Source organism: Homalodisca vitripennis, unplaced genomic scaffold, assembly GCF_021130785.1.
Source record: "Homalodisca vitripennis isolate AUS2020 unplaced genomic scaffold, UT_GWSS_2.1 ScUCBcl_4024;HRSCAF=9915, whole genome shotgun sequence".
NCBI classification, from domain to species: domain Eukaryota; kingdom Metazoa; phylum Arthropoda; class Insecta; order Hemiptera; family Cicadellidae; genus Homalodisca; species Homalodisca vitripennis.
The window spans coordinates 1-51,312 of NW_025780138.1; the positions used below are offsets into that span (position 1 = coordinate 1).

General features: G+C 35.0%; 2 protein-coding genes across 2 annotated transcripts; one reads left to right on the forward strand and one right to left on the reverse strand.

The window, feature by feature from the left end:
• Positions 1-4,668: 4,668 nt before the first annotated feature.
• On the reverse strand, positions 4,669-35,099 carry LOC124372783 (juvenile hormone epoxide hydrolase 1-like). Its single transcript, XM_046831193.1, is given in 9 exon segments — positions 4,669-5,076; positions 6,866-7,067; positions 8,456-8,690; positions 12,159-12,361; positions 15,038-15,300; positions 15,302-15,343; positions 21,998-22,237; positions 32,287-32,483; positions 34,915-35,099. Coding segments are annotated over 8 exon segments (1,779 nt in total). The 5' UTR covers positions 32,473-32,483; positions 34,915-35,099.
• Positions 35,100-36,442: 1,343 nt separating this feature from the next.
• On the forward strand, positions 36,443-38,384 carry LOC124372784. Its single transcript, XM_046831194.1, has 3 exons — positions 36,443-37,033; positions 37,224-37,380; positions 38,065-38,384. Exons 1-3 carry the CDS (start codon positions 36,875-36,877, stop codon positions 38,382-38,384), a joined length of 636 nt encoding a protein of 211 aa, XP_046687150.1. The 5' UTR covers positions 36,443-36,874.
• Positions 38,385-51,312: the final 12,928 nt, after the last annotated feature.

Below are 51,312 nucleotides of genomic sequence, written 5' to 3' on the forward strand. Positions count from 1 at the left end.
AATAAAGCTTAACACTACAAAGTTACTTGACGTTTGTTGTTTCCTGGTTAGAAAAAATGCAATGGTTTTTTTTTCTAACGTTTTTATAACATGACGTTTCATTTGTAATATTTTACTAATACATTATACAATTTAAACACACATTCACCATAAGAAGATTTTAAACCGTGTACACTCGTAATATCCATACAGCTTAGGAATCATAAAAAATATTATTGATAAGGAAAACGCATATCACTACCGTTTAATATCTAAAGAGATGAAAAATAAAATTGTTTTCTCAAACGACCTTACTGGTAATTAAAACAGTTTATAATAGGCCTATAAAGTTATGGTCTCGCTGCGTTAATTGATATGTGTCGTGTAGGTTTCTGCTCCGTCACATTATTATACTATTTATTTACGCAAGACCCTAAATTAATTCAATTTATTGTCCACCATAAATTAAAATTTTTTATAATTATTACATTGTGTTAACAGTCATTACACACAACGATATAGATATCGTACTGAATAGCATTTTTCTCATTAATATTTAAATAAAATAAGGGATTTAATAGAATGAAATTAAGTTAAAATGTAATTTAAATTCCTTACATTAGATTAAGGATTTGTAATACTTTTTTTATTTTATGAAAACAATAATAGACTATATCTGATACAATAAAACTCCAATACGAAAAGTGTTTACATTAAACGACAATCTATCAAGTAATTAAATTGTGTTATTAATCTCCGCGTTCAATCAGAGAATGCCTTGTTTTACAGCCGCGTAGCGTAGCCAAGGCCCGGAACCTGGCGACAGACAAAGACAGGCCTCACGTGATTTGAGCCGGAAGCGTCATCTCCCACCGGCCCTTCCTTTTCCTCATTTGTTTATAAACCATATTATCAGTACAATCGCTCAGATAGCAGCACCTGTCAAACTTCGTGGTCTATCCCCTACATTGCGTGCTACTTTTTTACTTTGCAATAGCGAAGGTCAACTTTCCCATATGATCGTCTGACGACGACCCGTGTTGATTTTATTTATTCAAAAGTTGTAGAGATTTTCACGGTATGTAAACAAAATTCACGGCTTATTTAAGGTTTTTTTCACGGTGAACGAAATTCACGGCTTATTCCCGGTTTCACGGTTTTCACGGTTCGGGTGGGGACCCTGTTAAAAACTTTACAAATGGTGTAAAGTAGTACGGAAAAGGTTTACTAATTGTTGTCTGATGCCTGGGAGAAAGGGCGAGATCTACACCTTGGATGGAGTTATTTTATATGACATTGATTGAAATTGGAAGGCTCGTAAAATTGATGATCCACTGATAAACAAGTTCACTCCTTGGAGTTGACAGTTATTACTTCTTGAGGGGTAAGGGGGACAGCATTTGTACCAAAAAAGTTTCACTCTGAAAATAAAATATTTCAATTTTATTGCACCAATGCATAGGAGGCATATGAAACTTGTTTCCAATTTTCCAGTCATATGTTACTATTTGAAAGCTCAGTAAAACCAATGTCTTTATACACGTGCTATTCATTTAGCTGGTCATTACGGTTTTCAACAGATGGCTATCATATGCTTGAAGATCAGCTCAATGGAATGAGCAGGAGTTGTCAGTGGACTATTTGAGCTTATCTGAGGTCTTTATATTTTGTCAGTAGAAGATTGTGTCGTCATAGTGTTTGGTTCATTATATATTTAGCTTTTAATAATACAAACAAATACATTTCAAATTAGTTTTAGTCAGACCTTTACCAATGGATCATTACTTAAAGTGTCTGTGAAAAGTTCAAGTGAAGAATCATGAAGAAACAATCGATAGACAATAAAGAAAGTAGACTTCTGTTGAAGCTCAATAGCTAGTTTACAATTTCAGTACTGATATTCCTTGGAGTGTCAAGAACCTTTAAACATTGTGAAGCATTATATGTAAAGTTAGGTTATTGTGCTATCTGGTGAGAATAAAACCTACAGTGCATGTTATGCTATGGCATTCTTTCCAATGTAGCTATAAAATTAGGCAAATTATGCAGGCACACAAAAACAAAATTCAACAGACATAGGTGGTAAGTGATTTGAATTAGAAAAAATTAAAACATTAAGAACTAAAAAGTATTATGACATCATCATGCTGTACCATCTAGTCACTGTGATATCATGCGAAGTACAATTACTACTCATTGTTAAATTAGGAAAGCTATATACAATGGTAGAGTGATGTACTATCAGCAAAAGTAATATAATAAAAGAAGTGACAGCTGCTAAAGAAATTCAAATACAGTTCCATTTTTAAAATTATTTGGTAAAATGTTGAATTTACTAAATGTTTTGAAAATTAAAAAACAGTTAGTTAAATTTTCCCAAGTTTAAAATCTACAAAAATGTTTTCCTTTGCAGCTTGATGAGAGTACATACTCAAGAGGCAACCCTTGACCTTGAAGCCAAGACTTTTTTGCAGAGAGATTCCTTATGAGAATACCTACAATGTTTTTTAAATCATTAAATATTTGTTTTGGTAGAAGAAAAGGAAAACTTTTGAGGTTTTGAGAAATATTAAAATGTCATGCGAGTAACTCAGAAATATACGAGGTGGTATCAGAAAGTTCCCAGACTAGGTCTGCTAATTTTTGTTTTCTTACCTGGGCTATTATTGTCTGTTATCCCCTTCGAAATAAGCTCCATTTGAGGTTGATACAATGAACCCAGCGTTTTTCCACGACTGGAAAGTGTAAAAAAATAGCTGTCGATAACTTCTTGCATTTTTCTACGAACGTATTCAACACAGTCAAAACGGTGACTTTTACATGCATTTTCATTTTTGGGAAGAGAGAAGTCACAAAAGGGCTAAATTTGGCAAATAGGCAGAATGTGAAATGGTAGCCATATTGTTTTTGGCTAAAAAACTGTATTGTTTTCATGAAGCGTGAGCGTTGTCGTGATTTAACAGCCAGTTTTGGTCTTTAACCCTTTAAGGAGTAATGACGTTCTGGAACGTCACTACATCATTTGTTCATAGGAGTAAGGATGTGAAACACAATACACTCCCAAAATAGTAAGAAAAAATTTTGTTTTATTTTTAATGAAAATCAGATATCATTACTATAAATAGCTAATATTTACTTTTGTTGAGAAAACACAAAGGCTAAAATTTGTTTTTTTGTGTGAAAGTGCTCGAGACATGGATGTATACACAGTGGCACACCACACTCTTTACATTCAAACGTCGTATCCTTCCTCTTCTTTTCTCTGCTTGAGGAATGAGAACAGACGTAGCATCTCTTTTGTGTCTTCCGTGTCTGACCTTCTGGCGTCGGCAGTGGGCGGGGGAAGTGTCTGCCGGTTAGGCGGAGTGGATGTTGGTCTCTGGTAGCGGCTGGCGGCAGCACGACTCTCGGCACCCGCGGCTACCAGCCTTCCTTCTCTTGGAGTGTGATGTGTTTCCAATATTTGTCGGATGAGGTTTAGTCTAAAGTCACAAAACCCACTTTTCTTGTTTTGTTGGATTACAAACATGTTGTATGTATTCAAAACAACAATATCAATCAAGTGGAAAAATAATTTACGGTACCACTTCTTTGATTTCCTTGCACTGTCATTGAAAGATATCATCATGTCAGAGCAAGTCGACTGCTCCCATATCCTTATTATATTCTATGACAGAGCTTGGTTTGTTTACAGTCTTTCCAAGCTTAGTCACAGGAATCATTTCATGCTTGTGGATTGTTGTTAGCATTGTTACATTACGGTGGTCACACCATTTTACACAAAGCATGTGTTTTTGGCTCCTAAATTCACAATCTCCCTTATTCATTTTTTTGGGTAAGCAAGGGAGACCTTTCCGGTTTTGTCTTACAGTTCCACAAGCTGCTGTTTCATTTTCAAGAAGCCAGTTGAACAAGCCGGGACTGCTGTACCAGTTATCAACGTACAACACATGTTTACGTCCTAAGTAGGGTTGCATTAGTGTTCTGATAACCTTTGCTGACACTCCGACGTCTTCGTTTTCATTCAACAAGTCAGTGGTCTTGCCAGTATAAACAATAAAGTCAAGGACGATGCCTGAACTGCTGTCACACAATACATAAAGTTTTATTCTGAACCGCTTGCGTTTAGACGGAATGTACTGTTTGAAACCCAGGCGACCCTTCCATAGCATGAGGCTCTCATCGATGACCAGGTTCTTATTAGGAGAGTAGGCTACAAAAAATCTTCTCCGTAGGGTTTCGATAACCGTTCTGATTTTGTATAATTTATCTCCCCCCCCCACTAGTGAATTGTCGTCAAGATGTAATACTCGAAGCAACAATAGGAATCTATCCTGACTGAACACCTGAGGGAATATGGGAGTGGATCTGTACTCCAGTAGAGTTTTAGTGAATTTTTCTTGCAATGGGGCATTAGAGGCAAAAATCGCAAAAAAAAATACATCTCATCAGGGTTTGTTTCTGTCCAGCGTCTGAGTTTGGAGAATTCTTTTATTCCTGCCTCATTTTTCATTTGCTGCTGGGCATACTTATTAGTCTCAGAAGCAATGTACGAAACTAAATCGTAATCGACAATAGACAATAGACAATAGACAAACTTCTTTATTAGCATATTCATCAAGAACAGTAATAGAGTCAGAAATTAGATAAACTTATTTTGGAAAAATAATTTTTGAGTCCGATGATGCATCACATTTGAGAGCGATTGTTGAGTTCCAGTTGAGGCCTCCAGTCTTGGTTCAAAAATTCGTCAATGGTGTAGAAAGGCTGTCCAACAAGCAAGTCATGGAGTGCTTTTTTAAAAGGGTTACCCTGAAGCTCTCTTAATGGTTGTGGTAGATGGTTCCATAGCTTTCGCCCAATGTAGGTTGGTTTCTCCTCGAAAAGTGCTGTGCGGTGTATGGGTAGAGTGTAGCTTGTTGCATAACATGTGTTGTAGTGATGAAGGTCCTTTCCAGTTTTGAGATTCTTCTGGTGTGCATACATGATAACTTCTTGGATGTATAGCGCAGTAACAGTCATTATCTGGAGTGTCTGGAAGGCATGTCTGCAGCTCTGCCTTGGTTCTAAGTCAGCCAAAACTCGGATGGCTTTTTTCTGTAGGGTAAGAACTCTATTAAGGTTTCTAACTGAGGAGCCACCCCAAACCGCAAGTCCATACCTCAAGTGAGTTTCTACTAATGAGTAGTAAGCTGTTTTGGCTGATTCCAAGTTGCTGATCCATTTAATGCGTCGAACAACATATATTCCAGATGCTAATTTTTTGCAGACATTGTTCACTTGCTCAGTCCAGGTTAGGTTTCTGTCCAGAATGACTCCAAGAAATTTTACATGATTTTCAACTGTTACATTGGCGATGCTGGGAGTAGTGTCTCTTTTCTTACTGAAATTAATTTGTATTGTTTTTTGTGGGTTTATGGCCAGGTCATTTGTTTTACAATAATTCAGAGCCTTGTTTAGAGAGGCTGTAGCAGCTGCACAAACACCTTCTGCAGTGAGATTCCTTATCAGGAGTGTTGTGTCGTCTGCGTACATTACACATGATGTATTATTATCTTGGGTATGTGTTGGGAAATCATTTACAAATAGAATAAAGAGGACAGGGCCCAGTACAGACCCTTGTGGAACTCCTCGGAGAATAGGAAGTGGTTTTGACTGGTGTGTTTTTGTAATTCCAAGTGTGGTTGTCTGTACCTCAACTACTTGGGTTCGTCCTGATAGGTAGCTTGCAAACCATTTATTTGCTGTGTCTGTGATTCCCAGTAATGTTAGTTTCCTTAAGATGAGGTCATGTCCCAAACAGTCGAATGCCTTACTATAATCGAGAAGAAGTGCGGAGATGTATTGTCCTTTGTCTATTTGGTCAATAATGTCTTCAATTAGGCTGATTATGGCAGAAATGGTAGATTTTCCCTTTGAGAATCCATACTGGCAGTCGTTGATTAAATTTAGCTTCTTGAGGTGTGTCATAAGTCTGATGAGGACAACTTTTTCAATAATCTTTGAAAATGTAGAAATCAGGGAGATAGGACGATAATTTTGCACATCATTTGTAGATCCTTTTTTGTGCTTCGGGTATACTTTCGACAACTTTAGTGCAGAGGGAAACTGGCCTAGGCTGAATGATTTGTTTATTATACTTACAAGAGGTGGAGTCAGTTCTTTTCTGCAGTATTTGACAAGCTTAGATGAGTATTCATCCATTCCACTTGACTGCTTTGATTTAAGGGAGTTTATAATATCCCTGACCTCGTCATTGTTTGTTGGTGTAAGAATTAAGGACTCTTGGCAGATTATTTCTGTTCGAAGGTCAGGTGCATTTTATGTCATGGTTCCCTATGACCTGTCTATTCTTTTTCAGCGTCAGCTCGGCTACATTAGTAAAATAAGTATTAAAATGTTCAGCTATTTCCTGAGGGCTATCAGTCTCTCTGTTATTAATTTTAATATGCATTTGTGGATATTTTACTTGGGTTTTTCCTCTTTTTTCATTGTTTATAAGGGCTCCATAGGGCTTTACTCTTGTTATCAGCTGATTTGATGTAGTTTGCATTTGCGTTTTGGTTTAATTGTCTGAGTTTCTTGTCATAATTTTTTCTTCCTTTCTACCATGATCTCTTTGTCTTGCACATTTCCTGTTGTTTCATATTTATGTAGAGCCCTTAGAAAGTCAAATTTAAAATTTTCTGCCTCATTGTCATAGGGGAAAGTTCTCTTTTTTCTTTTCTTAATCGAACAGTTTATGAAAGAAATCTATTTCCTTTTCAATATTATCCTCAAAGTCAACTTGTAGGCCAGAATTAGAATCATCAAATATAAAGTCTTTTTGTTCAAAACAGTCAACATGTTTCCATTTGCAAATTGGACAAATATCAGAATCACTTACTGGTAATGCAGGTTCTTGGATCTCCACGTCAAGTTCATTGTCGAAGTAAGAAGCAGCGAGGATATCTTCTGCGGTTTCATCTTGTTCATCCCCACTATCACCAAACACATTCTCATTGTCGGAGCCTAAAACGTCATTGTTATTGTCTGAGATTTGATCTCCTTCACTCCACTCGTACAGCCCCCTTCTTATGTCGTCACTACTACGTAAGTTACGTTCTGGATCCATTTCACAACACAAAAGGAAACTGACTTGAGAACAATAAACTACAATATTTCATCATTGTAGAAGAAACTGCACAAAGTGAATGTTTACAGCGTAGCAACAGAATGCGACTGTAGAAATTGCTGTTAACAGTAGAAATCGCGGGAATCCGTATGCGGAAAAAAACCTTTACAGCCCACTCTGTAGTTGAAAGCAGCTGACAGTATTTACACGGGAAACTGCACTCAGTTATTTAAGGTTAGGAACAGTGGGCGGATTTCTTCCATAGAGGAAAAAACATAAGCGCTAGTACTTGTAATATGTCATAATTCATTGACGTTCTAGAACATCCTTACTATTTTCACATGATTTTTAATATGACGTTCTGGAACGTCAATACTATTTTGTAACAAACACCTATACTCGTTAAAGGGTTAAACAAATCAGGCCTCTTTGACGCACATTTTCCTTCCAATGCATCAAAACATCACAATAAAGATCAGAATTTACTGTAACACCAAGTGGCATGAACTCACAACGGACAATACCTTAAATTTTTTTAAATCACAAGCATTGTTTTTGTTGCACTTCTCACTTGTATTGCTTATTCAATCTTAGTGATTGTGAACTTTTACACGCTGATGACTGCTGTTTTGTTTCTGGATCATAACCATAAAGCCAACTTTCATCACTAGTTATGATCCTGAATATGGATGTGGGATCACTTTCAGATGTCACTTTGAGTTCACTGCACACATCAACACGTCGCTGATCGACAGTCAAAAGCCGCCGTACAAATTTTGTGGCAACTCAATGCATGCTTATATTTTCTGTTAAAATTTCTTGACAGCTTCCATAGCTAATACCGACACTACTACATAAGTAATTTATTATCTGACAACAGTGTTTATTAATGAATGAGGTGCCGAATTTTTCCAACAATTTCATCTGTTTTGCTCGTGGAAGGGCATCCTGAACGATGACCATATTCAATTGAAGTTCTGCCAGCCTTGAAACAATTGTACCTATGAAAAACCTATGTTCTGCTCAGTAAATGTTTTTCAAAAGCTCCTTGAACCCTTGCAAAAGTTTTCGTTGGTGATTTGGTTAGACATAACCTAACCACTCATAACAATGAAACTCGGCACAATGACTTAGCAGCTATTGCGGCTATAGCACAGTTGTACAGTTGTCAAAATATGGCGAGTACAGTCCAGGAACTTTAGGATACCACCTCGTATTAGAAGAAGAGCTATTGGGTAAAACTATAGAAAGTTTTTAAGATAAAATTTGAAGGATGAGGTACAGATAGGCTCTGTTTTCTTGAACATCAAGATTATAACACCTTAAATAAACAGTATTTATGAATAAAAACGAATGACATACTGGTCAAAGCCCAATGCTCGATGGGTCCTGTTGAAGTGTTCACTGTACAGACGCATGGAGGTAGTGATGGTGCCTGTCATCCAGTAGATCATGACATTGTCCAATAGAGCTTCCAGCTTGAACTTTTTAAGAAGACCTCCATCCTTGAGACTCTTCCATGAACGATCAGTCCAAGTTGAGAACTTCTCCAAGATGTAAGCAGCCAGCCCCATCGGTGAATCTCTCAAAGCTACACCTATAGACATACAAGTATATGACTTAAGATCAGTGACAAACTCAGATTAAAAGAAAAAGAAAGGATTATAATTGCTAATATGTTTGACTCTAGACTAATTCTTTAGGGGCAGCTGAAGGGCTTATCCAAAGAAACTTTAGATTAGAAGTGTTTAGAAAAATTCTGATAATGATAAACATACATCGTAATATATATTGCTAAATAAAAGTGGCATTTAATTTTTTACTGCGCATTCTCGTATTTCTAAAATAAGAAGTAGTTTTTAAATCAAACTGTTCTAATCCTGATGAATCTATTGCAAAATAAATATTACACAAAGACTTCTATTTAGTGCAATATTATCAAATTTCAAAATATATAAAAGTTTCACAAATTAAGATTTTTTAATGCCATGGATAAATGTTAACTTTGTTTTAATACGTGTTTTGTTAGACATTATTTCTTACATAAACCTTTCAATTGTAATTGAGGACCCTAGAAGTAAAGGGGTATAAGTGACAAAAAGCTAAATTTGAGTAAACGCCGTTTAAAGTTGAGCCTTCACTGTAATTGTCACGATGTTTAAATGATAGTTTTTCTTCTCCAGTTTAGTAACTGTAGTCATTACTAATATTATTAGTAAAAGAAACTCATGATTTTATTAATATTACTCATTTTGAAGCTATTTTTTATATTGCTAAGCAGCACTTGTACCCTTTTACTTCTAAGAGAAAGGCCAAAAACGTGAAGAGATTATAAAGTTTGAGTAAAGATTTATTATTTACAATAACACTAATACATAATTAACGTCATTGATCTATGATTCATCATCAATGTCATAATTGTGATCTTCAATTTGGTCTTCTTCCTGTTCAGTTTGGCCTTCTCCTTGTTCAGCCTCTTCTATGTTTGCTCGTTCTTCATCATGTTGACCATCATGTCGGAGAGTTATGAAAAACCCATGGTAAATTGGAGGTACATAGTTCACCAACTGCTGTAGATTTGAATATTTAGCTTGCTTAACACGAGGCCTTTTTTCAATCGGTACTGGCAACAGATCTGGCAGGATGGCAGAGATTTTGCCAGCTCGAGTGGACTTCATAGATAGCTCATTCAACTCTTCCAAGCCACTTGCAGCTGTCTTCTTGTAGAACAGTATGACAGGCTTGTCCTGTTGGAAATGTAACCACTGCATACTCTGTATTCCATTTACGCTTTTCTTGAACAATCGCACAAGTGTGTGAAAGTCTAAAAAGTCGTCATTTTCCATCTGTACTGTAAAGAACTTTCTACTTGTAGAAGTAACTAGCTCCATCCAATGTTGAGGCACATACACGTCCTTTTGGGTTTTTTTCTTTTTCAACTCTATTAAACCAAAGGCTTAGTCACACTCGTTATAAGAATGGCCTCTTACAAAAAATATATGATCTACAGTTTCAATATTACTGTTTCTGACAATGTGGAGCCAAGATTTTACTGTCAGATGACTCTTATTTTGGCCCCCACAGTTGTCACTAAATGCAGTTATGTGTTTCACAGATGGCGGAAGGCATCACACAGGTATTTTAGGAGACAAGATGACATTTCCTTACATCCACGTGACGCCTGACCTTCGTGACACATAAAGAAATGGGTTGTTCCAGTCTGTAGGTTATGAAAACCTAAGTTAAAAGTCCATAGTTGCCTAAGATAATATGCTTTAGAAGTCGATACATTAGGAGTTGGCATAGTCTTTTGCAAGTCAAAGATTATCGCAACTCTGCTATCATCCTTTAGCTTACGACACTCTTCTTTTAAAAAGCATTACTTTAAAAAGAAAATAAAATCATAATATTGCTTTAGAGCAGCAATACCATTACCCATTTACAATGAAAACAAACTCAATTGACAGTCTGACACAGTGGAACAGGGGTACAAGTGCACTTGTACCTCTTCTCTTCCAAGCCCTACTCATAGTTGGCTTGGAGGTTAAGTGCTTTGCTACTAGATAGCAGCACTTGTTGGACTCATCACTTAGATCTCTTTACTACCAAATAGAATAATTTATTTCCAGTTCAGTGATGCAGTTATCTTAATATTAAAAAAAATGTCACTTATACCCCTTTACTTCTAGGGTCCTCAATTAAAACCACATTTGCCAAGTATAAATTGAAGTACATACAATTTGAAGTACTACTTTATCATAAAATATAACTCAGAATTATTTGAAATGACATTGTTCATGGTTTGTCCTATTTAATTGTAATATTTTTCTCTATTTTAAATAATAATAGGTAACATATGTAACATTACTAAGTGAGCATTGAGGTAATCCTTTTTTGAGCAAGTTTAATATTTATGTCACTACTTTAGACATAAACATCAATGATTTAAGTAATTTTATGATTAAAAGTATACCTTGTAAACTTGTAGAGGGAAATCATTATTTCACTTCAGAGCTTGGTCTTTAGTGTTGCTAACAGTTTTCTTCAATACCAAAATGTAATGTTATTGTGGTAATAACTTTTAATTTGTTGTTTAATATATTTGTTACTTTATCTTTTAGGACAGTTCTACACAGACCAGCCCCATATGGCCTCAGCAAATAGGGCAAGGCCTATTCAGCTGGCAATGTAGCCATAAGATGGCTGCCCAGAAAGTACCAAATGTGATCAATATTAGCTGTGCCATAGCATTCAGTTTGATCTCTTTAACTGTTTGAAATCTGCTTTCTTTATTTGAGGATTTGAATTTCTAAGATAATCAGACGTCTCGGTCGGTGGTTATAGTTTTATTCAAGTCTAACATGACATTAAAACTTCACTCATTTTTTTCTTCACTGAGCAATTTTGTAATCACAACGACAAAATTAGGCAGCAGCTATCTGGCATTAGAGGTTAAAAAACAGTAATGGGTTACATTCAATGACTTCATCTCCAAACCTTCTCTGGCCAATATACAGACACCTCATTTTTTCTGCAAATCACAACAGTACGCAGAAACAGGCAAATAACCAGAGACAATGATACCTTCATATAGCACCTCACTGAAATTATGATCTTCAACATACAATATGCCAGGTGTCTCACAACCAAGGTGCACGTCTACTAGATCTTTATTAGCTCTTGTACAACAAATTGATGTACAATTACAGTTGTTTGCAATGATGTCACTGTAGATTGATATCAACAAATTATATTACTTTTCCTTTTATGATTTATAGCTACAACAAATACAACCAGAAATGCTTTATCGATGAACAAAAAAAGTTGGTACTTTCTGGGCAGCCATCTTATGGCTACATTGCCAGCTGAATAGGCCTTGCCCTATTTGCTGAGGTCATATGGGGCTGGTCTGTGTAGAACTGTCCTAAAAGATAATTTCATATTTACAGTGACATACAAACTGTCAGGTTTCATATTGTTTTTAAAACATCATATATTGCTTGAAATGTAAGGGTGCGACTGCACTAATCTACAGACTGATATACATACATTTTTTTAATGTTACCTATTGTGTCAGGCTTGGTAGCTTGCAGATGCAAATATCCAGATTCCTCTAGCAAAAAGGAGTAGTGGTCAGACATTGGATAAACATACTTCTGTTCTGTTTCATCACCAATAAGACTTGGATACCAACTGCCGATGATTTGCCACGCCATCATTCCAGTAGTTGGCATAACATACGCCATATTTGTGTGAAGTCCAAGAATCCTGTCAGTGGCAAATATTTTGGTATTATTAACATGATACATAATAATTAAGTACCTAATCATGTTAGATAGCATTTAATACTATTTTACCTTAAAAAAAGGTGGTTTTCAATTTTTAATGTACACATGAGCTTAGATAGAACAAAATTACATCTTTCATGAGTGACTGCACCGTGTGATGTAAAAATTACTGTGAAAGAGTAACACCTTTTTTTATTATTATACACATTTTCAAAAACATTTACTTTTTTAAAGTAAATAAATTTCTTACAATCTGGGATTAAAACAATTATGTAGATATTATAGTTTCAGATAGTCAGTCTTCCAAAAACCAGCATAGTTTTAAAATAGTTCTAACAAATTTAAGAAAATACTTTTAATAATTTAGATACATTTTACAATGCATTCATAGCATTCATTTTCTCATGCTAGTTTTTCCTATTCATTTTCTTTTTTTACACACATAGTTGTTAAATTTATCCTCTAAACCACTTATATCCATGTTAACTAGCATTGAAGGGGTTGCCTTACAAGGGGATGGTTACGTTTTTATTAAGGTTTAACTACCACATTGCAAACAGTGGCAAAGTCGAGGCAAAACAAATGGGGCCAAGTGATTACTCGTTTCACCGGGCCAGGGATATACCCAACACTCAGGTTTGCAAAATCAAGCATACTGTATCTGACTTTCTATTGTAATCATTGTTTCAATGTTAGAATGCAAGTGTCGCTTTTTTCTCTTAGAGCTCTAAATATTTTTAGTCGTAAAGTAGCTTGGATAGTTGTCATATGATACCTAGGAGGAGCTTCACGAACCCAGGATTACCTCTCAAAACATCAAAACAGATTTGTGATGCTGACTAATACTAATTGACTTCACAAGCTCAGTAGTTACAAGTTCAAAACCAAAGACAGATCTGAACTAAATACTTAAAAGATAAAACTCAAGCTAGGAGGGAGGGTTTAGCTGAGGACTGAAAATTAGATTTCTTGAGGATCTTGGGATTTGAAGAATATTAGATAGTTCAGAGCTAAAATATGCTGAGTTACACTTCATATTTATAATCCGAAAAGAGGGCAGGACCATGCTCAGGATTAACATGGTTTTGCAATGAAATGGTATTGTATTGAGATAATTGCTGAAGCAATTCAGGGTTAGACTATCGGTAGTGTTCTGATTACATATCAGTCCTTTAATAAAAGTGTAACATTCCATAACACTTTTACTTTTGTGAGGGATATGAAAATCTGCAGCCCCAGCCAAAGAGAAACAAGTCTACCAATCTGGTAAAAATTTATTTGTTCTGTAATCAATATTTTAAAAGATCTACTGTGTTATAGGTTCGTATTGACGTTTATATTTTACTGCTACTAAAATATTAATAATTCAGCAGTTGCTGATATAGTGATTGAAAATAGCTCATTAAAATAATTTTTAAATTCAAAGTTTTATTTCTATACTTTCTATTTACAACATAGTCATAATACTCTATTTACATATTCGTCAAGAACAGTAATTGTGTCAAATTACACATTGGTTAAATATATTAATACAAGATGTAAAATAAAATAATTGAAATTAACATAAGTATATAAAATTGTATTTTATTCAGTTTACGCTTGAGTTCCTCTCCAATTGAAGAATTATGCAAAAAAATTAAGTTAACCAGCAAACAGTCGATGTTAACAATGTGGTTGTTTTTAAGTTTTGATTTAAATTAAAAATATTTAAAAAAAAGGCTAATATATTTTACTTAATACTGTCTGCAGTTTAAAAGTTTATATTTAAAATTTTAGCTTTAACTTTTTTGATAGTTTTTGCGTGATTTATACTCAAATATATAAACAAAGAATGAAAAAGTTTCCTATAAGACATTGATTTGTGAAATATAGGCATGTTAGTAAATTACATGATTCTATAGTTAATTTTTTAATGTTAAAATCTGTTCCAAAAGTATTTTAATGCTTAATTTTCAAAATATTTTCCGGAGGTCACTCTCAGAACCCCTTTTTCACAACAGTGGCTCATTAGCTAAAATAAAATCTCTTTTTTTCTAACATTACAATATGTCACCGCTGAGTGTGATGAACAACATCTATTACCACATAGGAAACAAAATTGTGTTTTTTTTAACATTTACAGTATAACCTAACATCAGTCATACTAGTAAGTTTATTATAAAAACAACTCATATTTACTTTTAATGAGGAAAAAATAAAGACTAGAGGTTAGCGTACTGAAAAAACTTGTTATAAGGTAATGAAAAACATCTCAGGTATCAAAAACGGCTATTATTTGTGCAGGATCACAAAAAAATCAAAAGTGATAAAGTGCATGCCAGCTAACTTTTTGCAGTAAGGTAAACGTCAAGAATACACATTATAAGTTTATGTAAAATGCATTTTGAGTTTATATAGCACAATCTTTACTGAGCTAAAAATTAAATTTTAAAATTATGTCAAAAATACAACAACACAGTGGAATGTAATAGTAACCATTTGAGTCCTATGGGATCGATTAGTCAACGGTGTAAAAAGTGCACATAATAATGCTCTGACACTGAAAAGATTATAGGTAAAAGTAAATTAGATAAGTAGAACAATTGTTGTGCTACTAGAATATGATTTTAACAGTTACAATTGAATCCATTACAAACAAAGTGGAACTGGTACTTACCTATCACCACGGGTCATCTGTGCAAGCAGAGTGACAATGATGCTGCCCCAATCTCCGCCTTGGACATAGTACCTTTTGTGACCCAGTTGCTTCATAAGAGTGCGCAAGACAACGGCGACCTGGGCTGGTCCAAGACCATGTCGGGTTGTAGCCTGTGAAAATCCATAGCCAGGCAGTGATGGGGCAACTACCTCAAACACAAAATCTTGTCCTTCTCTTGGAGTAGTCAGCAGAGGGATGATATCATAAAATTCTCTCACAGAAACCTGGCCAACCATGGACTAGCAGGAGTGGATATACATGTAACTGCAAATAGTTATATTAAATTAAAACAATTTTAAACATAAAAACACAACATTATTTTTAATTATTATAATTTTATTCATATTTTTGACTATATGTGTTAAATGAAAATAATATGTAATTTAGAGAAGAAACAAATGATATGCATTGTAAGTAATAAATATGGTTGTTTTATTATTGTAGTTGATCACATCATATTAGTATTTATATTAACACACTACAATCAAATGTAATTTACTTAAATTTGAAGTTTGCATCTGAAGTTGATTCCTTAGATGATAAGTATTTAGTTCAAAACATAGAGACAGCCAGAAAACTGCAGGTATTCTCTTTTTAGACCTAAGGTGCATCTCTTAATAAAAACGTTCTTCTATATTCTTTAATGTTTAATAATTTCCCCAATTTTTAAAATGAAATTTTGAATCATATTATATGTTCGATACAATAATTAGAGTGACAACACAGTGATGTACCCCAGTCACAAGCAACACACTCCAATAGCAGTGATGTTTAAGCTCTGACACTGTGAGCATCATGTATGGCACAAAAGCTTTTATTATTGTAACAGAAAACATTATAAATGGAGCATATGCTGGAGCAGCATTACATGATTACATTGTGATTCCATCTGAGCAAATCCACTTTCAAGATTGCCTTGGAAGCTTACAAAGATGAAACCCTGCTGAGGGCTAAGGTCTTCTGGCAATTCACTCGGCAAATAACTGACAAGAAACTGTTAGTCATGGTACTATCTTGCAAACTCAACTAATATCACAATATATATTATTTTTAACTTTTATTAAACAAAAATATAAATTTCTTTTTTATTTGGCAGTATCTAAATAGATACCATGCTACGTAGACTTGAAAAAAACAATAATAAAACAATAAATACAAGCATGTAAGCAGCTGGATGATGAAGATTGAGTTTTGATAATGAATAATGTATGAGTTTATCTTTTGTGTGGGGTTACACATTAGGTATAATGTACTTATTTTATCAACACAAGATAATTTATGTCATAGTTGTGTAGAAGGATATTGTGACGTCGGGGCCCATGTTCCCGCCGTCTGGAAGTACTGGAGGGGGAGGTCAGCAGGGTGCCCGAGGCGGTGTGTACGCGAGAGGACTCCGGCGCGAGCGGACGTCCGAGCTCCCTGAGGGCCGATCTAGTGTAGGGCTTAGCCTAGTGATGGTCGTGACGCGTGGTGTCCGTGGGTTCGGAAGTGTTGTCGTTTAAATAAAGTTGCTGTAATCTGAGCTGCGTTTGATTCCTGAGTACACCCCCTTCGCCCCAGCTGAGCAGGAGGCGTGACAAATTGGTGGAGAGAGCCGGGTATCCTGAGGTGATCCAGAACCAAAGACGGATTAACGATCCCAGGTTAGTAATACAATATTTAATAGTAATATAATATAATAGTAAATATTTCTTTTTAAAATTCGGATTGTTTTTTTTTTTAAGTAAATTGATTAAGTTGAAAAAGAAATGTAGATTGAAAGAACAAGAGAGAAAGTTAGTTTTTGATCCAAATAATTGTAGTTACCTTTTGAAAGCAACGTGTAATCTGGAGTAAATAATTTTATTTGTTTTCTCGTAGCTTGTAAGCCGAACACAATTTTGTAGTTGTTGTAAGAGTAGCCTACTTAGCAGCCACAGTGCGTCGAACCAAGGTACCGGTAAGGGAGGCAACCTACCCGTGATGTAAACAAAGCTGTTTCTTTTTATTGGTGAATAGAATAATTTTGAGAAATATTTTGTGTTGTTATAAAGTGGTTTAAAAAAAAAAAAAAAAAAGAGAGCTTGTCCATGGGTAGGCCAGGTCAAACCCAATTGGTACGACGACTGTCGCGGCATTAATATGTTGTGGTGTTTTGAATAACCCTTGTGTTCAGGGGAATATGTATATTTAAATTGTTGATTTGATTTGGATTGTGATTGTGATTTTGTTTTGATTTAATTTTGTTCTGATTTGGTTTTTATTTAAATCTTAATTCGTGATAGGGTGGAGCAATCGTATGTCGTCCCCAAACATCAAGTTTAGGGTAAAAACAAGAAGTCAGTCAAGGCTGACATCAGTTAGTGAGGTTCCCGAAGAACCAGGACAACCCCAAAGACATCTTGAGGAAGTAGGAACCGTAGCTGAAGTCGATTTAATTCCCCTACCTGGTAGTGATACAGGGAGCAGCCTTGGAGCACTGTCAGCCGAATATTAATCCACTATGCTATGTCCCTAGATACGCCGGTGATGCTGTGTCCGGATCACGTTGCCCTAGAAAAACATTTATGGGTGCGACCATACAAGAGCTGAGCTCACTATGTGTATTTTCATGTGTATCAGGTAACGTGCCACTTATCACCCAGATAGACGACTTCACCTATGTACTAACCCATATTGTTGAGCATTTAGAGTTTGTGTGCAGATACACTTCGAACACTACAGTTAAGATAACAGAGCGTAAGAGCCTGGGTGCACTACACGTGAGAGTGCCGTGTGATTGTAGCTTAGTCGCTGACTCCCACATTTTGGTTTCAGAAAGCTATCCGTGTAGACAGGAAGCGGATAAGTTAGCTGTGGCACACATACTTCCAGCTTCGTGGTCAAAATTAAAAACTTTGAAAATCACCTCTAAAATTAATCATGTTTCCAGCACTTTCGAGACACTAGACGAATGCTTAGACAACGAATGGCCTAGTCAGCTGCCGCACTGGAATTTATCTTTTTCAGAACATAGAAAGTTAGAGAGCCCGACGCTTAAGGTTTTGTCAGTGGAGAGGGACATGTATACATCACTGTCAGCCGTGCTGCACTCCATTTATTTTTGTTTACTAACCATAATTGTTGTGAGAAATCCCCATCTAGTAGGCTTAGGTATAGGAGCATTTGTGAGAGCAGAAAATGAAATATTCTCCCCGAATCAGGAACAATTTATTGTGGATTTATTTTGTGGCATTATAATAATATTGGTTCTGATTGGTTGTCGGTACGTCGTGGGATTATGGGTAAACTGGAGATCCAAGGTATCGAGACGAAAAGGCGACGGCATAGCGATGACCGCCAAACGTGACGTCAGAGACGATGGCTTGCCAAAGAACTTACCTATCACGGAGGTCGATGGAAAGGAGCTGAGAATCACTCTTGAATGGTGGGACCAAGTTCGTGATCAGGTATAAAGGATACCAGGTAATCGTTGTAACCATAGGTAAACTTCGAGGTAAACTGTATAACTGTGAACGTTATAGTGTATGATTAATAAAATGTATAAAATATATTATTTCAGGAGATTATTGTTATCATGAATTCGTAAACATGTAAGTCCAGTGTGTGAATGAAAATGTGGGGAGTGTGAAAGTTTGAATGAAAAAAACCGAGTGGCCACTCAGAGTGAATGTGAGTGAATATGAGTATTAGCTAATATAAGAGTTTATATTTCAAAACTGTTTATTATGATTGACTAGGTGAAATACATGTTCTGTTTTCAGCGGTACGTATACATACGCCAATATCAGCGTGGAATGATTAGAAGTTGATTTTGACTAATAATAATTAAATTGTAAACTCATAATTATTCTGTAAATACAGGGGACCCTTGAAATAGTTTTAGAATTCCTAGATTTGGTTAAGACTTAATGTTTAAGAGGATTGGTACGTCGCAATGACATAATAATTTGTTAGTAAAATATAATTGCCTATTGTATTATAACACTGATGTAAAACAGTTAATAATAATTTATGTTGTTCTTCCAGTTGTCATTAACGTAATTATGAATTAAGCGTTGACAAGTTAGTTTCTAAGATTGTAACACTGTATACGAAACCAAATGTTGTATATGGTTATGCTAACCAATGTTAAGAAATAAGTAATTGCTTTTGTAATTTGTTTGTAAATTGGGGAATAAAAATAATCAAGTATTAGCTTGTCAATGCATACAAAGTAACTTATAAGATGTTCGGGTATAGTCAGCTATTAACATATTCTTGTGTGGTGTTGAGGTAGTTATGTTGAAAGGTAGTTAGATGTGTGTAAAGAATAAAATTTAAGAGATAAAAGCTTTGTTGAAAAACGAAGTCATTTCATGCTAAGTCTTAGAGCACCGGTGGGAAGTCCAGTAGCTCAGAGCCAGGCCGGTGACCCGAGAGGTCAGTTGACCAGAGAGGCCGGACGGCTACTGCTGACCACAGCTACTTTTGTCACGTAGACACTGCCGCTGTGCACAACTTCAGTTACAAAACTTTGTACCACCTCTTGCACTGTAAAATATCTGTATCCTGTAGTACATGGTTACGCTTATAATGTCCTACTATAGTTTGTTTCACTTGTCTATGTTAATGAGTAGGAAGATGTCAAATATCTAGAATAGCCTTGTCGTGGACTTATAATTACAATTGTTTAGTTTGGGTCCCTATAATAATATCCACTTTGTAAGGTTATTATCTATTAAAAAAAAAAAAAAAAAAAAAAATGTTTTTGCAATAGTAAGTTATAGTATGGGTAGATAATAAGGATTAATGTACTAGTTAGTAATTTGGTAAATAGTTCTGATAATAATATTATCATGTTTGAATTGGAATATCGTCATTGTATTAGATCATAAGAAAGGGCAATATAGAGGATTAATATATTTTGTTTTGTATGACTCGCACAGAACAGCTGAATGGTTCCGGAATGTGTCATGAACTCATCTATTCATATACAATTATAATTTCTCGCTTCAAGTAGTTATAACGACATGTAAAGTTGATTAATGTATTTTAATATAAAATGTCGAATATACCTACACGTAAGGATATATGTATAATATAAGGGAATGGACACCACCGCGGGTATTTAAGAGTAAGTTTATATGAACTAATGTTTCTGTCAAATAAATGCGATTACACCAATAGCAAACATTGCTAATTAGAGTAGGTAGATAGGCTCTCGTAGGACAACATGTTTTGTAGAAGGCAAACCTTTGTGAGGAACGATCCATTGCCTGTTGCTGGAATAACATTAAAATTAATAAACTTTCCCTGGAAATGTATTAGTGAAGCGGTACCGATGGGAGCGAACGACTGAGGCTCGTGATCGGGCCGTCCCAACGCCAGAGACTTTATGTGTGATCGAGCCGTCCCAACGCCAGAGACTTTATGTGCCAGTGTAAATGACTGTCCCTGAGAAGTGGCTGCCGCAGTGTCGTTGTTCCCCATGTGTTTCCTCCACATCTAAAGACAAATATTGACTGTTGGAGAACCCCGACCGCTAGCCACACTGTTAGCGATACGCGGCGAAACGTGAGGGTAGACGCCATGGTGACTTGTGCACGTGACCCAGCCGCCCAGCTGAAGACAACCAAGGGACCAGCTGCCAGGGCCTAAAAGAATGAAGAAGACGAACTCCTAGAGGGCATCCACCCCAACAACCACCCTTAATTTGGCTGGGGGTGTGTGACGTCGGGGCCCATGTTCCCGCCGTCTGGAAGTACTGGAGGGGGAGGTCAGCAGGGTGCCCGAGGCGGTGTGTACGCGAGAGGACTCCGGCGCGAGCGGACGTCCGAGCTCCCTGAGGGCCGATCTAGTGTAGGGCTTAGCCTAGTGATGGTCGTGACGCGTGGTGTCCGTGGGTTCGGAAGTGTTGTCGTTTAAATAAAGTTGCTGTAATCTGAGCTGCGTTTGATTCCTGAGTACACCCCCTTCGCCCCAGCTGAGCAGGAGGCGTGACAATATTAATTCAAATTAGCTTTATCACCTGTAAACTTTATGTAACAGTGGTTGGAAGGAAACAATTGTGTTTTGTTACATAAACAGTGTTAAACTTTAAACTATATTTTCCTTATTTTTGTTTGTACAGTTTTGCATAAAATATTATCCAAACATACTTAATTTAAATCATCAAAATTATTTTTCATAATAAAGCTTACATTCTAGAAGCTCTTTTCTTATCGGAATTCTTAATCATTAAAATAAATCCATAATAAAAAATTCCTTGATGCATATGAAACAATTTTTATAAAGTAAAACCAAACTAATCTAGTAAATGATGAACTTGGGCCTTTTTAAAATTCACCATTACTTTATTTGATGTAATTAAGATTTAACTTTATTTTTTACGTATACATAGACATACTTCCTGTTATATATTATCTCCTTGTATTTTTAGTGACATGTGTTTTTATTTAAGTACAAAATTGTTTATATTATTATTGTAACCATTTTTATTCAGTTATGTGGGTCTGGTGATGTGTTCCTTGAACACGAAAGGCATCACAAAAATAAAAAGTGTATTATTGGAGTGTTTATTTTTTTTTCAAATGAAATAATAAAGGATTTTAACTTTTCAGATTTTGTTATGAATAATCTATGACAATACCTCAAAAGCTACAATCAACTAAATGCAAATAAAATATAATACTAAAATAAGAACTTTTGCAAAAAATAACAAAAACCAAGATAACAGTATGTCAGTATAGTCAGATTGTTATTCAACTTTAAAATTTTCCTTGGGATTCACACAATTATAACAGTTATGAGTGTACATTCAAAGTGACTTCTTTAATGTTTAAGTTATATTTAATATTACTTGTCTGTTTATAACAAGCATAAATACATTGTTCCTGTTGTATTATCATCCTTTTATCAATTAAATAAACTATTAACATATGAATGCATAGAACGTACTCCTTTTGCATTTTTTGGTTTTACATGGATGAAGTGGATCTGCAGGCCTTGAGTTTCCATTGTGTATTGAGGCAGGGAGTTCAAGTAATTTTGACGTTCCTCCCAGGAGTATTTCGTTCTCCAAAAGTCCAGGACAGTCTGCAGAAACTCTGTGTTAAATCCATACTGGAAACCCACATCGTCTAGTGGTGGGTGGAAAGGGCGAGTGTTGCTGAGACGATGATGCAAATCATCCAGAAGCTGTGCAATTAATGATCTGTCATTAGTAGAGTTCCAATAATTATGTTTATAATACCTTGAATTTAACAAAAAACATGTCGAACCATTTAACTCTGATCAAGTAAAAGGAAAAATTTGTAAATGTAAAGTTAGAAGTAGCTAAACGTAGAAATATACAAACAGCAATGTGATATGATGCAATGCAAAGCAACATGAATCTATCAACCAACTGAACAACAAAAAGAGGTTGTTGATTTTGTTCATTTACTAACAGACTTTTGGTGTCTTTTTAAAAGATATTTAGCTTTAGAGACGTTTCTTTTGACATAGTGGAGAACCAGTTTCTGTAGCATAAAATCGTTCATGATATTAGAGTTCGATAAAAATGTCCTAGTAGAATTATTAGGACAGGATGGTTTAACATGGAGAGGGCGATTAAGTTTTGTCAAGCAGGTTAACAAAGTATGAAACAAGTGGAAAAAAGTAACTCCAGCTTTCACGATGTATTAGTTTTTTCTTGCCAAAAGCGAACCAATTTCAGTAATTATAAAAGGCCTATCAGGGCTCTTAAATGTGAATACATCTCAAGTATGAAGTAAGCTTTAGAATGAAATTTTGCATGTAAATTTATTGAAGCCTGTTCCACACTCATGTGGTCTGGTGTCCTTCTAATGCTATCAAAGTTAGTTGTTTGGTTGCATTGTCATTGTTATTTATTTAATAATTTTTCTTGCTTTTGTTCACTTTTTACACGCTGTTGAAACCATAAATAGTGACAGTTTTTATATATAACACTTGTTCAAATTTTCAAATATTTCCACCCTTGTGTAGATAGCTACAACATATGAAGAGTAATTCTCAGGCATTTTGAAGAGGGACAATATTAATTAAACATGGTATAGGTCATTCTCACAGATACCACTGCACTTTGGATCCATGAGATAGCCTCACGTGTATAGCTGCTTTAACTAACTACTTGTTCCTCGTCTGATACTGATTGTTCAATTTTCAATGGTTATTTTCCAAGTGGTTTATCCAATTGTTTACTCTTAGTATTCATCTAAATTACCATGTTCCATTTCCTTATTTGTGTTTCTTTCATGTAAAAAGCTTTAGCTTGTTAATTCCTCAAATTACAAAACAGGAAAGCTTTCTTTAAATTATTTTGTCTACTGGCATGTAATTAAACTCAGAGTAGTATAAAATTGTTTATTAATTTTCAAAAAATTTACGGAAAACATCAGGATATTACATATATTTGCACTACAACTACAAGAAACATATAGGGTCTGAGTGTTATAATAATAAAATACACAGAACACGATGTGATTTGTGTATTTAATTCCATATGTTGCCTGTGTTTAATAATTTCATGTCGCATCACATCACGCCACTGTCAGTGCATTGGTACCCTAAAGTCTTAAGGTTGAAGTTACATACTATTTCTCTATCACTATAGTAACTGAAAATGGTTAGCCATCTTTTAAATTAATAGTGTAAACACTCATTCTTACCCATAACACAGAGTACGAGGGAAGAAGAGGATAAAATTCAAACTACAATCCTATTTTCATCTATCATTATTTACAGTCATTAAATAAAAATCAATCAAATGCCGTATTGGGGCAAGGATTAGCTTAGTTCTCAACAGCTTGGATTACTCTGCTATAGACTAAACAGTCCACATCAGCTTTAGGTAAAGTAGCAATTATGTGAGCAGCTTCTTGGTACATCATATTCCACAGCAAAGAGAGTGTTACGGCCCGGTCTTAGACATTATTTTATTTGTTTATTACATATAGTTCATTTATGTTAGGTATAAATATATTTGTAATTAGTTTAGTATCTTACTGTTAGTTTATTATTGTATTGTTAGAGGGGAGATTTGTTGTCTTAGATTTTACGGGTGACATCCCTAATATTTATGACAAGGTCGCCTGGAGGTATGGAGTTCTTGTTCTCAGGGCGTGGGAGGCGACAGAGCTTTCACTCCCATTGTTAGAGGTGGCCTTCCACGAACCAAGGGATGTTACCCCCAGGTTTATGGTAGGGTCGCTTCAGGGCGGGAGGGGCTGGCCCTCACGCCTCGTGGGAGCAAGAAAGAACCTTTACCTGGGACAAGGGCCTAGAACGAGTCTCCTCTAGTCAGTTCTTCATTGTACTCCGGAGGCGTAGGGTAGAGAGCACACAGCTCTCTACATTACATATAGTTTAGGACAGCTAGCGCCAGCTAGCTGTATTACAATACAGTCCGCTTATTCCACTTTTTGTATTAACATTTTAGTTTGAGTAAATACAAGTCCTGATAGTTCAAAAACAAGTGTTTCATTTCATATATTATTCCAGTATTCAAGGCCCGTCAAGCGCGCCGCCAACATGGTCCAAGTGCAACGTTTCTGGGAAATTGAAGATTGTGACGTTCACACATCCCCAGCCAGTCAAACTACCACGTGTGAACGGATGTACACAGAAACAACGTACAGGGATTCTACAGGCAAATATGTAGTTAACTTGCCATGTAGTGATGACATAAATAGTCTAGGTGAGTCCAAGAAAACAGCTGAATCTCGATTTAGTCAACTGGAAAGAAAATTAGAAAGAGATCCCAATCTACATGCAGCATATTCACAATTCATGAATGAATATGAAGCACTAGGGCATATGGAAGCGGTGGAACCCAACGTGAAGCCAGTTGGTCCAGTATATTACATTCCGCATCTACCTGTCGTTAGAGAAGACAGTTCAACAACGAAGCTCAGAGTTGTATTTGATGCTTCGGCCAAAACGAGCAGTGGTCGATCATTAAATGACTGTCTTTTAGTTGGTCCTACCATTCAGCAAGATGTCTTCTCAATCTTAGCAAGATTTCGATATCATACATACGTATTAAGTGCAGATATAGAGAAAATGTACCGCCAGGTATACATTAATGAGAAACAACTGGACTTACAGCGCATACTATGGAGACAAGGTAGAGATCAACCTCTAAAAGTCTATAGGTTAAAAACTGTCACCTATGGTACAGCAGCAGCACCCTTCTTAGCAATCAGGACCCTCCATCAACTGGCCACAGATGAATGATCAACATATCCTATAGCCTCATCTATAGCGCTATCAGATTTCTATGTAGATGATCTTATGACAGGTGCAAAAACACTCGAGGACGCTAAAGTCATTCAAACACAAATGTCGCAAATGCTTAACTCAGGAGGATTTAATTTAAGAAAATGGAATTCAAATTCGAAGGAATTGTTGGAAACAATCCCAGATAAAAATAGAGCGAAACAAGAACAAAATAAACAGTACAAAGTGCTTGGTATGTGGTGGAACTCTGAGACCGACATGTTCCATTACGCATCTACTGAAAGAAAACCACATGACAAGATATCAAAGCGTTCTGTTCTGTCAGAAATAGCCAGTTTATTCAATCCTTTAGGACTTGTAGGGCCTGTAGTTTTGAAATTCAAACTATTCATGCAAGAGTTGTGGGTAAGAGATCTGAGTTGGGATGAATCTCTTCCATGTGATCTTCATACATCGTGGCAGACACACCGACAACAGCTCTCAACTTTGAAACAACTTCAAATACAAAGGCACATCACAGTAGGTCACGCAATCCAAAAAGAAATACATGGGTTTTGTGACGCCTCAGAAAGGGCGTATGGAGCATGTGTGTACATACGAACAACCGATACTGACGGACGCGTGTCAACACAATTATTATGCTCAAAATCTAGGGTATCACCACTTCAAAAAATGACCATTCCTAGATTGGAATTGTGTGCCGCGCTGCTACTATCGAAACTTGTAACTAAAGTATTGGATACTGGCATTAAAGTTGATGGATACACACTATGGACCGACTCCTCAATAGTTCTGGCTTGGATCACTTCATCAGCATCAAAATGGAAAACTTACGTTGCTAATCGGGTGAAAATTATTCAAGAATTGACGACTGAAAGATGTAGTTGGAGGCACGTAAGAACCAACGACAATCCAGCAGATCTGATATCAAGAGGTTTAAATCCGATTCAAATTATCGATAACAAATTATGGTGGCATGGCCCAGAATGGTTAATACAAAATTCTAGTGAATGGCCCAAATTTGATTTGAGTAGAATTTCAGATGTACCAGAACAAAAACTAATACCAACTACATTGGCGGTTGTCAGCACTGAGCCACTAATAGATGTTGCAAAATACTCATCTTTAAGCAAACTCACAAGAGTTACAGCGTATTGTCTTAGATTCATCAGCAACCTGAAGAATTCACATCATAAACTTACAGGTCCATTAACTACAGAAGAGCTCAACCATGCCACAAATCATCTCATCAGAGCAGAACAGGAACATTACATGAGAGAAGATTATAATAGGCTCATGGAAGGAAAGAAGATTAGGAAAGACAGTCCATTGTGGAATCTTCAATCTTTTTTTGGTCCCGAGAAACTCATCAGAGTAGGCAGGAGATTAAAACATGCAGAAATCAAAATAGATCAAAAACATCCCATTGTTTTACCATACAAGTCACATCTAACAGAACTTATTTTTCGTCATGAGCACATCAGACTTCTGCATGCGGCACCTCAACTGCTGCTTGCATCGTTGCGGCAACGATATTGGCCCCTTAATGGACGAAATTTAGCAAGACGTACCACACACAGTTGCGTCAAGTGTTTTAAGGCTAATCCAAAAACAACGCAACCTCAGATGGGTGACTTACCATCAGATCGAGTACGCCCATGTCGACCTTTCAGTAATACTGGCACTGATATCAGCGGCCCAGTATATATTAAAGCCTCAAAAAGACGAAACAGTCCTACATCGAAGGGATACATAGTGATATTTGTATGTCTTGCAACCAAAGCTGTACATTTAGAAGTAGTAACAGACATGACCAGTGAAGCATTTATAGCAGCATTCAAGAGATTTATTTCACGACGAGGAATTGTTACAAACATGTACTCGGACAATGGCACCAATTTCGTAGGCGCAGAGAGAGAGCTTCGAGAGCTTCAAGATCTGTTTACAAACGAAGAACATCAGAGAAGAATCGTCGAAGAATCAACCGCTCACCTCATTAAGTGGCACTTCATTCCACCCCGATCCCCTCATTTCGGAGGCTTATGGGAAGCTGCTGTTCGGTCAGTGAAACATCATTTGAAACGAGTTGTAGCCAACGCCTCACTCACCTTCGAGGAATTTTACACTACTTTAACAATGATTGAAGCTTGCTTGAACTCTCGTCCTCTCACTCCCCTTTCCACTGACCCAAATGACCTTTCACCATTAACCCCTGGTCACTTTCTCACTGGTGATGCTTTAACCGCATTACCTGAACCGAACATTTGTTACATTCAATTAAACCGGTTGTCACATTGGCAGAGGACACAGCAGATTGCGCAGCACTTTTGGACACGATGGTCCAAAGAATATCTGTCTCTCTTACAACAACGGCCAAAGTGGAAATCAGAAGCAGCCAACATCCGGCTCAATCAACTAGTTCTCCTGAAAGAAGACAACTTGCCCCCTCTCAAGTGGGTTACAGGTCGAGTGGTGGCGGTCCATCCTGGAGCGGACAATAGGATCCGAGTCGCCACCGTAAAGACGTCGTCTGGCACCTTCAGGAGAGCAGTCAACAAGCTATGTATCCTCCCCCTAGAACCTAATACAGTGCAAGAGTGTAATGTGTAAAGCGAAGGTCAGTGTATTCGTGTATATAGTTAATCATACATTTAACATCATAGTGACCTCAAATACTCATAGTTTAGTCCGTTGTATAGCATAGCTTAGTTTAAGTAGTAATTTTCAATTATAGTAGCGAAGTTCAAAGACACACATCCAATTGTTTGCAGTTCTATTCAGTCGTGGGTATTCTACTCAACCGTGTCATCATTTCTAATTACAAACTGTCTATGTTTAATTGTGTATTAATAACAGATTGATTTATAGTTGAATATTTCATTGTATTTGTTTCAATTTCAATATTTTCATAATCTTTGTTGTTATTAACTCTGTGTAAAAACTATAGTAAATGTAAATTAGATTTTCAATTTAATTATCCTTGTTCTGCTTACTACCATGTTTAAGTTTTGTCTTGTACACATACATGTTATAGATTTATATTTTGATTAGTATTGTTCCATTGTTTCGTCCTGCACATGTGTCATTAGTAGAAATTTAGAATGTTTCATCACATAGCTTCAACAAATCAATTAGTTTTGAAATCAATATTTCAAGGCGGGGAGTATGTTACGGCCCGGTCTTAGACATTATTTTATTTGTTTATTAGATATAGTTCATTTATGTTAGGTATAAATATATTTGTAATTAGTTTAGTATCTTACTGTTAGTTTATTATTGTATTGTTAGAGGGGAGATTTGTTGTCTTAGATTTTACGGGTGACATCCCTAATATTTATGACAAGGTCGCCTGGAGGTATGGAGTTCTTGTTCTCAGGGCGTGGGAGGCGACAGAGCTTTCACTCCCATTGTTAGAGGTGGCCTTCCACGAACCAAGGGATGTTACCCCCAGGTTTATGGTAGGGTCGCTTCAGGGCGGGAGGGGCTGGCCCTCACGCCTCGTGGGAGCAAGAAAGAACCTTTACCTGGGACAAGGGCCTAGAACGAGTCTCCTCTAGTCAGTTCTTCATTGTACTCCGGAGGCGTAGGGTAGAGAGCACACAGCTCTCTACATTACATATAGTTTAGGACAGCTAGCGCCAGCTAGCTGTATTACAATACAGTCCGCTTATTCCATTTTTTGTATTAACATTTTAGTTTGAGTAAATACAAGTCCTGATAGTTCAAAAACAAGTGTTTCATTTCATATATTATTCCAGTATTCAAGGCCCGTCAAGCGCGCCGCCAACAGAGAGCTAACTTAGACAATTTATTAATTAGATAATCAACATTGTAATTAGATAATCATCAAAACATTGTTCCTAAAACTTCCACTCATTAGCAACATTACTTTCCTTCAATATTACATTAAGAAGCAACTTCACTATTACTGGTTGTAAAGGATTCTCTTTACACTACCACAAAATCAACAGTATTTGAAGTAATACTTCATACACACCAACTGACGACAATTGTTTGTTTTAACATTAAAATAAATTACATTATTAAATCAATATACATCAACAGAATGGTACTTTACTTATATATGACACAAACCAAATTGAAAAATATAAAGTAAAATAATATATTTTAATCAAACACATAGTACTTTATAAAACAATGTCAATTCTCCCTCGAGATAAAGTGTGGACAGATGGATAGAAGATAAAATAGCCACCAGAGTGATAGGCTTTGCTAATAAACAGGGAAGACACAAATAAAGGCTGATTGCTTTAATAAAACTTTGGAGGAAGATTTAGTGCCTTAAATTTATGAGATATGTAGCCTTTCAAGTACATACTTACAGTACTTTTAATAATGAAAAGCTACATAGAATACTATTTTAAACTATAATAAAAAGATAAATTTGGTTTAGTTACACAAACATACACTATTTTAAAGATTAAAATGCTATAAACTAATAGCCTATATATATTTCTGAAATCAGCAATATATATTGAAACAAATGTATATTTTGGAGTTGTTGCTATACACATTTGAAGTTACTTATGTGACAAAATTTAGTCATACACACAAATATATTTTTAACTGTTTGCAAATTATTGGAAAAAACAAAATTTCAAATAAACTATTTGAAAACGTGTTGTTTTAATTTTTTAAACTTATTCTGTAAAAGGAATTATGTTTAACATGATACGTATAGAGAATCAAGCAAAGATAGGCTGCTGCCAATGGGCGTAAATACTATGTTACACAGAAGATTTAACAGCAACATGCTCTTTTATGCATACGATTTGTGTTGTATGTCATAGTCCAACAAACATTTGTGCATATTATTATATTAATGGAAAAAAATGTTTATCATACAGTGATGTAAAGAGTGTTGTATTACTTTAGAAAACACAGTAATGAGAAATGCCTTATATCAGGACAAATGAATGGTTAGTTATGTATCTATTTATACAACCATGTTGGAGATATGACAAGTCACCAGTCCTCACAGTGGTAGTACTTGTTGATCAGATAAGTGCTGTATCATCTGTCAACTACAAATTTCAACACAAAACTTTTCAATTAAATACAACAGACTCTCTTTGTGGTTTGTTTTCACAAAAAAGAAACAAAAGAAAAACAATTTAATAATATATAAACCGACAAAAAAAACAAGAGTGGTTAAAGATTTGTTAAATACTTTGTCTAGAAATCTAGTATCTAGAAATTACAAATAATTTTTGCGGATCAATTTATTATTTGTTTATGACTACATTATAATAAATGTGACATTATTTACCTAACTAAGATAGTAGAAATATTGGCAATCCTTATTACAACTTGGTAAATATCGATAGTTTAGGTTTGATAAGTTAAATATAAAATAAAGTTAATTAGGCCTAATCTGTAATTAATGTAAAAATAACAGATAACATAAAAAATAATTAATTTTTATCTGCTCCATATATGCCTACACAAATTGTTATAGTGAAACTTGCAATAAGCAATTTTGTCAATCCATAACTAAACTGTGGAGGTTAATACTATAACAAAACTCATTTACACTCAAATGATGTTTATCATTTTGTTAAAATACTACCTTCATAACTGGTATTATTCCATAAACAAAATCTGGGTAAATACTAATTTTACCAGCTATCACACTGATACAAAAAATATTTTTTGATGGATTCTATTGTGATGAACCATTTTAAGAGACTGGTGTTTTTTGTAATCAGCAGATAAGTATATTTACTGTTTTAGCGTAGTTTGAATATAGGAGGTATGGATTGTTCAAAAATGGGGGCAATGACTGTCAAAAAATGAAGAATATAACTATTAATATTTATTTATACCTTTTAAGTAATAATAATAACAATATTCTCAATGCATTAACTAACTATTAAATTATTTTTAATTATATAAAGTCTGCCCCCACCTTTGGTGACAAACCAGAAACATCCCTCGAGATGGTACCTATTAGGTTACACATCACAATTGTAGAGGGTCTGATCATGAATGCAATGGACCATGAGTTCAGGCAACAGAAAAATAGCTATGATAAAAATTAAATAGGCTATCAATGAATTATTTTATCCCAAATACGGGAAGAATTAGTCGATTTATGTGAACAATTAATGTGCTTCATATTATTTTATATATAGCATTATACCAAAAATTATTATCGGATTAACAGTCCTCTTTTATGTTGATTTAAAAATATTAACATGTAAGCTGTGTGCAATATAACAGTATGATTATGTATGTTAAATTGTACTTAAGTATGTTCTAGCGTCCATAAGATAATCAGCCAATGTGTTTGAATCTTTGAAAGTACAATAAAACATGTGCCACATCAGACATTTTTTATTGATTACGTGTTTGCCATGCCAACATGAATCAAATACATAACAGGGTCCTGAGGGTTAAATATCACAAACACGTAACCATTTTAATCCAGTTAAGTTCCTGTTATACATTCACACATTAATAAAATGTAATAAACATAAAGCACCAAAGCCCAAACTGATGACCAGGGGCAATTTTCTTTGATAATTTCTTGTGCCAAATCACTCAACGTGATCTAATCACCGGAAAGTACCAATCCGGATTCCTCTGGACATTAGTGTGGGATTTTGTGGTGCCTTTGGTGCCACCCTTCATTGCTGGAAAGAAAAAAAAGAAACATCCCTCTTCATAAAAATCAAGTTCAGATCACATGAGCACCTCAGCCCTTCTTCAGATTGGACAAGATAGGAAACACCATGTAGACAATGAACTTTCTAATTACTTGTAATATCAAGGAAGATGTTCTGATACTTGAATTTCATAAAGCTTATTTTCGAAGAACTGCCAGATCATTATACTACAATATGAAAGAAAATTTAGTGACTCAATAATAACTCAGAATTACTTTTATACATGTAACACAAATACTTATAAACATGGCTTAGTTTAATAAAATGTAAAATCGATTTAAAGAGATGTAATCATACCTCTTTGGGAAAGTTGATTTTGAATGGTTTGATGATGCCATCATCTAATCTAGGTTTACCTTCTCCCCACCATTGCATTATTGGTGATGGGGCTGTACCAGTGAAAGCATTGTTGTAGTCTATGTATAGCCCCAATGCAACTGCAGACACCACAACTAGCACTGACACCAACACACCCTTGATCATTGTGGCAGTAGCTGAAAAATTGTTTAGATTACTTTATTACCATATGCCATTACACTATAATATATTAATATAAAAATTGATTAGTTGTGACTGTGGCAAAACCTTGCATTGAGGTTTATTTGCTAGAAAAGTTCAAGAATGTTTTATTCATTCAATCATGTAGTTCAAAAATAATCAAATTGTAGTATAATTAAGTATTAACTGAATTGTATTAACATTGAAAATAAATTAAATTTTAGTTATTTATAACAATTTAAACTTTTTTAGTTACTAGCCATACAAATTTAATCAATCAGCACACTACAAGAATAGAAGTAACATGATTTTGTTGTATTGGTTTGATACTGGGTTTTGACTTTAAATATCTATAATTAATTATTTAGAAACAATTTTGTTGTTATTGACTTTGACTTAGTATATTTTATATATATATATATATATATATATATATATATATATATATATATATATATGTGTGTGTGTGTGTGTGTGTGTTGAAAACACAGGGACACCGTCTTTACTTGTATTTAACCTTGTTTTAGGATTTTACACATGTTAAAAAGAGTAGATACCATTTCATAAAATGTTGTCTCTGCGTTAAGTTATGTTTTAAAAACATACTTGAATAAAGTATCAAATTAAAGGGGTTTTATCATCTAAATCTCAAAATATATTTCAGTTTTGTTTTTTTTAGAAGCCAAAGGTTTTTCCAGAGTCCAAATATGAAAATATCTGCTGATACAATTCAAAACATTTCAATTCTTTTAAACATAAGTGAAAGGAGCATTGCAATTCCATGGCTTTTTGTATTAAATTTAAAAATTGGCTTGCCAGGGCCCAAAAATATAAACACATCAATATTTGGTACTTTGGTATTATCCGGAGGCTACTGATTTTGGAAGTTTTCTTAACAGAAATTAAAAAAAACTATATTTAGAATGAACTGACTTTATTGGACTTACTGTGAAAATTAAATATCATAATATTATTAGTCGACGAGAAGGCCACTATGTCCCTATCTATTTGTTATTAGGCTATATAAGTAGGTAAATACACATTTCCCGACGGCAGATCATGTTGGACGATCTGAGATCCAGAAAGTACCGACTGGGCCATCATTGCGGGCTTCAGTGGTGCCTTGGCACAACCCTGTACTTTTGGCAAAAAAAGAAAATCCCTCAAGGTAGTTATCTAATTCAAGCTCAAACCACATGAGTCCTGATAAAAGTTATCTTTAACTTTGGTACTACTAGTAACACATTTATGATAACCTAATCTTCTTTTAGGGAAGTGGAAAACCAGAACTGATCATCATAATGACATACAATTTTCACATCTAAGTTAAATAAAGTCTATTCATTAAGTATAATTATGTTGTGTTTTTAGGTCCTCAGAAAACTATTCCAAAAATAGTGGCTTCCGGATAATACCGAAGTACCCAATATTTTTATACAAATTTAAATGTAAAATAATATTCCTGAATGGATTTTAAACTTATTAACCCTTAGGCCACCAATATATGATTGATTGAACCTGATCGGACTACTGAGATTCAAGTGAAAACCGTTGATTCCAATGGATCAGTCACTCAGAAAAAAGTATCAAAATATTTATTTATTAACTTTTCAATTTTTTATTGGACTTTTGTCAAAGAAAAGTCTGTCAACGATCACTAAGTGAGCACTGATTTTAATTCATGTCGTCTCAGCTTTTTATTTTTAATTTAGAAAATTGTTCAGCACAGTACATACAGCCTAAGACAACAAAATAAAATATAGAAGGTTAAAGAGTTAACTAACATACAACTAAATATATTCAATGGTACCTACATATAATTAGCTACAAAACAAAATAAAAATTATTCTTCAAAAAATTAAGGACGGTACATAGCAAAACAAAATGCGTTATAAAACATTTTGGGTAGTTCAGACACTGGTGACCAAAGGGTTGAAGTAAAATAATTTTTACATCAATTTAAGAACAGAAGATAAGCTATTAAACTTGAAACACTTTTAAGCCAGGGTAGTCTACTCGTACAAATAACTTTCACCCACGATGTTTCTTATATTCAGATATGTTTATCGTTAAACATGCAGAATGTTGAATTAGGTCAAATAAAAATGGATATAAAGAAATTCAAAAATTTAACTAATAAAAATAAATTAATATTTTTGTCTCAAGTAGGCCTACATATTAGAAGATTGCCCATTGGGGTTTTTAGTACAGAGGACATTAGTGTTATGCAAGTCTGTATTATGATTTAGCTTTCAAGTTTTTTGTTCACAATACAGATTTCACAATGAAATAGTGAAATCCAATTTCTTTACAACATGAAGGCTTTTAATTAACCATTAATGCATAATGTATTCGGAATTAAAATGTGCCTGATTTAGTGGAGAAGTAGATAAAACATGTTATTGAACTCATCTATTCATACCTTACCTAATCAATTTATTGGTCACCAGGTAAAGCAACAGGTTTGAGCTAGGATAAAGAGAATGTATTCAACAAAACTTCCGCCCAGAACCGAACAGAGTGGGATGTGACTTATCTGTCTCAGTCTTACTCGTAACTACAAGCAGCCTTGCCCTTGACTCACTGGAATATAATGATTCTGATTATAGTAATCTACTATAGGTAGATGGCGCTTTATGGCCGGCGGCGGTTTTCGGTTAGTGTTGGCTACGAGCTCCTCGCGCGTAAGTTTGAATGGGGCGATCAAGGCAGGCGGAGAGAAAGAGTGGCGATGGAGGGGCCCCTCCTGCCAACTACAGATAGCCCGTGTATTAGAATGGAGGAATGAGCAGTCCGCGCGTTCTCGCTCTGTACTACTCTGAATTTAATTTAGTTCAGTACCTGGCAAACCTATTGAAATGTATCACTGTATTTTCAAACCCCTTTCCGTAGTTTAGTACAGCATACATATTTAAATTACATTTTCAAAGCTGGATGTTGCAGGATGCAGCACAATTAAATTGCAGGCAATCAATGTGACAAGCCTCTTAAAATGTACCACTGTGTTTTTAGCTTCTACTCTGAATTAAACACATTTCAGTAATTTGGTACAACAATATATATATATATATATATATATATATATATATATATATATATATATATATATATATATATATTGTAATATATAATGTAATTAATGGCAGGCAATTAATCTGGTCTACATACAAATAAACCAATACAACGGAGTATTGAAAGACCCAAAAAGACGTAAGGAAGTTTAATGTAACAAAGTAACCTCGTTATATACAGTGGCGTAGCTAGAAAACATTCGAGGGTGGATTAAACATCCAGGAGGATTAAAAAGGGCCCTACTTAGCATAGTAGTTAAAGAATGATCTTCAGGGTCTCCAAAAACAAAATCAAAAATTAAGTTGAGTTTTTCTCTCCGCCGGTTGCGATCACCCCATTTTGCTGCTGCGTGAGGAGCTCGTAAGCTCCTCGTGGGCCACCTTCATGAACTGATCATACACCTCGGTGAGAAAGATTGGGGCAGAGCCGAGCAGTATCGTCAAATACCGAACATACGTCTCATCAAAGCCGAGCAGTTCCGACAAACCCCGAATATAGGCTGATCATCGACCTCAGTTCGGAACGGTTGTGATTTCTATTATCTATTACGGTACGAATTAATGAGTCGTTTTATATCCGAATATATCTGAAAAACATATAAATTATATAGAACGTATACTACAATAATGTTTATTAAATAAATTATATTAATATTGAACTTTCTTTATGCCTCCAAAGACACTTAACCAAATGTGAGATGGTGCGGTGCACAATGAAAAGTGTCATAATTTCATCATATTTTGCATATAGGCTTAAAACGACGGTACATAATTATATATATATATATATATCTTTTATTTCATTGGAAAGCTATTAAAATTAATAGGGCAAAGCAACACATTCATAAGCATAACTGCAACATATTTTAATATGGGTACCTCAGAACCATATGAGCCTAAGTCCAAAATTTCTTATTTTTTAGGTTATTGCACGTATGTTCTTAAAATTTCATTTTACATCCAGCCATACCATCGTAACTCCGCTAAAAATTCTATTTTTATGATTTATCAAAGGTTATATGAGTCTAAGTCCTGAGGTATATCAGAACCAGACAAACTTAACTCCACCTATGATGTTATGGTTCTGAACATTGAGCATTTCAGCAAAAACCTAAGTCCACAAAATGGACTTGCCATTGTCTGGCCCTAGCCACTATACTCATTTAGTCTCAAGTCCTGTTTTCTGAACAGCTGATGACTGTCAATAATACTGTTGATATTGCTGCTGCCTGCTATTAGAGAGATTATTGAGGTTAGGACTGAGCTGTACTAATCAAAGTTTTATTCTACTTTTAACAAAACGTTTTGGTATTAATATGGAAAGTAGGGGAAAGTTTATACTTTCCAAATTGAAAAACCTTAATACGTTCACTGAAGATAATCTGAAACCTGAAACTAATGATTGTCCTAGCAATCAATCAGTAGAAGTTCCACGAAGAAATTCCACTCCTTCACCGACTTTAACCGAATTAAAAGTAAGTATTTTTTTAAATATGTTTACAAGCTAACAATATGTAAAACTTAAAGTAAAATTCGAATTTTATACTCAGACCTCAAGGAACAATTTTTATTATTATTATTATTATTAGCCTAGGTTTAGAACATTGTTGTGCCAATAGGAGAAGTAGGCCTAAGTGTATGTTTGATTTTCAATTTTATTTCTAGGTATTGAATCCAGATTGCACATCCATCCTCGTTTTACCTGACAATGACTCAACCCAATGGAATTTTAACATGCATGAAAGTGAAAATATCCAAGTTGAAAGAGAAACTAGTAAAGACGTACATCTTCTTAATTTCATTTCAACTCCAGTAGAACCAGGTGAGATTAGTAGGTACATAATACTCTAGGCTCAGTTTAAATAAATTTCAGTAAATTTATGGTTGTTATAAAAATCTTTTTTGTGTAAATTACTGTTATGTTTAAACCATTTAACCATATTGTAGCAGGTATTTACTCGGGGGCTTTAGCCTACCCTAGCAATAATTTAGGTTTCCATTTCAATCGTGTTAAGCTGGGCCTAGACCTAGTACATTGTCATTAGACTGTAAATGCTGTAGTCGGTAGGGACAGAGAGCATTAATTTCATACGATAATAGTTATATTCTTAGGGGTTCTTTGTCTTTCCGACTTGTTATTCTACCTAATTTAACATTCTACATGTTTAACAGAAATTATACTTCAATATGAAAAACTTCGTGAGTGACGAGTAAATTACACATAATTACCAAAAACATGATAAAAATTCAATAGAAATCCACTTTAACGATATAATATTTTTTATATCCACATTCTTTGTGTAGGCTATCTATATAATGAACTAATCAATGTTTTGGCGGAACATCAATTTAAAAAATTAAAATAAATTGGACAAAACCGAGTGAATTTCTCTATTTCTTGAAGGCTGGGAACACTTGTAGGAAAGAAAGCTCTATGTTATTAAAAGCAAAAAAAACACTTAAATAAAATTAAATATTCAAAATATCTTAACAATTTATTTTTCAGAGTCAAATGAATGGGAGCTAGAGACGATAACACAAGTGACAAACATGGAACAAGAATCTGGAGCATCGACAACACTGGAAGATTTAGATGATGCGCTATCTTCTGTGAGCGACCTATTTGAGAATGACATCGATGATCCAACATACACTCCACCTTCAGGTTCAGAGAGTGATTCAACTTTAAGTAACGATTTAGAACAAGTACAAAGTCAATCTGTAAGTACAAATACTACAGCAAATAATAATAATATAATACCTCTGGTACCATACACCGATTCAGATGACACGGAGAGCGAGTTACCGATAGTTTACTCAACCTAAAAATAAAGGAAGAAAAAGAATAAGGAATGAAAAAAAGTGGAAAAAAAAACATTAGAAAGCAGGGACGAATTTCTGGAAAAGAGCATGTCAACTCTAAAGGAGATATTGTAAAAGAAAGAACTTTAAGACCTCCTTGTAAAACTACTTGTCGCTTGAAATGCTCTCAGCGCATAAGTCATGCACAAAGAGTACACATTCATTCTGACTATTATAATAGTGAAAGAAACTTAAGTTCTAAACGCCAGTATATAGTTTCTTGTATTACAACCAAGCCAATAGCCAGGTCACGACAAAGAGATGGTTCTAGAAATAGTAGAAAAAACAGCCATACTTATTTTCTCAAATGGGATAACAATTTTGAAAAAGTTTGCAAACAATTTTTCTTGAACACACTAGTAATATCAGAAACATTTGTTAAGTTTGCTCTCTTAAAAACCCAAAGTACTGGTATGGTTGAACCAGACCATCGTGGCAAACATGTACCAGGAAACAAAATACCAGAGACAGCAAAGGATATCATAAGAAACCACATATCAAAATATCCAGCATATGAAAGTCACTATAGTAGGGAAAGGACAAACAAAAAATACTTGGGTAATGATTTAAACATTTCCATAATGTATACCATGTATGAAAATGAATGTAAAGAAAAAAATATCAAACCCGAAAAGAAATGGTTATTTTCAGAAATTTTCAATAGAGAATACAATTTGTCATTTCATTTGCCAGACAATGACACATGTGATTTTTGTGACAGAATTGATTGCCAATTAAAGAATGCAAACGGTGAGCAAAAAGAAAACCTTCAAGCAGAAAAGCAGAAGCATCTAGATGAAGCAGCACGTAGATACCATTTGAAAAAAGAAGATAAGCTTTTGGGACAAGGAAATGAAAAATTTAAAGTTGTTATGGCAGACCTACAGAAGTGTCTTCCTACTCCAGCTCTCACAAACTGTCAAAGCTTCTACTTGAGAAAGCTCTGGACTCTAAACTACACCATTGACGACAGTAGTGGAAAGAAAACGTGGTGCATGATTTGGAATGAGACCACTGCAGGTAGAGGTGGAAGTGAGATGGCTTCTTGTTTGTTTACCTGGGCAAATGAAGAGCTCAATAAAAGTAGCATTGACACTCTGACTGTTTGGACCGATAACTGCAGCGGTCAAAATAGAAATATTAATATGATTTTTATGTACATTTGGATTTTGAAAACTCTACCCAACATTAATGAAATAAACCACAAATTTTTATTAGCTGGGCATACACATATGGAGGTAGATGGTAAACATGGATTAATAGAAAGAGCAAAAAAGCATCTTAAAACTAACACAATATTTACTACTAATGATTGGGCGAACTTCATCGCATCTTGTAGCAATAAAAACCCATTCATTGTAAAGAAAATGTCTCTTGAAACACTTTCTTGATTTTCTTTCGCTTATTAATAAAGATGGACCATTAATAAACAGGAAAAAAAAATACTATTGGAGAACCTTTCCTCATTTCCAACACAGTTTGGTTACAGGTTCGAAGAGAAGAACTTGGTATACTGTACTATAAAACAAGCTTTGATGATGTTGATTTTAAAAGTGTGGATTTGAGAAGAAATAAGAGAAAAGAAACAATCATGCCTGAATCAGTTTCCGAAACTAAGATCTGAGAAGAGGAAAATAAGTAATGAAAAATTCAGAGATTTAATGACAATCCTCCAGTGGGTCCCTGAAGAATACAAGGCTTACTTTGAGAACCTTCCACATGGGGCTAGTGAAAATGACTTTCCAGATATCAGTTCAACATTATTAGATTAATTCTTACCTTATATTTATAGTTTTTATAAGCAGTGTAATAGTGTTTTATTGACGAAACAATGTATATTAGTTGCTAATGGAAATACAATGCTTAAGTCCAAATAGCATTAAAACAAATGTTTTTTGATTTTAGAAAAAACAACTTTCCAGATGCCATTACAACATTGTTAGATAATATATTTTATTAGCATTGTAATAGTGTTTTTATTGACTAAACCATGTATATTGGTTGCTAATGGATACACTTAATTTGGTTGCTTAAGTCCAAGTAGCAATATAACATATGTTTTTGATTAGAGCCAAAATATCGTAAGTCCATTTTTAATGTAACAAAAAAATAATTACATAAAAATACTAAAGCAGTTTAATGCTTCTATAAACATAAGTAAGTTAACTTGTGAAGTAGAAACTAAACACAGTTCATAATTTTATAATAAAGAATAAACACAACTGTTCGTAGTTTTTATGCTCTCCTGTAAAATCTACTAAATGTGACTTAGGCCCATATAGTTCTGAGGTACAGATATAGAGTCCTTAATTGGCAGTACTTAAATTCATAATTACTCTACAAAAGTTTTAACAAAGAGTTATCACAGTAGATGCGTTAAAAACTATTTAAAAAAGTGGATTAAAAAAGAAACTTGTGAACTGTTCAACAAACACATAAATATAGAAATATGGCAAAATCAATCACAACTACCTAACTTAAATACCTAACATAGCACGTGACACCGTTAATAAATACAACATTTTTATAATTAGATTATAGTAATGTAACTGATAAATTAAGTATAAGATCATATACGTGTATAAGTATGGTTTACAATTTTAAACTCCACTTTTACGGTTAGCTAGAAATATCTATATGGGTAATACATATAGTGGAGATAATTTAGGCCTACTAACTGTTCTCTAATGCTATGAATATTAATTACGTTGTAAAATCAAGGTTTAATGGAATAAATATAATTGTGCTGCATCCTGCAACATTCAGCTCGAAAATTTAATTGAAATGTATGTATGCTGTACCAAACTACTGAAATGTGTTCAACTCAGAGTATAAGCTGAAAACACAGGTACGTTTTAATAGGTTTGAACAGGGTTAATAGGTTTTTTGAGGTTAACAGGTACTGAACTAAATTAAATCCAGAACAGTATGGGGCGAGAACGTGTGGGACTGCTCATTCCACTATTCCAATACACGGGCTATCTGTAGTTGACAGGAGGGGCCCCTCCATTCTCACTTTTTTCTCTCCGAGGTGTATGATCAGTCCATGCAGGTGGCCCACGAGGAGCTCGTGATGGAGGGGCCCCTCCTGCCAACTACTTTACACCTTACTAGTGTTGGGTTGTAGAATTGTGGGAAATCTCTCATATTAAAGGTATAATACGGATCCAAACACTTTTGAGTCTTTTGTAACGTCTGTACTTTTTGAATATGTAAACGATAAAGTAAAAAATTATAATTTTTTCTAGATAATCATAACAATTTTAATAACATCTTGTTAGTTTCTAAGTTCATATGCTACTCTCAGTGAACCGATCGGAAGTGTTTTCTACGCTGCCACTAGGGGTGTTTTTAATCCTTCGGCTATTAGGGTTCAAGTTTTGTACTCTTTCCAATGCTTTCTCTCGAATTCCCCTTAATTTCACTTTTTGTTTCGGTTCTTCGATTCTTTAACTTTATTCATACCTTCTCCTGTTTCTGGGAGATTTACACTGGGGGCAGAATTACAAATTTTAATAATTTCTTTTGGGGTGAGGCCCAATAAACGATTTATTTTGTCGTCCCCGTAATATTTACTAGATAAAGTATCGCTATATATGTAAACATTTTATAATTAAATATTTCTTGTCTCTCTTTTACACTTGGCAACCGACAACTAACATATCCGAGTCTTTAGGGAACTTATGGTACACAACCTGCACGTCTAATAGTCGAGATATTCTGTGATAGTTTGAGCAAGTCACGGTTGCACAATTCGCTATTTTGAAATGGTGTTTTTTTAATAACAAAACGCTATTTAATACATTTTCAACACGCCCAGCACTGCATAAAATTTAATGTGATACTAACTCACATAAATCCCAATCAGATACAATAACTGGGTTGAGACAGAATAGCCAAAATTAATTACTTGTAAATTAACAAGTAACAGCGTGCAAGGCAACGGGAAAGTCGCGCTCAGTGTTATACTGGCTACGTCACCGCACACCCTTCTTTCTGCCTCTCACCACCCTCAGCTGGGACCCAAGGCGGCACTGCTCACATGGCCACATCAAAAACAAAAAGCAGCGAGACAGCCCCTACTCTACATTTGAACTGAACCCAGGTCAACCTAGTCAACTGCATAACCCTATCTCGCAAACGTTTGTGATGATGGATGGCTCAGTGACTTGCATATTTTATTCCAGACCCCTTCGACCTTCCTGCAACCTGTATTTCTGACCAGAAGAAATAAATACCAGTATTTCAATTTTGTCTGGTTAAAAAACTGTGAACCTGAAACTAGGTTTTTTAGAGGTTAATTTATCAAACCACGAGTCATTTTATTCGTGTCATAACAAACATTTCCAGTAAAATAGCGTGTTTGGATTCTACTATCTGTGGTAAACAAGCAAGTATCGGAACGTCAGGGAGTAGTCAATGACCGTCGATACAATGAGTTTCAATACATTACGATAGTAATATTTCGTAAAAGTAATGAAATTGTAAAGGTATGTTAGGTAATAAGCTATTTGATCTATATATTTTCTTTTGCTAGGTACTTAACGTTAGTACTGTGCAAAATATAATCCAGTTGTGAAGTTAAACGCAAGTTAGTTTGTTATCCTAACCCAAACTGCAGTAATCTAAAACTGTATTGATCTAAGCTTGTCCACTTTTATTTATTCAAAACTTACAGCGGTTTTATCCCGGCAAACAAATACAATGGGAAAACTGATTAGACATCCCAAAAATGTATACTATAACCATTACCTAACATCAAAATAATTAAGTATTACAATACAAAACAATATCAAATGGAATACAGTAATTTCAATTTTAACAAAAATAGTTATTCCGTATTTGGGCTACATTTAAATCATTTATGTTATAATAAATTATTAATATAATTTGAGATTAAATTAGAGTTTGCCTCCTATTTCATATAATCTTGTTTCAGAGTTATAGTACAAATCCTGCTGTCGTTTGGTACAATACAGGGTATAAACCTTTTGTTTATGTTGGTAATGCATGTTACTTGTGACTATTAAGGGTACTGTGTGGGGGATGGTTTTGCATACCTGGGATATGAGCTACAATCAAGTGGGAGAACAGGGCTGTCTTCTCCAGAAACAGTTTAAAATTTAGGAACCAAATTAAAGGATTTAAACTTTTATTTATGGAAACGTATTAGTTACAGTACTTTTTTACTACCTAACTGTATATACTGTACATATATACAGTTAGGTAGTAAAAAGTACCGTAACTAATACGTTTCCATAAGTAAAAGTTTAAAATCCTTTAATGTGGTGCCTAAATTTTAAACTGTTTCTGTTTCTGTTACTAACGTTAAGTACCTAGCAAAAGAAAATATATAGATCAAATAGCTTATTACCTAACGTACCAACGTACCTTTACAATTTCATTACTTTTACGAAATATTACTATCGTTGTGAGGTACTAAAATGTACAGTGTATTTTTTTTAATTATCTTGGGTCGTCCATTCAAGATTTATTGTGGGATTAGTTTTCCCGTCAACAATGCTTAACGGGATCGATAAAACAAGTTCGCCTCAGCTATCGTGCCACGACATGTTCGCCGCTTGACGGGTTGCGGCATGAACGATAAGTCGCGCATGCGCTCCAACGCAAACTCGTCAGACGGACCGGCCAGCAGAGGAGCGAGAGGTGATTCTACACCATTCTATCACGACGATAAGACGTACACTGCGCTGCGATCTTAACCTCACTCCTGCCGACTTGTTCGTGAGATACGGACGTATCGATTTCTTCTTGCTATTGGTAATATATTACTTCAATTACTATACTATACATAATTAACCTTTCATTAATATTCTGTATCGTTTTTATATGTTGTGCCACACGAAATTTACTTATAACGTATTATTCTTGGTATTCTTTTCCTTTACTTACTTTCTTACTTAATCTATGTTCGTGAAATACGGACCTAACCTTTAAATTTAAGATTAGTGGTTCTTTACTTTAATTACTATCTTACTTAATCTATGTTCGTGTAATACGGACCTAACCTTTAAATTTGGTATTAGTGGTTCTTTATTTTACTTATTATCTTACTTAATCTATGTTCGTGCGATACGGACCTAACCTTTAAATTGTTTATTGGTATTATTGGTTCTTTACTTTACTTACTATCTTACTTAATCTATGTTCGTGCAATACGGACCTAACCTTTAAATTTAGGATTAGTGGTTCTTTACTTTACTTACTATCTTACTTAATCTATGTTCGTGTAATACGGACCTAACCCTTAAAATTAGGATTAGTGGTTCTTTACTTTACTTGCTATCTTACTTAATCTATGTTCGTGCGATACGGACCTAACCTTTAAATTGGTTATTGGTTATTGGTATTATTGGCTCTTTACTTTACTTACTATCTTACTTAATCTATGTTCTTGTAATACGGACTTAACCTTTAAATTTGGTATTATTGGTTCTTTACTTTACTTACTATCTTACTTAATCTATGTTCGTGCAATACGGACCTAACCTTTAAATTGGTTATTGGTTCTTTACTTTACTTACGATCTTACTTAACCTATGTTCGTGCAATACGGACCTAACAAATAGATTATTGCTCTGGGTCTATTATTATTTCTCTTACACTTTTCTTACTTAATATTTGTAAATACGATACTGACCAAACATTATATATTGTTCTTAGTGTTGATATTACTTTTGCTCATACTATTTTACATAGCATACAGTGTGTTGCGATTTGAGGTAGCTTTGATTTAGATAGAGATCTAGGTAGTTACACTTTTGTGTTTTCTTTAATTGATGATAGAAAATATTTTATTTATCGACATCATTTTATTTCAAATTCGTAATTTTTTTTCAAGACCAGTTGGGTAATGATGATTTACTAAATGCTTGAACGTTACCACCACCTTAGGTGATAGCAATACATCTGAACCCAACTGCCATACATAATCCAAAAGAATAAAATTTAGACCCCTGGATCGAATCCCCGCTTGATTGGGCTTATCTAGGGTATGCGATACGTGTCATTCTTAACAGTAAATGGTTGTGTTGAGAAAAGACACGTCACATTTTGGCGCCCGAACAGGGACGGATAGTCGAACAGACTCGACTGATTGTTTACATTACAGTGATCGTCACGTAAAAACAACCGATAAAAATTAAATACCTAGACTCATATTCTATTTTAGTCCTACCGTATCTACATTTACACATCATGTTTCCATTGAGCTTTCTCCGAATCTGGAGGCTCTTATGCCTTCTGTTTCATTCAAATATACTGCCTACTGGTCGTTCGAAAACTACTGACCCTAAGAGTGAGGATAATAAGTCACACTCACAGACTGGAACTTTAACTACAGATGTTGCTATTACTAGCCCTCTTAAAGACGCAAATGTTGCTACCACAACGACTAAAACGTCTACTGCTCCATCCAGTCAAGTCCATTCCGGTACAATACCAAAAGTATTGCCCGTTACTACTGAATCATTAGCCTCAGGGAAACAAACCACGATGAGGGGAAGTTCCGAAAAAGTTGGATGGATTTATAATCTGAAGAAGCCTGAGTTGATTGAAGAAATGTCAAAATATGGGTTACCAATCGAAGGAAATAGTGAAGATCTACGCTCTCGTTTTGTGACTTTCTTAAGGAGCCAAGGATTAGTTCGAACTCCCACTACATATACAAAGAGTTTAGATAATACACTCTTAAGTGGTGAAAATACTGAGGTTCAGGGTACTTCAACTATTCCTGCTACCTCTACTCTTAATACCAGAATGGAAGATTCCTCCCAACTTGAACTTGCCAGTTTTCGAGAAATCTTGGGTCTTTCTCCCGAGCGCTAGTGCAGAAACAGTAAAAAGAGTTTTAGTTAATTTAAAAAATATGTCTTTCATCCGAAATCAATCATATTCAGCAAGAACCTTTACAACCGGCAAGCCAAAGTCCATATACACTTTTAAATCCTTATATGGCCGTTACTTACTTAGCTCCGCGAGATCCTATATTTACCACTACGGTACCAATAGATAACGGAGTTCAAAGTAACGAGTTGCGGGATACTGCCCCCATTAGCGCTAAAAATTCGGCCCATATATGCAATATTGCCAGGAAATGGAATCTGCATTACGAAGGAAATGGAGATCCAGTATCTTTCTTAGAGCGACTTAACGAGTTAATGGAATGTTACGATATATCCAAAGAAGAAATCTTTAAGAGCTCTTCCCGAACTATTACGAGGAAAAGCCCTGTTGTGGTTTAGAAACCATAGAGAATTTTGGGATAGTTTTGAGGATTTTCAGACTTCGTTTGAGATGCAATACTTACCACCAGGTTACCGACGCAATCTTGAGGATGAAATTCGCCAGCGTACACAAGGAGAGGCTGAACCATTTCGTAGCTTTATTGTGGCCATAACCACACTAATTCGACGAAGAGGAGGATATAAATTAGAAGAAAAAACTCGATCGTATTTATTGCAATATGAGACCAGAATATAAACTGATTATGAGAAGAGGGAATTTGAAGTCTATACAGGATATGATAAAAGAAGCCGAATATTACGAAAGCTACGAAAGAGAGCGTCTTCTTTACAAACCTCCACCTAACCCGGCACAAACACTGGTCCCAGAAACTGCATACTATTCCAAAAATAAGCAGGTAAGCATGGAAGGAATGAGACATCGCCAGTACAAACCCCCACTCCCAGGATATGGACAGATAATGGAAACCGGGGACACCAACAATTAAGGCAGTCGGTTAGACCCAATTTGGTTCAAACGGTGCAATATTCACAAGCGGCTACTTTACAAAACGATCACAAACAGTACAGGCTCGCGAGGTAAAGTCAAATTCAGGTCCAGGACCTACAGTGAACCTTTCTACTAGGAATATCCGTAGAGAGGCTGTTCCAATTTGCTGGAACTGCGAAGAAACTGGACACAGATTCAGTGAGTGTACTAAACCTAAGAGACTCCGCTGCTATAACTGCAAAACGGAAGGTATCAAAACAACGGATTGCCGATGTAATTCGGGAAACGCTTTGTGGATCCCAGACCAAAGAGGTCAGCTGACATCCCGATATAATTTTCCAACGCGACCTCCAACGAGGAAAATCTCCTGTGCCGAAGAATTAACACATTACTCGGGTAGTTTCGGACTTGGGAATCTACGTGATTGTCGACCATATATAACTGTTAACATTCTTGGAAAAACATTTGAGGCTCTGATTGATACTGGTGCTATGGTTAGCATAGTAGGGCGAAGATTTAGTAGATCATTTAAAATATAATTCTATAAAACCCCAAAATACAAACATAACCTTTGCAAATGGCCAATGGTTCTAAAACATATGTAAAACACTCGTATTTGGTTAACTTTGAAATTAACGAAGCCCATATTGAGGCAAAACTCTTGTATGTACCAAACCTTACTTCGTCCTTAGTATTGGGGATGGATATAATAAAGGAGTTAAATTTAGTTTATTATAAACACACCGTTTTCAAAACTTGAAACGCAAAATGACGTCAATGATAACAATACAAACTTAATCACAAATTTGAGGGCAGATGAACATAAACGGTTAGATTTAGTTATACATAAGGAATCAGACAAGGATTTCTCTGCTATAACTACAAATCAAAGAGACTGTCGATTTTCCTCTACTCAGCCTGAAACGTCCGAGCTCACAGTATGCTTCCCCGAAGGTCGTCAGACTGTAGTGACGGCATGGGACTTGATCCTTGAAGCCCCCAAAGAAGCCATCGACAATAATTATGAGGGAAACGAATCCTAGGTTACCTTTTCAAATCCACCTGATAGTAAAGTTTAAAAACGCAGTATCTACCTCCAATAGAACTGAGTGTCTTTCAGGCCATGAAATGGATGCACTGAGGAAGGAAAGTGCTCCAACGCCAGACACATCGCATCAAGATGTTAACATCCAAAAAGAAGCCGCCACCGAGGATGACTTTGAGATGGTTAATGAATGCGATGTGACGTTGTCGAGAGCATCTTCTCCATGCCTTTCCATCATGGAAGATTCGGAACGGGTTAGACAACGAACTAGGAATATATTTCCAAGAAACGTCACTTAAGACAAACTTAAATTCCAGCACCAATTGCATTACCACAATACGAGACACTCCCACAACCAATCCAACCACCCACCACCGGAGAAAACTGAAGCCCCAGAAGAAATAAACAAGCATGTCCTGGATTGCTCGTTGAACGTCAGAAACGTGCAGGCTGCTTCAAAGAAACAAAAACGATATCGTCCGAAAAGGAATTCGGGTATTCAATCCGGACGGCACTTTGTGTCAGAATAGATGTGCGAAAGTTGCCACCTGAATTGCGCTGAATTGGTTATTCCATTAGTATATTTAAGCACCAAGAAGAGAAAATGTATTTTTATTTTTTACAACCGAAGATTAATATTTTGTTTATTTCGTTCAAGGCAACTGAACTTTCTGCAGTGAAGTGTGTCTCTTTATCAATTTGAAAACAGTTTGTTTTTCTAGTTTTAACAAAATTATTATAAAAGGTTAGCCATTTTAAGTTTCGTTTTCATGTTTTCATTTCAAATTTATTACTACATTTATATACATTTATCAACAAATTGTGTTCTTTTTGAGTGTTCTTTTTATTGTTTTATACCATGTTTATTATAATTTAGTACACAATTTTGTGGGTTCAGAGCAAAAGGACGTTAATTTGTTTATATTTTTAAGTAAATAATTCCTTTGTTTAATTTAGTTTCTACATCTTACTAATATAGTTTTACATTTAAAAAATAGAAATTTGTTTAATTGAACTAAGAAGATGTTTAATTTTGTTCGCTTTGTTTCTCTTCCCGAAAGAAAGAGGGGGGTGTGAGGTACTAAAATGTACAGTGTATTTTTTTTAATTATCTTGGGTCGTCCATTCAAGATTTATTGTGGGATTAGTTTTCCCGTCAACAATGCTTAACGGGATCGATAAAACAAGTTCGCCTCAGCTATCGTGCCACGACATGTTCGCGCTTGACGGGTTGCGGCATGAACGATAAGTCGCGCATTGCGCTCCAACGCAAAACTCCGTCAGGACGGACCGGCCAGCAGAGGAGCGAGAGGTGATTCTACACCATTCTATCACGACGATAAGACGTACACTGCGCTGCGATCTTAACCTCACTCCTGCCGACTTGTTCGTGAGATACGGACGTATCGATTTTCTTCTTGCTATTGGTAATATATTACTTCAATTACTTATAACTATACATAAATTAACCTTTCCATGTAATATTTCTGTATCCGTTTTTTATATGTGGTTGTAGCCACCGAAAATTTATACTTATAACGTATTATTCTTGGTATTCATTTTCCCTTTACTTACTTTCTTACACTTAATCTATGTTCGTGAAATACGGACCTAACCTTTTAAATTTGAAGATTAGTGGTTCTTTTACTTTTAATTACACTCTTACTATCTTAATTCTATGTTTGTGTAATACGGACCCTAACCTTTAAATTTGGTATTAGGGGTTCTTTCTTTATCATTACTTAATTATATCTTAACTTTAAATCTATGTTTCGGTGCGAATTACTGGACCTAACCATATAAATTGTTTATTGGTATTATTGGTTCTTTTACTTTATCTTACTATCTTAACTTAATCTATGTTCGGTGTAAATACGGATCTATACCCTTAAAATTAGGATATGAGTGGTATCTTTACTTTACTAGTGCTTTCTTACATAATCATGTTCGTGCGATACGGACCTAAACCTTTAAATTGAGTTATTGGTTTATTGGTAATTATTTGCTCTTTACTTTACTTACTATCTTACTTAATCTATGTTCTTGATAATACGGACTTAATCCTTTAAATTTGGTATTCATAGGTTCTATTTACTTTACTTTTACTATCTTACTTAATTATGTTCGAGTCAATACGGACAAATACTAACCTTTAGAATAGTGGTATATTGGTTCTTTACTTTACCTTACGATCTTACTCTAACCTATGTTCTTGCAAATACGGGACCTACCAAAACCTAGATTATTGCGCTGGGTCCTATTATTTACTTTCTCTTACACTTCCTTCTTTACTTAATCTATTTTGTTAAATACGATAACTCGACCCCAAACCTACATTATATTTTGTTTCTTAGAGTGTTGATATATACTTTTGCTGCATACTGCATTTTACATAGCACTTACAGTTGTGTTGCGATTTGAAGTGTAGCTTTGATTTATAGATAGAGATCTAGGTAGTTACACTTTTGTGGTTTTTCTTTTACATTATTGTATAGATAGACAAATATTTTATTTATCGACATCATTTTAATTTCAAATGTCGTAAATTTTTTTTCAAGACCAAGTTAGAGGGTAATGATGATTTTACTTAAATGCTTGAACGTTACCACCCAACCTTAGGTGATAGCAATATATCTGAACCCAACTGCCATACATAATCCAAAAGGAAAAAAATTTAGGGCCCCTGGATCGAATCCCCGCTTGATGTGTGTGGGTACTCATCATAAGGGTATGCTGTATAACGTGTACATTCTTAACACATTAAAAGGATTGGTCCTGTGTTGAGAAAAGACACGTCCACATCGTAATGGTAAAGACTCATTGTATCGATGGTCATTGACTACTTCCCTGACGTTCCAATACTTGCTTATTTAGGTAGGTAGATTAACATAACGTAACGTAATTTAAGCTAAGTGCTTATTAGGAATATAAAAGTAAACAAAAACACGTTTACTTCAACTCAAAATGGCTTAATATTTCGTTATACTTTTCAAGTAACGATTATCAAAAAGCATTTATAAAATAAATATATAAAAAAACATAAGAAACTTATCAAGAAGATTAAAAAGTTTAAATAAATTAAAGTTTTAATAA

What these genes read in the sequence shown, in the direction of transcription:
- LOC124372784 (XM_046831194.1), top strand. Translation starts at nt 36,875, where the DNA reads ATGGAAAGTAGGGGAAAGTTTATACTTTCCAAATTGAAAAACCTTAAT. An exon ending in CGACTTTAACCGAATTAAAA is followed by an intron (nt 37,034 to 37,223) that starts GTAAGTATTTTT and finishes TTTTATTTCTAG; the next exon opens with GTATTGAATCCAGATTGCAC. An exon ending in TTCAACTCCAGTAGAACCAG is followed by an intron (nt 37,381 to 38,064) that starts GTGAGATTAGTA and finishes TTTATTTTTCAG; the next exon opens with AGTCAAATGAATGGGAGCTA.